General features: G+C 27.2%; 5 protein-coding genes and 1 pseudogene across 7 annotated transcripts in view; 4 read left to right on the top strand and 2 right to left on the bottom strand.

The window, feature by feature from the left end:
• The window catches only part of LOC132941575 (unconventional myosin-Ia), a 13,190-nt gene extending 286 nt beyond the window's left edge, over positions 1-12,904 (top strand). The window contains exons 2-20 of one of the 2 annotated variants that reach the window (XM_061009683.1): positions 1,347-1,477; positions 3,907-4,022; positions 4,097-4,287; positions 4,359-4,405; positions 4,500-4,563; positions 4,633-4,646; positions 5,373-5,457; positions 5,905-6,014; positions 6,538-6,685; positions 6,922-7,343; positions 7,630-7,793; positions 8,208-8,344; positions 9,109-9,298; positions 9,377-9,788; positions 10,257-10,397; positions 11,751-11,993; positions 12,059-12,211; positions 12,296-12,525; positions 12,582-12,904. In XM_061009683.1, the coding sequence (XP_060865666.1) occupies positions 1,367-1,477; positions 3,907-4,022; positions 4,097-4,287; positions 4,359-4,405; positions 4,500-4,563; positions 4,633-4,646; positions 5,373-5,457; positions 5,905-6,014; positions 6,538-6,685; positions 6,922-7,343; positions 7,630-7,793; positions 8,208-8,344; positions 9,109-9,298; positions 9,377-9,788; positions 10,257-10,397; positions 11,751-11,993; positions 12,059-12,211; positions 12,296-12,525; positions 12,582-12,705 (3,102 nt within the window). In that variant the 5' untranslated portion in view covers positions 1,347-1,366 and the 3' untranslated portion in view covers positions 12,706-12,904. Of the gene's footprint in view, positions 1-1,325; positions 1,478-3,906; positions 4,023-4,096; positions 4,288-4,358; positions 4,406-4,499; positions 4,564-4,632; positions 4,647-5,372; positions 5,458-5,904; positions 6,015-6,537; positions 6,686-6,921; positions 7,344-7,629; positions 7,794-8,207; positions 8,345-9,108; positions 9,299-9,376; positions 9,789-10,256; positions 10,398-11,750; positions 11,994-12,058; positions 12,212-12,295; positions 12,526-12,581 lie in introns of both variants that reach the window. The other variant, XM_061009682.1, reaches the window with a different exon arrangement.
• A 5,657-nt stretch (positions 12,905-18,561) lies between these two features.
• On the top strand, positions 18,562-30,697 carry LOC132941000 (protein scarlet-like). Its single transcript, XM_061008846.1, has 14 exons — positions 18,562-18,678; positions 22,078-22,270; positions 24,898-24,946; positions 25,026-25,075; positions 25,156-25,289; positions 25,361-25,752; positions 26,256-26,415; positions 26,510-26,547; positions 26,742-26,847; positions 27,933-28,157; positions 28,224-28,347; positions 29,968-30,073; positions 30,137-30,237; positions 30,318-30,697. The coding sequence occupies exons 1-14, from the start codon at positions 18,658-18,660 to the stop codon at positions 30,491-30,493; spliced, it is 1,875 nt and encodes a 624-aa protein (XP_060864829.1). The 5' UTR covers positions 18,562-18,657; the 3' UTR covers positions 30,494-30,697.
• A 2,392-nt stretch (positions 30,698-33,089) lies between these two features.
• On the top strand, positions 33,090-35,293 carry LOC132940606 (tRNA methyltransferase 10 homolog A-like; annotated as a pseudogene).
• Positions 35,294-39,968: 4,675 nt separating this feature from the next.
• Positions 39,969-52,329, top strand: LOC132940999 (protein scarlet-like). The gene is made up of 14 exons (XM_061008845.1): positions 39,969-40,174; positions 41,622-41,814; positions 46,116-46,164; positions 46,244-46,293; positions 46,367-46,500; positions 46,572-46,963; positions 47,574-47,733; positions 47,836-47,873; positions 49,826-49,931; positions 50,936-51,160; positions 51,227-51,350; positions 51,590-51,695; positions 51,759-51,859; positions 51,938-52,329. The coding sequence occupies exons 1-14, from the start codon at positions 40,091-40,093 to the stop codon at positions 52,111-52,113; spliced, it is 1,938 nt and encodes a 645-aa protein (XP_060864828.1). The 5' UTR covers positions 39,969-40,090; the 3' UTR covers positions 52,114-52,329.
• Positions 52,330-52,732: 403 nt separating this feature from the next.
• On the bottom strand, positions 52,733-55,089 carry LOC132941001 (uncharacterized). Its single transcript, XM_061008847.1, has 4 exons — positions 54,930-55,089; positions 54,190-54,363; positions 53,592-53,755; positions 52,733-52,919 (listed from the first exon to the last, which is right to left on the bottom strand). The coding sequence occupies exons 1-4, from the start codon at positions 54,957-54,959 to the stop codon at positions 52,775-52,777; spliced, it is 513 nt and encodes a 170-aa protein (XP_060864830.1). The 5' UTR covers positions 54,960-55,089; the 3' UTR covers positions 52,733-52,774.
• A 3,502-nt stretch (positions 55,090-58,591) lies between these two features.
• LOC132941941 (acetyl-coenzyme A transporter 1-like) lies at positions 58,592-69,170 on the bottom strand. Of its 2 annotated transcripts, none has more exons than XM_061010200.1 (11): positions 69,075-69,170; positions 68,385-68,603; positions 68,161-68,287; positions 67,709-67,868; positions 67,477-67,631; positions 66,278-66,471; positions 65,871-66,055; positions 64,397-64,520; positions 63,868-64,083; positions 61,253-61,434; positions 58,592-59,785 (listed from the first exon to the last, which is right to left on the bottom strand). In XM_061010200.1, the coding sequence occupies exons 2-11, from the start codon at positions 68,589-68,591 to the stop codon at positions 59,743-59,745; spliced, it is 1,593 nt and encodes a 530-aa protein (XP_060866183.1). In that variant the 5' UTR covers positions 68,592-68,603; positions 69,075-69,170; the 3' UTR covers positions 58,592-59,742. The 2 variants fall into 2 exon arrangements, with proteins under 2 accessions (XP_060866183.1, XP_060866184.1); XM_061010201.1 differs by lacking the exon at positions 69,075-69,170 and adding an exon at positions 68,966-69,036.
• Between the last annotated feature and the right edge of the window lie 2,919 nt (positions 69,171-72,089).

Below are 72,089 nucleotides of genomic sequence, written 5' to 3'. Positions count from 1 at the left end.
TTAAATTAACACTTATGATAACTGCACTTGTATTATTTAAACACTTAATTTTTATATTCAATGAAATTTCAGGTACCTATTTAAAACTTGAGTTATCTTGTAGGTACCTTTAATCTTCATAATATTATATAATACTTGGAAATTTAACTAGTTCTAATAAATATCAATTTTAATATATTTCAATTCTTCTTCTATAGTTAGGTGTTTAAAATATTGAGTTTTTTTATCATTAATTTTTATGGAACTACTTAAGTGTGTTAAAATAATATACTGTAGGAAATATCTGTCTAGGTATAATAGATTTGTATAGGTATTACTGTTTAAAAAAATAAATTAAATGTAGTATTACAAATATTGCTATGTAGTTTATTTTTAATTAATTAATAATATTTATTAAAATAAGCGCATTTATAATATACATTCAGTGTTAAATTAATTTCTTTATTTTAATGCTATAATTTAGGTGTTAGTTGATGATAATTATTTATTTTTGGACTTATTAAATTAATTTTTATGCTAAGACATATAAGTATTATTATTAGTAGGTAGATAGTTGTTGGAAATAAAAATTTAGTTGTTTAGTGTTATAGTAGATCACAGATAAAAGTTAACCCCTATATTTTTTTTTTTAATTTATAGTCTCATGAAGTAAAAACTATAAAAACATATGAGTTGTGTTGACAGATAAATTATGATATAAATACATTGTTATTGCCATAATTGTGTAGTCTTTTGTGAATATTTATTAACAAAGAAAGGGATTGAAGTTGGAAGGGCATTATTTTAGAATGATACATTTCATGTCCATTGTCAATAAAATTATGTACTAGTATTTTACTAGATTTTGTTCATTCTAACCATAAAATTAAATTGCTTGGATTATTATAAAGTTTTTACATAACAAAATATAGCTATTGAGAAAAGATCGTATGATATTCTTTTTATTAAATATTAGTCTATTAGAAAATTAAGTTGTTCATTAAATATGTTAATAAAACTGTGCTGATCAAAAAGCCATTTTAAGTATAATATTAACAATTTATGTTAACTCTTTATATAATATTTTGGTAGTTAAAGTTTGTAATTTAAAATATTTATGTTATACAATATTTTGATTTAAAACTGATGAGTATACCTATATTAATATGTTAGATGAAAACAATTACATTTTTGTTTTGAATGATACCTAACTATTATAGTTGACAGGTGCTTATAAGTTATAATAATAAGTGGATTAGATGTGAACAATCAATATGGTACCAGATAGTGCCTGCCACGACATACTATAACATTTCATGCCTATAATGTATTTTATGATGTTAAAGGTTTCAGTTTGGATTTTATAGATACAAGACTCACTTTCCTAATGGATCTCATTGATGAAAATGGAATCTGGGATAGTGTATTGCTAGAACCATTGACAGAAGAAACATTTATCTCAAATTTGAATTGTAGATATGACTCAAATACTAATTATGTAAGTAACATAACTATAAAAGTACTTAAAATTGAATTATATTTATTTTCTTAATAACTACAAAGTGATTTTGTAGCTATATTCAGTATTTCATAAATGTATTAATTTTAATACTGCTTAGTATAGTTACTATTGCAATAATTTAAATTGAATTACTTATGAAACGTATGTAACTAATATAAAAAAGCTGACCAGTAATATAGTTAATTTAACAATACAATATTACAAGATAATATTAAAAACTGATAATATATATTTTTTAAGATTTTGTTTTTATTTTTATAAGATATGTTCATGCTATACTGCTTAGCATAATAAGTATATGTGAAGAAAGATAGAATACATGGTTTGTGTGAATAAGAAATAACTCACTCCATGCTTGAAGGGATTATTTAAGTTTAAAATTTAAAATATATTCAAAACCAAGATGATTATCCTCGTGATTATTTATGACAAATATTAAATATGGTTATATATATAAATGTCATACTATAGGTTCTATCCAATCTCAAAATTGTATAAACATATATAAACAAGAACCCATAGTTAAAACATTTTATGATTTCAATGCTTTATGTTACCTATTATTATTTATATTGCGCTAATTTATATGTTATTTATTTATTTTTTTTAATTTAATTTACTTACTACCTAAAATTTTATGTTTTAAATAATTGTGAACTTCATTCACTTTTACTAATTTTGTTTTTTAAAATCTTTCATATTGTAATTGTGTTTAAAAAAATCATCATCATATTTTCATGGTTATTAAATGTTATGCCTTATTTTGTATTGGCTATGAGTATAAACTGTGTGTATACTACAGTACTACACAGATTACACTATTACACTATGTTAGAAAGACCATTTATCTTATTCTGATTTATTGCCTACATGCTATAATAGTCATGAACTTATGTAGTTGTGTGATACACTGATTAATTTAAGATTTCCATAGACTGTAATATTGGTATAATATAACCCTAACCTATTTAATATTTATTAATAACAAGGTCAAGAAAATATAATTTAATATTTGGTTAATTTCAACATATATATATTTAACTACAGTTTTATGAAAATTCTCATGCAATTGGTTTTATACCATAGTGTTTTTTTTGGAATTTATTTTAGATTACTTAAATTTTGAACATGATTAAATGTTATAAATTTATTTTGAAGTAGGTATTTATAAACCTTGAATAATTTAAAAAATAGTTTGAATAGGAGAAGTGGTATTTGTACTAACTAATAAATACCAGTTACTAGTTAGTGATTCACTAAATAACTGTATTTAAAGTTGTTTTTAATAACATTATTTTTTTTTAACCATTCAATTGATAATGCCACAATTAATTACTACAAGGTTCCTCATAAGTTGTTAATTTACCTAATAAAAAATAATATCAAAAATACATAGTCACAATATTTTTTTATAAGCGTTCAAAATTAGAATTCTTACAAAAATCAAAACCTTGAAAATTTGCAAATTACATATTTTGTAGTTAGAAATCCATAAAAAATGTCTTTTTACATCTAAGATTTTAAAATTTAATACAATATTATTCGTAACTTTTTCTACCTGTAACAGAAAAAAAATGTTTTTCAGAATGTCATATTATTATTTTATGAGCATTTAAAGTTCAAATTTTTGCGACAGGATATTTCATCTATAAATTAACAATTTCTCCTAAGTGAATTATTGATATTTTGTTGTAATTATAAACCAAATAATCATAGATACTTGAAATTGTAATTGTATGGTTATATTATAATTTTCTATACATGATAAAATATTCAAAATATTTGTACTCTACATTTAAAAATTTAGATTTTTTTAGTTTTTTTTTGCTTTAAATGTTAAAAATATTTCACATAATCAAAAAATTTGAAAATTTGATACAATTTAAGCACTAAGCACTTTAAGGAAATTTAGCACTAAAAAAAAGATCCTGGGGGGGATCGGGATTTATAACCTATTCCCCCCACCCAATGACGCCCATGACTGATATAATAAATTACTTTAAATGCAATATCAAAAAACATAATATGAAATATACTTGAAAATGGCTGACAGACCATCACCGCTCAGAATAGTTTTTTTTTATACAATGCTATATCATATTATAATTCAAATTTAACACCATCGTGACCTACAAGACACATACTGTACAGCTGCCCACCCTTTTTTATTTTATTTTTAATTGTTTTGACTTACATAATGTTTTTGTAATCTTATATTTTATTTTTTTTATTTATGTCTTTAATATCTGAGTGCTTATAAATATTTAGTGTTAATTGTTGTTTGTGTTTCTATAATTTTTTAATGAGCAATTTATTTGTTTTCTTTACATAATATACTATTATTTTATTCATGCATAATAGCTGAATAGTTTTTTAAAAATAAATGTATTATGTTGATTTTGTAGACGTACGTGGGAAATATGCTTATTGCTGTGAATCCATATAAAGAAGCACATCAAGTTTCTATACCTCTATGTCGAATCTATATGTCACCAAGATCAGGCCATTTACCACCACATCTGTAATGATCTTTCAAATATATCTATTTATAATACAATTGTATAAAATAGTAATAAGGTTAATTTTTTTTTTTAGTTATGCTATAGCTAGTTGGGCTTTTCGATGGTTGGTAGATGCTGCTCAAGATCAATGTGTTGTCCTACAAGGTATTTCTGGCTCAGGTAAAAGCCATTCTATTTCAATGTTGCTGCATTGTTTATGTGGGACCAATAATCACAATAATTTGCTCAATCAACGTTTGTTGAATGCTAACATCATATTAAATTGTAAGTTGGATTGTAAATTGTAATACTTTATTTTTGTAAATAACTTTCCATTCCATTAATTGTTATTTTAGCATTTGGGAATGCCAAAACACATATACATAGTGATGCTTCTCGTTTTGTAAGTAACTAATATAGTTTTATAACTTCACTAGTTTAAGAAAAAATGTATTTAAATTTAAATTGCTTGATTAATGTTTAACTGTATGTTTCAGATAAAACATGTTGATCTAGAATTAAATTTTAAAGGGGATATTGTGGGTGCTACAATTACAGGATGTAAGTGTAGTTTTTGTTTATTCTAATAATTAAATAATTCATTTTTCATTTTATGTATGCTGCAAATAGATTTATTGGATAAAGTGAGTTATTAATTATTAGGTTTAATTTTATCCTCTAATTTTAGAAGATAAATGACAAAAAAACATATTCATTGAAGAATTACACATATATCAATGAATAAATATAATTTATGTTTATTTTGCACTTTATTAGTATCTTTTTGAAAATTAAATTTAATCATGTATCAAAGTTGTATTAAATTTTGAATGGCCTTGATAAAAGAAACTATATTTTAAAACCAATTTGTTAGTTTGTATAGTGTATACTCAATAAATACTTGATTGTTTTTAGAGATATCAGAAAAGTTTAAGAGAGTAGTTTGAAGTTTGAACCATCTTAAAAATGTACCAAATGCTATATCCAATCCGTGACTTGCGGTTTTCCATCTAGGTTGAATTATTTCACAGCGAGGTACATCAACAATTCCCCAGTGAACTAAGGTGCACTTAAACTGAGATACCTATATATCACTGTATTTTATATTTGGTCAATTTTTCCGGGTGTAGTTAGGTTATACAGTTGGTTAAATATATTAGAGTACAAAAAGTTAAGGTGTTTTAATATATCTATAATTTATTTTGCTAATTTAATATGTAACTAAATTGTATATACAGAGCTAACATTTGTGTTGCACAATTACAAGGATTTCAGTTTTGTATGATACCCCTAGTATTTTTATAGCAAGTTTTTGTATGTTTTTATTGTGTGATAATTTTGTAATTCATAATATATTAATTAATTTATAGTCGAGGGTAACGTCGCAAAGTGCATTGAATAGGAATTTCCATATATTTTATCAACTAATTTATGGTGCTGATATTCATTTATTGAGTAAGTTTAAATTTAAATAGTTAATATTATTATTTTATTAAAACTAAAAATATTATTTTAGTTATGTTATTTAATTTTTATAAATAATTATTTAACTCACTTACTAATTTATTATTTACTTATTATTTTACTATTAATTTGTAATAATTGGTTAATTTATGTATACTACCTAACTGTATTTAACTATATCTTCAAATATATTAAAATGGCAGTTTTAAATGCCACTTCAGATCAAATAATTTGTGAAGACTTTCTTACAAAAAAAAAAAAAAAATACATTATACATATTATAGAAGGTATAAGATGAAATATTTTTATATTTCTTAAAATGTATGTCGACGTAATTAAATAAATATATTTTATATATGTTTAATAATTTGTAATATACATTTTGTATAATAAATGCTAGTACTTAAACTAATTTTTTTTGATATTTTTGTTTTTTAGAATCCTTAAAACTTACCAGAAATTCAGAAAACTATGTTTACTTAAAATGCAGCAATCGTATTAGACAAATTGATGTTGTTAATTTTCAATCAGAATATCAATCAATAAAGGTAACTAAATAATAATATAACTTAATATTTGATAAAAGTATTATTTTTTTGGCTTAGCTATTTGGTCTTGTTTATTATATATACAGGAGTGTAACAGAATGACCTGACAAATGAAATAATTTTTGTTCTAATCAATATTTAAAACTTTTTTTTTATAAACACCTATAATTTATAGACATTTGCATTACAAGTACAGTATACAATTTAAATTAAATTCATTTTTTTAGATGAATTCAAAATAAGGCATAAAGTAGCCAATTTGTAAATCTAATTTTTATTAGATGCGTAGTTTTCTTTTTTACAATTTTTTTTTAAAAAAAATTTATTTTAAACATAATAACCTTTTTGGAAATTTCTTGACATAAGTATATTTCATAAGTTATTTTAATCCATTTTTTAAATAAATAATTATATATTAAGTTAAACCTATAAATTGCTTACTAACTAATGTTTGTATAATATTATGTACATTTTATATTTGTATTCTTAATAATAACTTTATTATTTTATATGTATTTTACAGTATGGATTTGAGATTTTGGGACTTAGTGAATCTGAAATAACCAGTATTTTTAAAATTATTAGCAGTATATTAAAATTGGGCAATTTGAATTTGGTACCAACTAATAACATCGATGGAACTGAAGGGTGTATTATTACAAATGATTATGGTATGGTTTAAAAATTTATTTTTTTATTTTCAGTTTTGATAATTAATATTTCCAATAGTTAATATTAATTAATTAGTTTCTATTCAAATACATTAAATATGGCTCAATGATTGAATAGAACGTTTAATCAGATTTAAATAATCATAAGTCATTAAAATAATAATAAAATATGAACTAATAGAAATAAGTTTTTTAAAGTGTTTTTTTAGTAAAATGTGTATTGAATTTGCTTTTAGAGTTATATGAGCTTGGTGAACTATTAGGCACTGATGGCGAAGCTTTAAAAAAAGTTCTTACATCATCAGTATTATCATCTGGAATTTCTGCGAAAGAAGCACGTTACATTAAGGACTTGCTTGCTCAGTCTTTGTACACTAGGTTATTTTCATGGTTGATAACAAGACTCAATCAAAGTGTTAAAGCTGAAGCAAAATATAAACGAAGAAATTTAGGCTTTTTAGATGCTTTTGGTTTTGATTATTCTGACAGTCAGATGGATTGGGATGATTTTGTGTTGAATTCCTGTAATGATAAAATCCATAATTTAGTAATAACAGCAACATTGAAAGATGAGCAACAAGAATATGCGATGGAAAGAGTTCAATGGTGTCTCATTCCATTTTATGATAATACATCAGTTTGTGAACTTATATTCAAGGTGTGCTTTAGGTTTTATTAGTATATAGATAAAATATTCACTCAAACTACATAATAATTTTGTATGTACAGTAAACTTCCGATTGTTCGTAACCCTCTACGGTACTAAAAATAGTGTTTAAATAAAAGTACAGTGCATACTTATTTAATTTTCTTTAAATACTATTGATATTATGAATCCCTTATCTATGGTTGTCTCACGCCATCTTATTACACCAATAATCGAGAGTTAACTGTATAAATATTACTAAACATTTAGTTATAATTATTGTAATATACATTTTTAGACATATGGAGGATTATTGAGTATAATGGATGATTTAATATTAGATACCAATAGTATATCAGTTTTTAAACGAATTTGTGCATTACAACGACAGTACAGCTCATCGTCTTCTGAAGACCAAATCAGTTCTGGAGTTGAGCAAATCTCATTGAATGACAGTTTTATGTAAGAATAATAATTTGCTTTTTTATAAGATAATTGTTAATACTAAAAAAATGTATTTTAGCATTTAAAAATAGTTAGTTTATGAAATAAAATAATATTTATATTACTGAAATTTGATATCAATTTTTAATTTGTACATCATTACTCATTACTATATTTTAAATTTCATCAAATTATTTAAATAATTTAAATTTAATTAATTTACTTACTAATGTTTAAACAGTTGTATTTAGTTAATGCATTTTATTTATTATTTGTTATATTAAATTGATGTACAATTTTTATTTAAGGTTAAACTAAATTTTAAATTTTAAATTACAATTTTTTTTAAATTATATCTATAATAATTTTTTAATAATTATTTTCTTACAGTAATCTTTGGTTATTTTTAATTTAAATTTATTATTTTTTCAGGTTAAATCATTTTATGGGCCCAGTTAAGTATAATATTAATACTTTTGTTGACAAAAATAAAAACAGTTTGAGTCCTTTGTTATGTTCTACTATGTATAACGGTACACATCCATTATTGAAGTCTTTATTTCCTGAAGGTAATATATTAAATTCTAATGTCTGTGTTCTTAAATTCTGACTGACCATTTTAAATAAGTCAGCAAAATAATTTATTAATTACCAAGATGTCAGCATAATAGCTGTTATCTGTGTCGAACATCTTCAAACTATAGCAAAGCAATTCTTGTTTTTCTTGTTTTGTAGAAAAACTGTTTAAATTACAAAAACATAATATAAGCATAATGTGCTATGGGCATGTTATTTTATACTCCACTCATGTTGTAAAGGTACTTTGAAGTCTGAATAGTAGGCAGGCCGCAGGGACAATACAACATGACTCTCATTAGGGGTGTTGCCTGACAAAAACTAGTCGCTACTGAGGTTCCTTCTTAACTTGAATGAAGTACCTATACTAGTGTAGTGCCACACGTAGGGTTTTTATAAAGCTTATATTATATAAGCTATTATATGTATAGCTTTCATATATATATATCAATTAGATACTACTCTATAGTCTATACTATAGTATTTATATTTTCACTGATTTATGTACAGTGTACCTACTTATTATTTCAATTCAAAAAATATGGCTATGAACTAAATATTTTAAACTTAAGAATTAAACAAAATATTTGTATGTTAATAAAAATATAATGTTATTGTTGTGTTTACAGCATTACAGTATTTATAATTTGTCAATTTTAATGTTTAAACGTACATTAATTAAAATAAAATCTAATATCAATAATTAATTTCTATTAAGTCAAACATATTTCTAAAGTTGATAAATTATTTCTTTTAGGAAATCCAGAAAGAATGTCATCATTTACTGTTTCTAATCCAGCCAGTCAATTACGTGTTTGGGCAGAAGCATTTTCTGCAACATTATCTGGTCGCCGTTGTCATTATGTAACATGCATATCACCTAATCGTCATTGTCAAGTAAACTCTTTTGACTCTTCTTTTGTACAGCAACAAGTTAGATGGTTTAGGTAATCACTAAATAAATAACAAATAATTATTTGTACTTCATTGATTTAAACTATAAATGTTATTATTTTGAATTTTAGTCTTGTAGAAATTGTTCGGTTGCGTAGATCAGGTTTCTGCTATCGACTTACATTTGAAGAATTCCTTGCACGGTATAAAATGCTTAGTCCAGCAACATGGCCTAGACCTCGCTATGGAAATACAGCTCGTTCTATAAGGGCGTTAGTTGTGTGCTTACCAATACCTAGTGCAGAGTTTGTGTATGGTGTATCCAAAGTGTTTGTACGCTCTCCAAGGTCCGTATGGGAATTAGAACAGTTGAGGGCAGAACGTCTTAACCAACTTGCAGCTTTGGTGCAAGAAGCTTGGCATAGACATAAAAGACAAAATTCTTCTCAAAATGTATCAAATAAATATCAACATTTTAGGTATAGGATTACAGATACACTTTCAGCTGCCAAATGTATTACTAGAACCGTTTTAACTTGGCAGGTAAGAAATAATATTAAATAATATTTTATACATCAATCAAATAAAAGTTTTATATTGAATTTAATGCATAATACAATTTTTATTAAAAGTGTAAGGTATTTTTCTTTATATTGATTAAATGAGTTTTAATTTTTATTTGGTATGTGATATTGTAATAAATTGTGTATTGCATTTTATATTCTATACCTATATATTATATTAATTATTAGTTTTGTAGTTTACACTTATACATCATCGTACAATCTTTAATATTTTATTAAAACAAAAATAAAACTATTATATTGATTTAATTTTTATTTATCACTTAATAGAAATGATCAGTGATTTTAAATAAAATTGTATTTATACAAAGTTTAATGTTATGCAATAATTTTTCTTGTTTTTTTTATATTGGTACCTAGTGTTTAATATTAGAATTTTATATTTTAGTATATTATATTTTTTAATACATATATATATATATTTCAGAAACGTCAATATTTGATGAGATTATCAAGAAGCTTAAGTGTAGCTACTGAGTCGCCTATTTGTAGAGCTTGGGTACCATTGTCGAATGCTCGATTTGCGCACACACATTATTTATTAGAGACACTACACCACAAATGGAGAGTAAGTTCTAGATTTTGTGTAAAAACAGGGGTCTTATGTTGTTTTAAAGTACTTTGAATAAAAGTCAATATTAATAATTTAGTAGAAAAATAATAATACAATTTACAACCTGTTACTGAGGCAACAAATATGGGTATCTTCTTAAACATTTTCCATTTTTTTTTCGACGATAAACACTATACACAGGGCCGTCATTTGGGGGGGGGGGGAAGTAGTATGCATTTGCCTGACCCTAGATTTTAAAGTAGCCAAGTGGGCCGGGTCTAAACGGGCTGGGTTTTCTATAATCTACTATTAAAAAAATAACTATTCTTATGATAGTATAGAAATCTGTTGTATATTATAATATAATACGTACCTGCTAAACTTGTTATCTCAATGATAAAGTAAATTTAATAACTATCATGACAGAGATATGACTAAAAGTTTTATAGTTATGGGGCCGGTCATTGATATGCCCTACCCTACCAAATATTGAAATGACAGCCCTGGGCCATACAATTTTTTAATACCCACTACAAACAATTAATGCAACTATAAATTGTGATAAATAGTAAATAAATAGTAAATAAATGACAAAGAATACAAATTATAGTTATTTAATCTTTTTTTTTCTGAATAAAAAAAAAGGGTCCAAATTAACTTGCATATAACATGCATTGACGGAGTGGTAGATTTTTTGTCATAATTATGTGGAGACTTAATGACATGGAAATGAATAGAATAACAATAAATATAAAATAGAGGTATAATTAATGACGTGTCCAGATGTATAGATTATATCAATGGGTTTCCGATACAAGTAAATGTTTTGGAATGACACTTAGAAATTTTAAAAGATAAACATAAAGTACCGGCCTAGGACACAAGTTGCTGCTTTTAGTCATTTTGAAGGAGGTGACATAGTTTATAAAAATATCAAGTTAATACAAAGAAATACTTTTATAGTTTCATATCATCAACAAATACTAATAATAAGCCAATAAGTATAAATTGCATTAAGCTCGGTGTGCACTATTAATAATGAAAGGAAAAATGATTGAGGATAGATGACAACTTTTGGGATACAATAGGAAGAGATAATATAATCCTTGATATCCAAACTACATTTTATAAAATTGTTTTAAAATTTTTTTTTTTAAACCACAAAAAGTTATTTATTTTTCCAACTAAAAATAATAAATGTATTTAAAATCTTGATTTTATGTTACTAAACTACAAGTTATTAGAAGTTCGAATATATTAATATACAACAATGAATAGGTTAAATATACAAATAAAAAATATAATATAATGGATTTACTATTCTTATGAATAAAATAAAATATGCATTAATAAAATGTTTGAATTTAGTGTCATAAATATCGGGATAAATTTGATCAGACGTCAAGAAATCGTATGCGTGAGAAAGTCACCGCCAGCGTCATATTTAAAAATCGTAAAGCAAGCTATGGTCAGAGTGTGGCACACCCATTTATTGGTGATTATGTCCGTCTAAGACAACATACTCAATGGAAAAAGACTGCCTTGCAGTGTGATGATCATCATGTAGTGTTTGCTGATATAGTAAACAAAATAACACGGAGTAGTGGCAAAGTAGTTATTTTGTGATTGCTTTCATAGAATTTTACTAAGGAATAATAATTTTTTATTTTGTTTAGTTTGTGCCAACTCTTCTTGTGATTTCAACAAAGTCCATGTTAATATTAGACCATAGAACCTTACAAGTGAAATACAGAGTACCAGCTGCAGATATTTATAGATTATCATTATCACCATTTTTAGATAATGTTGCAGTATTTCATATAAAATCAGTAAGTCTTCAAATTATATTAATATAATCCATGTCTTAAATAGTTAAAGTTTATGCATTTTTTAATGTACAAATATTTTGTTAGGCGTATGTGGGATGTACCGAAGAGGAAGATGACTTGGGTGGGGAGTGGTCACCATCACCAAGCGGCTGTTTGTTTCACCAAGGACCTGCTGTTGGTCCTTCAGATAGTACATATAAAAAAAAGGGAGATATTGTTCTTCAAACTAGTCACGTCATAGAAATAGTCACCAAACTGTTTTTAGTTATTCAAAATGTGTCTGGTAGTCCACCAGATGTAAACATATCTACTCGGTAATTTTTTAGTCAATCTTACAACTCAAAACCATTAATTAATGATTCTTTTCCAGGTTTGATGCAAGTTTTGGTGATCAAACTGTAACTATAGCATTCAAATATTTAGGTTTACCAGACATAGCACCAGGTCAAATCAAAATTGTTCGTAAAACAAATAAGATGGAGATATTTGTATAAGTAGACAGTCAGTAATGTTTCGTCTATGTGCCTTAAAATATTTATATTTGAGGCTGCCACTGCCATTTTGTAGCTAATACTTTGTTGTAGTATCAGTTAAGCCATGTTGGAAATGTTGGCTGTAAAGCCGTTAAGTATATAAAATAAATCACATTTTTATTTATTATAAACTATAAAGTATTGCACTATGTTGAAAATGTTTTATTATTTGTTAATTTATTATATGAAATAAAATCATCTTTATTTCATTTAAAATATATTTTTATGTTTTGAAATTGGAATACAAATATCGCATAATTATATATAACAACATAATTTTGTTATTAAAGAGTTGTGGATCAAATTGTAACGAGCCCAGATTATAGAACTACAAAAATACTTTTCAAATTTATTGTAAAAAAAAAAAATAAAGGTTGAATAATACAAATATATAAATTGGCGGCCTCGTGCAAAAAGTGATAAAGTGTATATTTTTATAATTTTTTTTCTACAATTTAAATTTAGGTATGACATATAACATATAACTTTGGTTTTTTGTACTTAGTCACTTTTTGCATATTGGCAACTATATTGTGATTTAGACATGCAAAAATGCAAAAATTGACCAAGTGAAATAGTAAATTAATTTTGAATTAATGAGAATTTCAAATTTTAAAATTAAATCATAATGGTTTTCACTTTACCACTTTTTGCATGATGCCAACAAAATTAAAAATTATAAAGCTATACAGGATATTGAGATAATTGTTTGTTATCTACTTATACTGTTTGTTTACTTTGGCACAAGATGAGTTATTGGAGTATTTAATATAGTATTACAGTGGCATAATAAGGGGAGAGGGTTGGTGACATTCGGGTGTCATATCCCTCATACCTTTTATTTTTAAAGACTGGCACAACATTCATGTACTTAATTAACACTAGGTGGTAAGTACTATTGTATATTTTATAGAAATATACCAAAAAAAATTGAATACCCTAGCTATAGGTATATAATTAAGATTAAATAAATAATTATCTTATATTAGGTAATAGGTATACTTTGTATTAACACTATTGCACAAATATATTATGTTGAATTGTATTGTGGTACCTACAAAAATAATCCACTGTCCACTGATCGATCAAATATTATTTTTTGTAGAGCAATAATGCACATCAGCAACATTGTATAATGAGTATAATGTATAACTGAATCTATATCAATTGTATGTAAATATTTAAATATTATCTAATTATTTGTTTCCCGCTATGTGCATAACACATTCACAAATGATGACACCATTATTACAACCCCCATAGATGATGACGCGAATATGATTTGATTGAGAAACGGACGTGGGACGGCACGACGGATGTGAATAAAAATCGATTGAAAACTTTATTAATATTTCATAAGTATTAGTCATTATACTCATTACTGTTAAAATTGTTAGGTATATAATATGAGTTGCGCCAATAATCAACGGTAAAAAATATAATAAGGAATTCGACAAGATTCTACATCAATTGCGCCGAACAATATGAGGTATCTACGTGTCGGCGTATGCATCAATTGCGCCTGACGATATGTCGATATGAGTATTTTATAGTTCGAGTGTACATTGATTGTGCCAGCACCGCTGCATATATACCTAGGTATATCTTAGTCCGTGGCTATCTTATATGCGATAAACATTAGAAATTTATCAAAACAATCCACCGACGAAAATCAGATTTTAAAATTGGCACCTACTACCTATTTATAATACATTATAATATAATATGGGAACCGTGAATAATTTCAATTTATTTACGTGTTCGTGTTTTCGGTATGCTTTTTTCATAGAGAAATGGATTTATAGATTAGCGTATATTAGTCATTAGTGTATAGTGTATACCTATTTAATGTCTGATAAATTCAACGAATCAAATTATGTATAATTTTTTAATTTGAGATAAATCCTCCGGTGTAAAAAATGTATAGGTATAATTATTATAATTCATGTGTAGCCTTAAAAAATATGCAAATTGACCAACACCGGTTCAAACATATTATTAGTTGCCTTGCGCAAAAGATACAACAATACGAAATTGCAATAAACATTTACTCATGTTCGAATATTTCACACAATTTACTAGAACCAGGCGCGGATCTAAAACTAAAATTAGGGGGGGGGGGTCAATTTTTTCGAAAGGATAAAAAGATAATATTATAATAGGTACACAATTAAAAAATAATCAAAGTAAATTATTAACTAAAATTATACTTATAATTATCTTACTTAAAGAATGTGTCAATTTTTGTTGCCGACCCGCTAGTTCTTTTAAATGAATCACCCTAAATAAAAGAGAGAGATTTATTTGTATTTCAATCATATTGTATAAACGGCTATAAGAGTATAAGACATCGGTATCAAAAATTGGAAGAAGTTAATTTATACATGTTTTAATAATAATAAATAAGTAATAGATTGTAAAAATGTTATAAAAATAAAAACTTAATTTTTATATAAAATATATGCTTTTACTACAAATGCTTCGAGATTTTTAGAAAATAATAGGTTACCCGCTGCACAAAAAGGTAAAATTTAAAAATTATAATAATATAACTCACCGTCGTTACTTAAGTACTCGACGACCGACGCACTTGTCCAGACGTTCTCAGCAAAATGAAATGAAATATAATAATATGATATACGTAATCAAATATTAGCTAACGTAATAATTGTGCATGGTATTTTGTAACAAGTGATTAGATCCCAAATGAGCGAACCTAACCTAACCTAACAACCTAACATTTCCGATGAACTAATATTTATTATTATTTTATATTTACTCGCTAACAAGTAACAATACTCGTATTGTCAATCAGTTTATAATCGCTATTAATATTCTCAGAAATAAGAAGTTTGCCCGTTTGCCGGAAATTATTAATTTATGAACAAGTGGTAGGTAATGTAGTTTTAATGGATAATTATAATAATTTTATATAATACAACATTTTTATTGTGAAAAATAAAAAAATAAATAAATTTTTTCAAATATATTCTTCGGAATCTTAAGAAATATATCAAAAACTTCACCCCTTCGTACGGTATTCACAATACGATATTGTGCACTTGTCTATGGGACGTTTGTATATATAAGGTATACGTCAATCGTAAAAATATGTTTAGACTATAGATGTGGCAAAACCAGTCGTGTGGATAAAATATATATTTTTTCCTTTACTAGTTAAGGCGGTTGAAAGTGGGTCGTTTTTTCGTGCATTTAGACCAATAAGCAAAAGAAAAAAAAACACACTTCTAGAAGTCCAATTTTCATTTTGAAAAAATGTTTGGATTTGTTTACTCCTTGTCTGTGTTATGTAGGAAATTAATTTTTAATTTTATGTTTTTTAGTAACAATAAAGTAAAAGTGATTTTTGGAAAAAAAAGAAAATTAATTTGGTACTATATTAATTAAACAATAGAAAAAATCGAAAATCCATTTCCTACATAACCTAGAAAACAGAATAATGAATTTAAATGTGTTTTCAAAATTAAAATCGGGCTTTTGGTACTGGGTGAATTTTTCTTCCGCTTTTTGGGACTTTCATAGCCACATAGGAGTTCAAACATTTTCAATTGCAAAATATAGTGACGTGTGACTGCGCGTAGGTACGCTATACCGATTTCCGAGAATCTTAGCCGCGACTATTACACGGGCGATAAGAAATCAATTACATAATATTATAATGATACACAGCTGCTAAATAAAATATTATTTAGTATATTATGCCATCGTGATTCAGTCCGTGCACTATTTGTACTCACTACCAATTTTATTTTATTGTGGTAAAAATGAGTAATTGGCGTTTTGGTAATAAAAAACGAGCTAAATTATTCATAAGACGAAAAAAGTTGAAACACAATTTGGCAAATTTACAAAAAAAAATGAAGAAATTCAAGAACCGGCAATGACGACAGCAATAACGTTTCAGAAATAAGCAATAATCAGTTAAAAAGTTGTTCAATAATGCGATATTATAATTATTTTAAATCTCAGTGGTATTTTAGATTCTGAGCGAAGCGATGAATGTATTGATTTCACAATGATGTGTGTTTTATTTTTTATTTTTTTTTTTATTTTTGTGTCTGTCATCACGTTTTAGGACACTAAAAGTGCTTGGATTTTCTTCAATAGTAACTTTTCTGATAGGAAAGTGAATCTAGTTGGTACTTTGGGGGGTCAAAAGTAAAAATGTCCCAGTAGTTTTCACAAGCGACGTGAAAAACAAAAGAAAAATTAAGGAAAAACGGGAATTTTTACGCAAAATCGGTTTTCGAGAAAATCGATTTTGGTTTTTGGTGTAACTCTAAAACAAATGACCGTAGAGACATGAAATTTTTACTGAATGTTTATATTAGCATTTTCTATACACCATAAAATTTACAAAATATTTTGACTCTTTTTGAGCTGTTTACGGCCATTGTCAGTTTTCAATTTTTTTAGTTTTTTTTTCTATAAATATCAATAAAAATTTATCTGTTGAGTAAAAAAGCTTGAAAATTTAATAGAAGGCTCCTAGGTTATTGTTTCAAAGGCAGATGAAAAAAATTAAAAATCCTTAGTCACAGTTTTTATTTATAAGCATTTAAAGTTCAAATTTTGACCAAATACGGAAAAATCACGAAAAATAGTAAATTATTTTGAGTTGAGAATTCATAAAAATTTTTCTTTTTAAATCTAAGATTTGAAAATGTAATATAAGATTACTCATAAGTTTGCCTACCTTTATCAAAAAAAAAAATGTCTAGAAGAAACTTAAATTAAATTTTTATGAGCGTCTGAAATTTATATTTTTACAACATTTGATATTTACTCGATTTCTCATGTAACTATTTTCTTATTTTATTGTAATTAAAAAACGAATGACTGTAGATACATCTATAATTATTTATTTTGTTTTTACTAGACACTTGTTACGTTGATGTTTAATTTATTATTTAGGCGTCTATCATTGGGTATAGGATCAACAAAGTTCTTTTTATGGGCGTACGTAATAAACACTGTTCAGTTTGCCAAAATAATGAAAATAGTGAAAAAGAATCACCATTTCATCAGTGTTTTAAAAATTAGAATGGGACTTCTACTGCCATGGAATCCGATATAATTGTCGAGGGATTCTGTCAAAGTGTGACTATGCATAATTTAATATATGATAAATTAATTGGAGATGGAGATTCAAGTATAATGAAGAAGTTAACACTTTCTAAACCTTATGCAGATTACGACATAGATGTAAAAAAATAGAATGTATGAACCATATTTTAAGAAACTATTGTAATAGAATTGTAGACATGTCAGCTCGTCGTAAAAGTTCTTCTGGAACTGTAGTCCCGGGGTTTTTAAGGAAAACATTAAAAGATAGAAGGCTTAAATTAAGGTATATTAAGAATATAATATATAATTATACATTTATGTAGCAATATAATATAATACAAGCAATTGTTTTTTTAAAGACTTACTGTTGTCAATATATAATTTATAATGATTATGTTTTTGATAAAACTATGAACTAGGTACATTATACTTTATGTAAGTACGATGTTGTATTTACCTACCTGTTTTGTCAACACAATGCGCGGTGTGACGGTAATAAAATTATTGTTGAACTGTTTACTGATAAAACGAAATAATTACGCGTTCGGGGAACTAACGCACACCAATGATCAGTTATTACACACACACTCACACAGCAATTCTCAATGAATATAACATATTGCCTATACTCAACCCCTAAAAAACGGTCCACTTTCAACCGCCTTAAGCATCAACTACACAGTTGATAAAATATTTTACTGCAGTTCAATGCTATAATATGGAGAGATGCCCAGAGACGCCAGTTGAGCGGGAGCTCCGGCGACGAGTTTATCTCCGATTACTATTCGACACAATATTATTGCACCATCTCCACGGATATTCAACATGTTTAACACGAAGTTGCAAGTGAGTGTTCATTACGTTATCCTATAATCGATGGTTAAGTCCACACGCATTTTGTCCACTTACAATCCAATCCCCCCTCGCAAAATATGGGTACTTTATAAATCCTTTGAATAAAGAATTTAATTATCTCTATTTTTGAATACGAGTATTTATTTTATACTTTATAAATTTATAATTGTTGTCACTTGTCAGCATTCTAATTATTTAGTAGGTGTAAAAAAACTATTTAAGTTCTAAGAACAATACAAATAATTTCATACTCTTGACTTAGGTACAAGTTACAAATTATACGCAATGTCATCGGTGCTTTCTATTACCGCTCGAACATGACCCAATACCGCACATAAAAATAGTATGATACCACACAGATTTATAAAAATATATAGCCTAATTCCGCATACAAAATTATTATTGTATACGATACTTCACAAATTTATTAAATTATTTAAACCTACACAAATTGAAATATAAAAATATTACTCACTGTTTGGAGACACCGGGTTTTAAAAATAATACAAAAATTGAACATTCACGGAAACATGCTCAAATGTATGATCAATCACATAAACAATCGAACTTTTCGAGTAAAAATTAAAAATACATTATCGGATCCGTTCTCAAATCAAAATGGTGTAGTACAAGGCTCATCAATTAGCGTAACACTATTCCTCATCAAAATTAATGAAATAACAACACAAGTCCCTCCACCCACAATTATAAAACTTTTTGCTGAAGATGCACTGATCTACTTTAAAAGAAAAAATGTAAATTCAATTAAAAACCAACTCACACTTGATAAGTTGAGTAAATGGAGCCTCGAAACCGGTTTCTCTTTCTCTCCAAATAAAGCAAAATGTATATTTTTCACCCGTCAAAGAAAAATAATCAAACCAAAAACATCAAGAAAATCTTGTGTATAGTAAAATCATATCAAAAACCAACCAGGTAAAGCCGGTAAATATATCCCATCTCAGACCACTATATGAAATACAGTTTTATTAAAAAAGAAACTGCAATTAATATTATAATTCAAAGCACTGAATTAAAGGTACCCCCGTGGCGATTTAATAGAGATAAAATAAACCTAAGCCTAGCATACCACAACAAAAACGCTAGGTACGGATAAAAACATATATAAAAGCCTTCATTACGAACTACTACAATCGTACTCGGAACACGAACACATATTATATACTGACGCGTCGAAAATCGAGCAGAATTACAAATTACGAACAGGATTAGTCGTGATATCTAATGATATAAATTTATTATAAGGTATACGGAAAAAACCAACTGAAAAAAACAAAAAGAAAAAAAAACCAAAATTATAATATAATCTAAATTGTTGGGATCTATCTTTTTCCTTTATTCTATTACTGTTAATTAATAATAATAATATGTATATTGTTATTATTAAATAATATTAAAAAAAGAAAAATTAATTTATACAATTATGCATTACATTTGAAAAAATGGTTTTTTAAATTTATATTTTAAACTAAAAAAAAAATTAATTTTTAACTTCTAACTTAAGTTACTATTTTCACCAAACTAAGTTAGAAATGAGGTAAATTTCAGAAACTCACTTATATTCTAACTTAGTTACTTTTTATATTAAAGTAACTTAACTTTAACTAGTTGAAAAAAGTGACTAACTTGCCAGCTTTGAAATCGGATAAAAGAAATATATAATTAATTGTATAATATTTGAATGTATAATTAGCTTATACATCGTTTTATAATATTGATAACACAGCATATAAATTGTATATAATATTTTGTGATAATGCTAATTCTACGATTATATTATCACTGGTTTTTTTCAGTTGGTTTTAGATTCTGAGCGAAGCGATGAATGTATTGATTTTACAATGATGTGTGTTTTTTTATTTTTTTTTTGTGTCTTATCACCTTTTAGAACAGTAAAAGTGCTTGGATTTTCGTCAACAGTAACTTTTCTGATAGGAAAGTGAATCTAGTTGGTACTTTGGGGGGGAGGGGGGGTTATTTTTATAACATTTGATATTCACTCGACATCTCATGTAACGATTTTTTTATTTTGTTGTAATTAAAAAACGTATGACTGTAGATATTTGAAAATTTCACTGAATGTTTATATTAGCATTTTCTATACACGATAAAATGTTGAAAATAATTTGACTTTTTTTGAGCTGTTTACGGACATTGTCAGTTTTCAATTTTTTTAGTTTTTTTTTTCTATAAATATCAATAAAAATTTATTTGTTGGGTAAAAAAGCGTGAAAATTTAACATAAGGCTCCTGATATATCGTTCTAATATCAGTTGAAAAATATTAAAAATACATAGGCACAATTTTTTTTATAAGCATTTAAAGTTCAATTGTTGACAAAATTTATCAAATTTATAATTTAATAATTATTTTGTAGTTAAACATTTATAAAATGTTCAACTTTTATATCTAAAGATTGAAAATTGAAAACAAGGCTCCACGTAAATAGGTTATATATAAATTACTTTATTCACAATAATATCATCAAATATACTTGTTTATATCATAGGCTGACTGACCGTTTTTGCTCAGAATCGTTTTTCTTATACAATGATATTATATTATCATTGAATTCAAATTTAACACCATCCATTACAGTGACCCACTTGTAACCTACTGTACAGCAGAGTGACAATCCACTTACCTACTATTTTTATTTTGGTTTTTTTCCGAAATTCAAATTCAAATTATAAATGTACAATTAAAAACCAATGCAGTGCTTTCACCGTAGAAGCCTTAGCGATACTCACGGCCATCCAAAGTACCCATTATACCGACGTTAAGAAATACTTAATAATGTCAGATCAAAGAATAAGACAATTCATCAAGCAATTTAATCAGCATATATAATTTAAACACATCCCAACCAGTTATCAGCCGAATAGTTAATGAACTTAATGAACGCAACAATAATATATCTCTTGCATACGTCCGGGACACGTTGACGTTAGTATATTCGGTAACGAAAAGCTGATTTAAAAGCTAAAGAAACTACAGGTACCACCATTTCTGAAACATCTCCTTACATATCAGACCATGATTTTCGAAATTCTATTAAATTCAATTATATGAATGAATGGCAAATCCTCTGGACTAATTACAATAATAACAAGCTCAGAGAAATCAAGCAAACCCTATTACCGTGACCCAAACCATACGAGATGTCCAAAACATATACGAGGTTGTTTTTGTCCACCTACGAATAGGCCACACCCGTATGACACATATTAGTTATATGAAATTCGAATTTCATGAAATCTAAAATGTGTTTGTTATATTAAAAAAAACTAAAAATAGCATCTATATTGTAGATGTACATAAAGATTAAAGGGTGACCATATTTCTTATTTTTTTAAAATTTTTTTTTAGAGAAGAACGTTGGATTTACGATATAATGAGATGTGGAACGATTGGGACGGCATGGATGAACACCAAACGACGAAAGAGTCCGTACACGGACATTTGGTGTTGTCTTGGAAAAAAATTAATGTACAAGTGAAACAAACTACCCAAAAGTTTTTCCAGCCATCAAAAACTTCCTACAAGCAAATATTACACAACGGTGAATACGAAATGTTAGCTCTTGACTGGTATCGGGATTATATTATTATATACTTACCCCGTCTTTGAATTAGAAAAAAATAGTTAAAAAATGTTGTAACGGCATGGGAATGAAATAGAAGACAGACTAGAAATTCGCTAGGTTTAAACCGGTATGAAAAATAATGGATAATGCGAATTTCTATACTATAAAATAATATAACAATTGCCTAGAACATAGATTTAACTAAGGACATCAGGGTATATTTATATGCTAAGTAACATAGGCGCAAATTGACTAAATTTTTTGGGGGGACTCAAGCCCCCCTCTTCATAGGCCATATTGCTTATTACCACAGAATATAAAAATTAGTACTTATTACTAGATTTTGAACTGGGGGGACTAAGTCCCCCCAAGCCTTCCCCCCCCCTATTTGCGCCAATGCTAAGTAGGTTCAAAAGTACATGTAGCTACCTATGTTTTCAATATTTGTATCGGCGTTGTCGGTTGACCACTCGGCACCCTGCAGTGCCATACCAAACATATCATATTTTTCATCCATATAATCATGTTTTATTTAAAATACCTAGATACCTATTTAAAAATCTAATAAACATATTATATTAATCTTTACAAAAACCTATTTAAAAATTAATATTGTATTATACAAAGATATATTTCGGTGTCTACGAGTTCCTTAAGTTATTGAGATATTTTAACAAAAAATAATATTATTACATAAATTACTAATATAATGAATAGCGATCAAATAAATAAAAAAAAGATTTGTTTTCCTAATTAATAATGTTAAATCGTGTTTAATTTATTTGTTTACATTAACACTAACACCTACGGGAGCAAAAGTACTGTCGTTGATATTAAATTGGGTATACGTATACAAAAATAAAAGTAAAACAACAACAATTTGAATGTCGTATTAATACGTATTGTATTAAAGACGTTGATTATCAGATTATGTAGTTTATAAACAGACTACAGACAGCTAAAATAGTTTATCACAGTGATCTAATACAATTACAATTTTATCAGGGATCAATTTGAATTTACAATTAGAGGGCTAAAAGATTTTATTCATTCTATATCAGTAATTATTTAGGTTTAATAGAATTTCTACTTAAATAGTATAGATATTAGATATGATTAGAACCAAACAAAATTCTGTATATTCTTTTTTTTTATTGGTCTAGAGCGGGGCAACTATATGATCATTAGCTATAATAGTAGGGGTTACGGTTGTAACGGTTGGTATGGTTAGTACATGGTACAGTTGGTTGGCAAGTGTACAATTTTTAAAATTATTCTGTAAAATAAAAAATTTTGTTAGCATTTTTCTCAATCTATTTTTTAAAGTTATTTGATATGGAATTTGTCAGTACAAGAGTGTCTACCCCCCTCCCCCCTATAATATAAACAAATTTTAATACAAAATATATATTTGTTTTTATATTAGAACTTCAGCAGTTCGATGAAATAGGCATGGCAGAGGCCTGAAGAATTACCTATATTGTAAAAAGAAAAAAACACGGGAGAAATAAACATTAAATTACCTATTTGTAAAGAGCGGGTCAACATTTTTTCCCTGTCTATTAAAATATGAAATGACGCTTTAGATTTCCGATTGGGAGGTAAAGTAGTAATCATAAACAGCATTATGGTTTTTACGTATTAAATTACTTCATATACATAATGTTATGATACTATTTCACTGACATTACTGACATCTATTACATTTTTTACATTTATTTTTGGTTTGTCTATTATTTATTGTAAAGTAGCCAGAAGTTATCTTGCAGGGTTCTTAAAAATATGTGTTTTTCGTTTAAGACTTTTAGTATTGGAATATGAACTGTATTTAATTTAATTTGAAAACATAGTATAACTAATGAATAATCATTAATTATTGTTAATAAGAACTATAAATTATAGAACCATAAATTACGTTGGGCAAATAGAGATAATAAAATTGATTGATTGACGCTATTAAACGTTTTAGCTAATAAATAAATTAGAGTTTATTTTATTTCTGTATAATCGATCTCCCCTCCATTAATTGGAGCTTTGCAATATAATATTTCAAAATAATTTTAATTTTTGGTATTTTTTAAAAATTTTATATCTTACTAATATAGACATTTTTGTTCAAGCTATGTCATTGACCAACATTTAAAAACCTAATAATAATAAAAACGTTGAACCTTAATCTTTATATATAATTTTCTTCTAGTCTCATACTTCATAAATTTGGGAATTCTGTCGAGTCTGTTAGATGGGTATGAAATCACATAATATATTTTCTACTGATAACATACTGTAGTTAAGGTTTTAATTATTAAAATTGGTTTTTTATTTAAGTAATAAATTGATTTATGGGAATAGATAAATGTTAGATAGCGGTATTCAAAAGAAATATTGATATCAATAATAATATTATTTTTATTAGAAAATACTCCTTAAATTAAATTAAATTAAAATTTTTATTTATATTATAGTATTATCTTATTTAAATTGTTGAGTAATCTACTACTGTGAGTAGAAAATACACATATTTTGTTATTATTGCTTTTCAATACAAAATAATTTTTTCTCCAAATCACGTATTACTAATTTGATGTTTTGAATGTTTTCAGTTAGTGGAAATGTACAATGTGGAAATCTTCTAGGAATAATGGGTCCAAGGTAATGAATTCATTTTTTTTTATAATTTTATATACCTAAATATTATTTGTTATTTATATTATATAATCTTTTTATTTAGTGGTTCTGGAAAAACTACATTGATGGCCACCATAAGTCACCGAACTAAAGGTTTGTATTTATATAAGGTGTTTCTGTACAAGTAAATTTATATTTTTATCCTTAATTGATTATTGTTTATTTTTTTTTAGGGAATTTCGAAGGAGAATTATTGCTTAACGGACAACCAATATCTGAAGAAGTCATGATTAAGATATCTGGTTTTGTTCCGCAACACGATATCAGTTTTGATCAGTTGACAGCATTAGAACACTTGTCTCTGATGGTACTAAAATAGCATTTTGTAATATTTTATAATACTTAATTTTTACTTTATGTTTATCATGCTATTTCAAGGCCAATTTGAAAGTTTCTCGCAAAACAACCAAAATGGAGTTGAAAGAACACATCGATAAAATAATTACCACGTTGGGTATGAGTAAGTTCTTGGATACGAAAATATCGTTTTTGTCTGGAGGAGAACGGAAAAAAATTGCTCTCGCAGTTCAACTATTAAACGATCCGCCAATATTGTTTTGTGATGAAATAACAACAGGTCTGGACAGTTACTCAGCCGCGCACATTGTGAACACTTTAAAAGCTATCGCACGAATGGGTAAAATTGTGATATGCACCATTCATCAACCGGCGTCTGGTGTATTCGGAAAATTCGATGAAGTAATATTGCTATCGAATGGACGGTTAGCATATCAAGGTCCTGTTACTATGGTCAATCAGTTATTTAAAAAGTACGAATACATCAACTTAGTATATTACGATAACATCAGTGCACAACTTGGGGAGAGGGTGCAGGGGGACGGAGTACCCCAACTAATTTTTAAGAAATAATAGCGTACTCCTACTATTATTTTCAAGGATACGCGAGATACCATCATAATATTCGTCTTATGAATTATTTCATATCTACGGATTCATAAATTTGTTAATAATAATTTATTAATATTGACTAATTGTTATTAAACTATTAATTTATTTACTGTTATTATCCTTTTGATTTTTTAAGTTTGTTATTAGTTATAACTGTAATATATATATAATAGGTACAGTGAATACCTATGTCTGGGGGTCTGGGGGATAAGCCCACATGGTTCAATAACATTTGACAAGTCCATCACACGCTCTTTTGTGAAAAGTAAACATAGTACCCCTAATTTAATTATGCCTAGTCGAGCACTGGATAACATATAATATTAAAAATAAATGTGTATAATATATTAATATTATGATTTAGGTTCAATTATGAATGCCCAGATATGTTCAATGAAGCTGACTTTGTGATGTCTATTCTTAATTCTGAAAATGAAAAAGTGAAAGAAAATGTAATAAAAATGTGCAAGATAACTTCAACGGACCAACAAACGAAGCTCAATTATGATTTATTTAATAATCAGGTAAACAGGATTAAATAGCTTAAAAAATAAGTTTGTGATATAATAATATCTTTATAAGAATAATTTACAATGCACATATTTACAATATTTTCAGACTCAATTTGATACTCAACATTTAGAAGCGTTAGAAACGTAAGTAAACCTGATTCTTTATTAAAATGTATTTTAAAACCTAAAAAATGTATTAAGATTATATTATATTTATAATGCATTAAGTCGTGTGTATTATAATATTAATAAGAAATAAATATTTTGGATTGCAGATAATATTAAAGATATATAAGCAAAAATAAAAAAGATTATGATTTTATTATTTTTTTATTTAGACTAAAACCAACATGGCTAACACAGTTCAGTTTGATTTTGAATAGATCCATCAAATGCTTTGTAAGAAATTATAAGAAAAATCTAATGGAACTGGGAACTATTTGGGTAATTACTATAAATTGAAGTTTTCATTAATATTACATTTTTAAAAACATTTGTTTTATATTTTTTTAACTGTGTATTAATGTTTTAAATAAAATTAATATCATTTATATAATGTTTTATATTATATATTATACAGTATGAAAATATAATAATTTTGTAAGATGAAAGTAGATTAATAAAGTTATAAAAAATGTAATTACTTTGAAAAAGTATAATTTTAAATAATTTTCTAAATATTTAATTAGGCACGATTAAATTATGATTTTTATGACGAAGTTCTATATTTCTTTGATATTTATTTTGAAAACGATTTAAAATTTCTTCTAATTCTACATTAATATTCTTATGTACACTGAGTGCATATGTTTTCTTCGCAAGAATTAAAAATAAAAGTTTAGCGTAAAGCCACATTATAATATTATTAAAATTTGGAAATTTGTGTTTGATAAAATTGGATATTTATAATAAAATAAAATAATGAGTTTTGTAATTTAAATAAAAGAAAAATGGTAATGAGCGTGATTGGTAAATTTCTCTGTATGTAACCAACATAATATCAAACAATAATATGACTAAATGGAAACAAGTACAAAATTTATTTTAATTCGTTATACTTTGTTTGGACACAATTCGAATCAACCTCCGATAACCTATACATATGCAACTAGGATGTACCAATATTTTTATTCTTTTTTGGATGCATCCGTTTAAAAATATATATATATTATTTGCTAAAACTTACTTAGGATATTTTTTATCTGAGATAAAAGAGAAAACACTAAAGCATAGTTATTTATAGATTTAAAATTTATGTTTACAAATAGATGGTTATTTTTCCTCAATAATTCCAGTCTAGAAACAAAATATTTTATATAGGACAAGTGCAATTGGAATTAACTAAAAGTTCTCAGAGATAAATATGGGAACGTTTGTAATAAATATTAGTCTAGTTTAGGGTTTTCAGTATTTTTACAATTTTATTTTATGATACATATTACAAAGGTAACCTAAACATATTTTTTTCTCAAATATGTTTGGTACATTTTTTAAATGCTCTATTTTTTTAATGTTTATTATGTTTATAGTTTATAGGTATTATTCTTTCTGCTCCATTTTATAATCTGCAGATCGATACCAAAGCAGTACAAAATTGGGAAGGTTTTTGGTTCTTATTTGTCATTAGCTTTCTGTACAACTTCAGTTATTCTGGTATCGCAACATACCAAGTAAAATTTTCAATTGTCCACCGAGATGTTTACAATAAAGTATATCCATTGAGTGCATATTACATCTCTGAATTGATGATAGTGGTATGCAACGTGATAAATGTGCATTCATTACATAACAACAAAATTATAAAAATATTTATCTTATAGGTTTTATGGATCATGGTAAAAACGCTATTTTACTGTTTATCTGCGTTTTGGATTGTTGGTGCTGATTGGAGTAGCTTGCAGTTATTGGTGTTTTATTTATTAGCATTTACAGCCTTTTCATATGGTAATTATACGCTTGACTTATCAATAAGTTTTAATGAAAAAATGAAAAATGGTACAAACTATTAGTAACTAATAGTAAGATATTTTCACACATAGTTGAATGTGAATATAAAATAAAATTTTGATAATTGTACAACTTGAAGTATAAATTACTAACAATAATAATTTATAATACTAATAAAAATAGGTGGGCAAGTGAGTGTCTCTCTGCAGTACAGTAGGTTACAAGTGGTTCACTGTAATGGATTGTATTAAATTTGAATTCAATGATATATTAACATTGTATTAGAAAACCAATTCTGAACGAAGACGGTCAGTCAGCCTATGATATTACTATGTATATTTGATATTATTGTGTATATTATAACCTATTTATGGTGAAACGGGTTTTAAATATTTTAATCCTTAGCTATAATGTTGAACATTTTATAAAATTTTAACTACTGAATAATTTGTAAGCTTTCAATTTGTTATTTTTCGTCAAAATTATAGCTTAAAATGCTTATAAAAAAATTTGTGCCTATTTACTTTTAAAATTTTCATCTGCTATTGTAACAATATATCAGGAGCCTTGTATTACATTTGCACGCTTTTTGGCCCATCAAATAAAATTTTATTGAGAATTATAAAAATAAAAAACTATTGCATATTGAATTGCTTGTTTATAGCTCAAAAAAAGTTAACACAATACAAAATTGTATGGTGTATATAAAATTAATATATAAACGTTCAGTGAAATTTTCATGTTATTACAGTTATTAGTTTTTGATTTACAACAAAATAAGAAAATCGCTACTTGAGAAATCGAGTGTTGTAAAAATCTAATGTTGTAAAAATATAAACTTCAAACAGTCATAAAAATTTAATTTGACTTTCTTGTAGACATTTATTTTTCAAATCTTAGATTTAAAAAGAAAAATTTGTACGGATTTATAATATTCAAAATAATTTGCTAATTTTCGTGATTTTATGTACCTATTTTAAGATTTGAACTTTAAAGCGTATAAAGAAAATTGTGACTATGAATTTTTAATATTTTTTAATATCGTTGTAACAATTTATTAGGAGCCTTGTGTTAAATTTTCAAACTTTTTTACCCAGCAAATAAATTTTTATTGAAATTCAAACAAAAAAAAACTAAAAAAATTTGAAACTGAAAATGTTCGTTAACAATTTAAAACAAATTAAAATGTTTTGAAAATGTATAGAAAATAATATAAAACACCGCTGAAAATTTCATGTATCTACTGTCATTTGTTTTAGAGTTATACCAAAACCAAAATCGATTTTGTCGAAAACCGATTTTGCGTAAAATTTCCCGTTTTTCCTTAATTTGTATGTTGTTTTTCCCCGCGCTTTAAAAAACTATTGGGAAAATAAATTTTTGACCTTTCGAATGTACCAACTAGATTCATTTTCCCATCGAACAAGATACTGTTGAAGAAAATCCAAGCCGTTCTACTGCCCCAAACGGTAGCGACAGACACACAAAAAAAAAATCATCCATCATTGTAAAATCAATGAATTTATTGCTCCGCTCAGAATCTAAAATATATATTCTATTATACTTATAAGTTATAAGGTATCAATAATTATTATGTTGATATTATTGTTATTTCAGGAAGTTTTTTGTCAGCCTATTTTGTTCGTCTAGAAAACACTATGATATTTGCAACAATATACGATTTCTTGACGTTGACTCTCAGTGGTGCTTATTTATCATTTATGTAAGTTGAATCCCAGCCGATAATATTTACTTAAAGCTAATATATATTTAAACTCAAAATTAGGTCATTACCAAAAGCGATATATTCTCTAAGATACTTTTCGCTATTCTTCCTTGGTTGTGAAATAGTTTCAGTTTTATTTTGGGACAAAATTAAAGTTTTACGTGAGTATATTTAACTGATAATTTAGGACTCAGGTTTAGGTAACTTCTTCTTAATAATAATTTTTGTGTATTTTATGTAGCATGTGTTGATGTTACTAATTGTTTGGATAGCGGAAAAGCAGTGTTAAGAAAATATGGCTATATAAGTAGTGAAATATATTCAGACATGTTGATATTAGTTATATTTAGCCTATTAGCAAATATATTTGGTTACTTTAATGTTCTTAAAAAAATGAAAAAACCACCAGCCTATTAAAATGTAAATGTTTTCATAAATATAATAAATATATATAAATATATAAATGTAATTAATTATAATTATTATGTAATATCAAACGAAATATACAATTATTATAAACATTTATAGGAATTATTATACTTTCATCATCTAAATAATTTTTACTTGTATATATTCGATATTATACAAATGTTGTTAATAAATGGAACCATGCTTAATTTTGTAAAAACGTTTTTAGTATAGATTATAGTTTAATAGAAATTATTTTATTTAACGCAGAAATAATATAAAATTTGTATGTCGGTTTTATGATTCCAACATTTAACTGAAATAACTTATATTATGTATAAACTAGGTATAAATTAATAAAGGTAAGTACTAAGTAGTATATGTGATGTATTCGTATATATCAATAATCATATACATTGTGTTTAATAAATATAGATCATTATTATTATTATTATTATCAGTATTATCATCAAGTCAAATTTATTGTAGATTTTATAGTATTGTGTTATTTTTTTATAATTTTTTAGAAAATTATGCACTGGGATGATATTCGTGCGTCGGGGTATCTTTTTTTTTCCGCAGAATAATAAATAATTATATATTAGACATTAGTTATATAATAGACAATATTTATTGTTTACGTACGAAAAATATTTAAAATTAGATAGTCAGAAAAGTTCTTCTATCAGTAGTTTCGGTAGGTAATGCATCTTGTAATCAATTGGTTGCCCATCACTCATCAGTAATTCGTTTTGCTTCTTAAAATTCAAAAACATTTAACTTGCATGCACTCCTGTCTCTCTTCCCAAATGTTTTTTAAACGTTTTAATGTTGATTATTTTTTTATTGCATAGGCTGTCCTAGGATTTTATTTGAGGTGCAGCATACTGCATAGATGGCTTATTTTCAAATGTTAGGGGTATCGGGGATGTGTACGAAGTTCGATTTACTGAGTATCAATGATCCATAATTTACTTTAGATTATTATATATAATTGTTGAAACTAGTCTAAAAAGTAATTTCCTTTCCTTCCGCCGGAGGACCCCGTTTGTTGCGTAGATAGGTGAATAATCGAAAATATAACTAGACGCCCGACCTCCCGTGTTAGTTGTGAGTACCGATTTTGGAGACACTTAGATACAGATACATTTAGAATAATTACTTAAAATGGATATTGGCTTGTAGTTGTTCATATTTGTTTTATCCCCACTCTTAAATATAGGTTTAATATCCGCTATTTTTAGTTTATCTGGGAAAATACATCGCTTTAGACTTAAATTATATATGAAAGCAAGGGGATCCACTATGTATTTGCTTATGTGTTTTAGGATTTTCACGGTCACTCCACCCAAACCCGCTGCCGTGTCATCTTTAAGACTATTTATAATAATAAGTATATCTGAAGATTCAATTGTATTTGAAAAAATTTCATTAAAAGAAATATTTTTAAGTTCGTGGTATTTTTTTGTAGTAGGTGATTTATTTGTTATATTTTTTGCAATATTAATGAAAAAATTATTAAACATATTGGACGCGGTTATGATGGGATAATTTTTAGTGTGTATTTCATGTTCATTAAGTTTTATTTTGATAATTTCATTATCACTTATACATTTAGATCCGGTAATTTCATTTATTAGTTTCCAGGTTAATTAAGCGTTCGAGTTAACATTTTTAAATTTTGTTTGGTAAAATTTCTCTTTTGCTAGTCTTATAGTTTTTGTGAAATTATTTTTGAATTTCTTATAATGTAAGTTTAACTGTATATTATTAGGGTGTTTTTTACACTTCATTGAGAGATACTGTTTGTGTCGGGCCGAGATTAACAAACCTTTTGTCATCCAATCTTTTAGTCGCTTATTCTTAGCATTCATTAATACAGTAGTTGTTGATTTAGTGATTGCATTTTGAATTATATTTTCAAAGGCATTATAGCATTTATTGACATCTCTGAATTCATTATACACTTCATGCCATTTTTCATTAAGTAAATTAGATACAATTTTATTATAATCAATAATGTTAAACCTTTTGTCCTTATTATCTACTTTGGCATTGTTTGGTATAGAAACACATATTGTACAGTGATCTGTGATATCTGATAGTATCACACCCGAATTAGTATAACTCATTTGGTTTTCGTTACAATTAATAAATATGTGGTCTAGACACGAATGATCAAAACCCGCAGGTAATCTAGTATAGTAGTATAAACATTTATGAAAGATATGAAACCACATTCAGACAGTAGATTTAGATATTTATTATTTTTTTTTTCTTGAACACCAACAATATTGATATTCATGTCTCCTGCAATAACGGTTATCGTGTTACTATAATTATTTTCTTTAATGAGGTCACTTAATGTTTCGATAAAGACATCATTATCAGTATTGGGTGACCTATATACACATAGTAAGTTAATTGGAAAAACTGTATTGGGAAAGTGTAATTTAACTATATTTGAGTCAACGAAATTATATTCGAAAAATTCTAAGCTCAGGTAATGTTTGACAAAAACCATTACACCATCATTTTGATTTCTCTTTATGGATGAAAATAACAAGCTATAGCCATCTATTGCATAGTTACAACATAATACATTATGCCAGGTTTCAGTAAGAATAATTATATCAATATCATTAAAATTTTTATCATTTCCCAAAAACAAAAGGAGCTCATCAAAGTGAGCATTAACACTTCTTATATTACAACATAATATTATATTAAGGTAGTTGCTGTTGATATTATTTAAACATACATATCATTAAATGATTCGTAATAATTTGTTTTATAATTCAAGTATCCCTTACATAAATTTTCCATTACAAATTTTTTTTTTTTTTTGAGTGCGTGTATATTAGGTAGAGCAAATTAAGTTAATTTTGTTAGAGACAGTTCACTGTCGACTAGAAATGCTTTCGAGTTATCATTTTTTTTTTTATAAGTAGCTTTGTATCTTTAAACCAAACATATCTATATCCCGATTCACGAGCAAATGTTTTAGTTTTAAAGAATAAATTTCTGTTAAACTGAGTTAAGTTATCATTTACATAAATAGCATTATTTTTCCACTCAGCATCAACATTACTACCTGTCAGCTTGGTTTTCTTGGATAGGTCAATCATTTCTCTTTTGTTTTGTTTCATAGTTAACTCCGCAACGATTTTACTTGGCCGTGTATTGAGTTTTGAGTGAACACGAAACGCATTTACAACTTCGATTTCCAATTTTAGAGATGTACCAATTTTTTCCACTGTTTTCTTGCAATTTTCATTATTTATTTCAGGAACACCAATAATTTCCACAAAGTTATCGAGAGCTTTTTGTTCTAAATTATTCATTCTTTTTTGCAAAAAATTAAGATCATTACGCAGATTATTATTTTGCTTCTTTAATATTCTATTTTCTTCCCTCATAGTGTTAACTGATTTCACAAGTTCTTGTATTTGACTACCAAATGTATCGAACTTATACTATATATTTATTAATTTTCAGATAAAATATTTAGAGAATTCATTTGATAAAGAATTCCAGAAAGAAGAAATTGTTTATTTGACCAGTGATAGTTTGAATGTCTTAGAAAGTATAAATGAAAACAAAGTGTACATAATTGGTGGTCTGGTTAATCACAAATCTTGCAAAGTATAGTTGCCTTACATTATGTAATCTTTGTAACAATATAAACATATTTATTTTTCTAGGGTGTAGGTCTGAAAGTAGCAAATGATCTAGGTATAGCTCATGCTCGATTGCCAATCGATGAACATATCAACATGAAAACTAGAAAAATGCAAACTAGAACAATTTTAACTATAAATCATGGTAATTTCATACAATATTTTATTGAAAAAAATCGAGCTATGTATAGTTATTGTCCCTATTGGTATTTACACTAAAAAAATATCAAAATAAAATCAATAGAAAAATCTTGGAAAGTTGATCTGCTTTATAGTACATTTTGAGTATACCTCATCATTGAGACTATTAGATTACTGTAAAAGTGGCAATTTTGATCAAACATTAAAATGTAACCTTCCCTTATCAAAATGTACCTCAAATTAGAGCAACAGACATAAAATAAATGGTCGGGCAGTGGGATATATCGCCATATCGCCCCCTAAAACTGCCACTCTACTATAATGGATATGTTAAATTTGAATTCAATAATAAATCATAACACACAAAAAACAATACTATGTTTGTTTTTCATGAATGTTCAAGCTTTAGGTATTAAAATTAATAAATTAATTCATATTTTACTACAACAATAATTTTGAAATGTTTGTGATTCTCACAAATCTTAACCAAAGTTTGAACTACAAACATTTATAAAATAATTTCAACATGCAATTTCCATATTTTAAATTTTTTTAAGAACTTGTGAGTAACTTTAGGAAGATGTACCAACTAGATACAATTTTCTACCAAAAAATCTATAATTTAATAATAAATATCATGCATAATTGGAAAAACAATATATTCATCATTTAGAATCTAATTATATAGAGCCTGGAAAGTGTAATGAAAGTTAATCTTTTTCAGTTTTTGAAATAATTTCAAAAATGGTGTCTAGAATGTCTTGGAAAGATGCAATAATTGGTACATTGCAAAAAAGAAAAATGTTCTCAGTCATAGACGAAATAGACCTATTGGAATATGAAAATTGTTCTCCAGAATATAAACCAAAAAAAAAAATTGAATATCCAGAAAGCAGAAAAAAATGAAAATGTTTCAGTTGAAAATATAATAGAGCAAAATGTTTCAGTTGAAAATATAAAAGAACAAAATGTTTCAGTTGAAAACTAAATAAATATATTATTTTAAATAAAGTTATTGCGTAATCATTAAAAAAAAAACAACATGGAAATCACTGAATGCACATCACTGTAATGGATGCATTGAATTTTGTTTTAATGATAAATCATTGTGTATGAATAATGATTCTGAGAGAAGACTGCCTTTGTTTTTAAAGATATTTTATAATTAATTTATATTACTATTAACATTGATTATATCATACACATTATGATACACATTAGTAATGTGACATTACTATTATAATATACATAGTAATGGTATGTATAATCATTATTCATTAATCAATGCAGGAAGCATTTTAAGTTCAAATCTTAACAAAATACTGAAAATTAGCAAATTAATTTGATTTAAGATTATATACGATGACTTACAGATGCAACTAGGATGTGACAATATTTTTTATTCTTTTTTAGACGCATCCATTTAAAAAAAGGTGGGCAAGTGGATATCGCTCTGCTGTAAACTAGCTGGTTGCAAGTGTGTCATTGTATAATGGATGTTATTAAATTTGAATTCAATGATATAATATTATTGTATATAAAAAATGATTCTAAGCGGTGACGGTTTGTTAGTGTGGATATTTTATACTACCTATATTTATATTATTACAACTGTGTTTTTATATTTTTGAGATTTTTTGGTTACAGAATAACCTATTTACGTGGAACCTTGATTTAAATTTTCAATCTTTAGGTATAAAAGTTGAACATTTTATACATTTTTAACTACGAAATTATTATTAAATTTAAAATTTGATAAATGTTGTCAAAATTTGAACTTTAAATGCTTATAAAAAAAATTGTGCCAATGTATTTTTAATATTTTTCAATTGCTATTGCAAAAATATACCAGGAGCATTGTATTCAATTTTCACGCTTTTTCGTCTAACAAATACAATTTTATTGATATTTATAAGAAAAAAAATAAAAAATTGAAAACTGACAATATCCGTAAACTGCTCGAAAAGAATCAAATATTTTCAAAATGTTATGGTGTATAGAAAATGAAAATAACAACATTCAGTGAATTTTTCATGTATCTACAGTTATTCGTTTTTGAATAATAACAAAATAACAAAATCGCTACCTACACGAGAAATCGAGTGAATATCCTATGTTGTAAAAAGATGAACTTCAATCACTCATAAAAATGTAATGTGATTCAGTGACGTATTTAGGAATTTGTCATGGGGAGGGTGGGTCCAGATAATTTTCAGAAAACAGAGCCGTGGGGCAAAGCCCGCCATACCACCCAATTACTCTTTATTAAATAAATATACCATATTTAAAAAACGATATAATATTTTTGAGTTTTTAATTATTAAATAATATGTACAAAACAAATTTTAAAAAAGCGGGTAAGTGGATGTCGCTCTGCTGTACAGTAGGTTACAAGTGGGTCAATGTATAATGGATTGTATTAAACTTGAATTCAATGATATAGTATCATTGAATAAGAAAAACGATTCTGAGCGGAGACGGTTTGTCAGTTTGGATATTTTATTGTTATTATTTATTATAGTGCTGTAAATTGAATTAATATTGAAATATTTTTTTTTATTCGTTTACATGGTGATATACAAAGCGTTAGAAATTAAAATACCATTTTTAGGCGATTTTCGTATTTTTTTGGTGGTTTTTCCCGTGGCATTAAATAACTATTGAGAAAATCAAAAATTGACCTCCTTAAAGTACCATCTTGATCCAATTTGCTAAAAGATAAGGTACTATGTATTGAAATCGAAGCACTCCTTCTGTTAGAAATTTTGTATAGAGGATAAAAAACAAACATCATTGTAAAACCACTAGCTTCATCGCCCCGCTCAGAATCTAGTATAGTTATGTTATAACTTATAACTTTTATAAAAATAAGGTTGAAAAAGGACATGGCCAAAAACAACAACGTCTATATAATAATAGTGTATTGTATATTGCTTGCTATTGGTTACGGGCATGTTTGTTGATTTGTATTATTATTTTTTGTCAATATATATTTATATATATTATATATATATAATTGAATGTTTGTGTGTAGATCTCTGGGAAGAAGATAGGCTAATTTAAAAATGGGTAAATTTGGTGTTTTTATTAATCTGATTTTAGTATGGTTAGGTTAGGATTTTGTATTAATTGATTATATTAATCCACCATAGGTAGAAGATGACAAACTTGGTATAACTTTTATACTTTAGAGTTAAATCATACACTTACGTACAAACAGCACGGGGTCCACGATTAGATTGCCTACCTGATAATGTACTGCTGCGAATCAGAATTTTTATCCTGGACAACAAAAAAGTTAAAATTCATTTTAAACACCATACACCGAATATTAAATAACGAATTGAACAAAAGGTCGAGTCATAGAGAGTTAGTACATCTAACGGGCAACGCAGTGCCAACGGGTTCAGCTAGTATATTATAATTAAATTATAATTAAAAATATATATATTATATTATTTGCTAAAATTTACTTAGGATATTTTTTATCAGACATAAAAGGGAAAACACTACAGCATAGTTATTTATAGATTTTAAATTTATGATTACAAAATATAGATGGATATTTTTCCTAAATAATTCCCGAGCAGAAACTAAATGTTTTATATAGGCCAAGTGCAATGGGCATCAACTAAAAGTCCTTGGAGATGACTATGAGAACGTTTGTAATAAATTAGTCTTGTTTAGGGTTTTCAGTAGGCATTTGTACAATTTTATTTTATTTTACATATTACATATGTAACCTATTTTTTCTCAAACATGTTTTAATAATTTTTTATAATATGCTCTATTTATTTTTATTTTTTATTATGCTTATAGTTTTTAGGTATCATTATTTCTACTCCATATACGACTCTGCAGCTCGATACCAAAGCAGTACAAAATTGGGAAGGTTTTTGGTTATTATTGGTCATTAGCTTTGTGTTCCACTTCAAATATTCTGCTATCTCAACAAACGAAGTAAAATTTTCAATTGTCCACCGAGAAGTTCACAATAAAGTATATCCATTGAGTGCATATTACATGTCTGAATTGATGATAGTGGTATGCAACGTTATAAATGTGCATTCATTGCATAACAACAAAATTATAAAAATGTTTATTATATAGTTTGGGGATCATGGTAAAAATTCTATTTTTCTGTTTATCTGCGTTTTGGATTGTTAGTGCTGATTAGAGTAGCTTGCAATTATTGGTGTTTTATTTATGAGCATTTACAGCCTTTTCATATGGTAATTATACGCTTGACTTATCAATAAGTTTTAATGAAAAAATTAAAAATGATACAATCTATTAATACTAAGATATTTTTACACATACCTGAATGTGAATATAAAATAATATTTTGATGATTGAAGTATAAATAACTAACAATAATAATTTATAATAGTTGTAAAAAAAGGTGGGCAAGTGGGTGTTGCTCTGCTGTACAGTAGGTTACAAGTGGGTCACTGTGTTAAATTTGAATTCAACGACATAATATCATTGTATTTGAAAAACGATTCTGAGCAAAGACGGTCAGTCAGCCTATGATAATATTACCAAGTATATTTGATGATATTATTGTGAATAAAGTAATTTATATATAAACTATTTACGTGGAGCCTTGTTTTAAATTTTCATTCCTTAGTCATCTATACGTATATATCATTATTATCTATCAATAATCATATACAGTATGTTAAATAAATAAAGATCATCGTATTATCGCATCAAGTTAAATTTATTTTAGGTTTTAAAGTTTTGTGTTTTATTTTTTTGTAGAATTATAAATAATTGTATATTAGACATTAGTTCTATTACAATTTTTTTTGACTCTTGTTGGTCTATTTATAGATATTTAACATTTTCTGTTTTTTTTTCTATTAATTTCGATAAATATATTTTAAAAACGTTAAAAAACTTGAAAATTTACTACAAGGTTTCAGTTTAGTTATATAGGATAAATAGACTCGCATATTTTTATAAGCATTTCAAGTTCAAATTTTGACGGAATTCGTCAATATCACAAAAATCACAAAATATTTTGTATTTAATCATTATTCATTTCTGAAATGTTCAATTTTTATAGTTTAGGCTTGAAAAATGAATACAAGGTTTCTTACACGTCGTTCTATTTTGTTGTACTTCAAAAATGTATTTTGTGGTAATTTGATAATTTTACGTAGGTAAATATTTTTTATACAAAATGCCATTTTCAAAACATTTAGTTTAATTTATAAGCTTTTGTCTATTTAATATTAAACTTATTTGTGCCTCTGAGTACTCACTGTCCGGACAATTCATTTTTTCAAAAATCATATCGCTTCGATATTGGCCAAAATCACGGGTAAACAACCCAATTGGCAAACGTTAATGTTACAATATATGTCGCGATACAGAAATTAATCACGTAAGACTTACATAACGAAAACAACATTATGATAGCAATAACCACCTCGTTGAAATAGTTAAAATATAATATGGGTGGGTGGGGTATGCGTGATAAATTAAAAATAATTATTCAAAAACGCGTTTCATAGTGAGTTTATCTCCTGGATTGACCTCTAAACCGGTTTCACAACGTATTCACTATATATACCGATACATAGTTAGTATTAACCATGTTGTATTCTTTACCGTACACGCGGCTATGCGACATTTGTATATACATACGTTAATGGTAGAAATATGTTAAGACTATAGAGGTGGTAAGACCGGTCGTGCGGATAAAATATTATACTGCAGTTAAATGTTATGCCGCAGAGAGATGCCCAGAGACGCCAGTTGAGCTGGAGCTCCGGCGATGAGTTCATCTCCGATTACTATTCGACATTATAATATTGCACCATCTCCACGGCTATTCAACATGTTTGGCACGAAGTTGCAAGTGAGTGTTCATTACGTTATCCTATAATCGATGCTTAAGCCAACACGCATTTTGTCCTCTTACCTATGGGTATACTTTATAAATCCTTTAAATAAAGAATTTAATTATCTCTGTTTTTGAATACGAGTATTTATTTTGTATTTTATAAATTTATAATTGTTGTTACTTGCCAGCATTCTAATTATTTAGTAGGTGTAAAAAACTATTAAAGTTCTAAAAACAATACAAATAATATCACACTCGTGACTTACATGTTACAATTTATACGCGATGACATCGGTGCTTTCCATTACCGCTCAAACTTTACCCAATACCGCACATAATAATAGTATGATATAGCACAGATTTATAAAAATATATAGCCTAATTCTGCATACAAAAATTGTGCAATACTGCACATATTTATCAAAACTAATACAAATTGAAATATAAAAATATTACTAAGAAATAAGAATTAAATTCAAATTTCATAAAATCAAAAACGTGTTTGTTACATTAAAAAAACACTAAAAAATAGCATCTATATTGTAGATAAAGCCAGTGTTTAATAAATTTTGTTTTATTTTTAAATAACTTTTATATTTACATATAATTGTCATAAATCACTTTCATAATTGTATGGTACCTCAATGTATACCTAACCTAACCTTTGGTATTTTAAATTTAAAATGGTATTCAAAATTTTTAAATATTATAATGTTTAAATGATACAAGTAGGTATACAATAGTATACATGTATATTGTATACCTACTGAATTCTTACATTAGAATTTACAACACTGAACATTGTGTTAAAAAAATTAAAAAAATGTGTTTTAATTTGTGTTAAAAAAATTTCTATGTTCGCGGTTTTGTGAAATATTTCACCATACAGTGAAATATTTCATACTTCAAACACTAGATAAAGCCCATAAAAGGTGACCATACATCTAGTTGTTTGTACCTCTGTCACGCTGGGAGAGGGGGGGGGGGAATCTTCGAGACCATAAAATGTCCCGTTTTCAGACGGTAGACCAAGAATAAACGAAAATCAAAAAAAACATTTTTGAGGCGGCTGGCACTGGATAGGAACCAGAAATAACTGGGTCACAGTAAATCCAGATAGCTCGCAGTGCCTCGTGTTAATGCCTGCTATCGATAGAGTTTTGCAGTTATATGTAGGTACCACTGAAAGATTAAATTTTCTTAAGCATAAAAAAGTGTCGAGCAGTTTTAAAGACATTCTTCGAGTGTCCAAATTCCAATTTATATTTTTTTTGCCATGTGAAAAATATACGACTAAATTTGTGTGTGGTAATGGGATATCTATAGTATTTTAAAATCTGTGCGTGGGTTTTGTCCTATGCGTATTTTGCACATCTGTGCGGCACTGAGCGACGCCCGATGGCATCGGTTGTAAAATATGTCCATCATGTCGGTTTGACAATTTTTTAAAATTTTTTTTTAGAGAAGAACGTTGGATTTACGATATAATGAGATGTGGAACGATTGGGACGGCATGGATGAACACCAAACGACGAAAGAGTCCATACACGGACATTTGGTGTTGTCTTGGAAAAAAATTAATGTACAAGTGAAACAAACTACCCAAAAGTTTTTCCAGCCATCAAAAACTTCCTACAAGCAAATATTACACAACGGTGAATACGAAATGTTAGCTCTTGACTGGTATCGGGATTATATTATTATATACTTACCCCGTCTTTGAATTAGAAAAAAATAGTTAAAAATTGTTGTAACGGCATGGGAATAAAATAGAAGACATACTAGAAATTCACTAGGTTTAAACCGGTATGAAAAATAATGCATCGGGTTGATATGGTTTAAACATCACGGTGCGGGATAATGAGGGATAATTGTAAACATGTTTAGTTTAGAGAATTTCTATACTATATAATAATATAAATATAGCCTAGAGCATAGATTTTATATATATTCCAACCCAGGACATCAGGGTATATTTATATGCTATGTAGGTTCAAAAGTAGGTAGTTACCTATGTTTTCAATATTTGTATTGGCGTTTTCGGTTGTCCACCCTGCAGTGCCATACCAAACATGTCATATGTTTCATCGATAAATCATGTTTTATTTATAATACCTAGATACCTATTTATAATTATAATAAACATATTATAATAATCTTTACAAAAACCTATTTAAAAATTAATATTGTATTATACAAAGATATATTTTGGTGTCTATAAGTTCCTTAAGTTATTGAGACTTATTACTAGATTTTGAACTGGGGGGACTTGACTGATATTTGGGGGGAGTAAGTCCCCCCAAGCCTTCCCCCCCCCCTATTTGCGCCAATGCTAAGTAGGTTCAAAAGTACATGTAGCTACCTATGTTTTCAATATTTGTATCGGCGTTGTCGGTTGACCACTCGGCACCCTGCAGTGCCATAGCAAACATGTCATATTTTTCATCCATATAATCATGTTTTATTTAAAATACCTAGATACCTATTTATAATATCTAATAAACATATTATATTAATCTTTACAAAAACCTATTTAAAAATTAATATTGTATTATACAAAGATATATTTCGGTGTCTACGAGTTCCTTAAGTTATTGAGATATTTTAACAAAAAATAATATTATTACATAAATTACTAATATAATGAATAGCGATCAAATAAATAAAAAAAAGATTAGTTTTCCTAATTAATAATGTTAAATGGGGAATCGTGTTTAATTTATTTGTTTACATTAACACTAACACCTACGGGAGCAAAAGTACAGTCGTTGATATTAAATTGGGTATACGTATACAAAAATAAAAGTAAAACAACAACAATTTGAATGTCGTATTAATACGTATTGTATTAAAGACGTTGATTATCAGGTTATGTAGTTTATAAACAGACTACAGACAGCTAAAATAGTTTATCACAGTGATCTAATACAATTACAATTTTATCAGGGATCAATTTGAATTTACAATTAGAGGGCTAAAAGATTTTATTCATACTATATCAGTAATTATTTAGGTTAGGTTAGGTTAGAATTTCTACTTAAATAGTATAGATATTAGATATGATTAGAACCAAACAAAATTCTGTATATTCTTTTTTTGTTATTGGTCTAGAGCGGGGCAACTATATGACCATTAGCTATAATAGTAGGGGTTACTGTTGTAACGGTTGGTATGGTAAGTACTTGGTACAGTTGGTTGGCAAGTGTACAATTTTTAAAATTATTCTGTAAAATAAAAAATTTAGTTAGCATTTTTCTCAATCTATTTTTTAAAGATATTTGATATGGAATTTGTCAGTTCAAGAGTGTCTATCCCCTCCCCCCTATAATATAAACAAATTTGAATACAAAATATATATTTGTTTTTATATTAGAACTTCAGCAGTTCGATGAAACAGGCATGGCAGAGGCCTGAAGAATTACCTATATTGTAAAAAGAAAAAAACACGGGAGAAATAAACATTAAATTACCTATTTGTAAAGAGCGGGTCAACATTTTTTCCCTGTCTAATAAAATCTGAAATGACGCTACAGATTGCCGATTGGGAGGTAAAGTAGTAATCATAAACAACATTATGGTTTTTACGTATTAAATTACTTAATATACATAATGTTATGATACTATTTCACTGACATTACTGACATCTATTACATTTTTTACATTTATTTTTGGTTTGTCTATTATTTATTGTAAAGTAGCCAGAAGTTATCTTGCAAACAAAATTCTGTGTATTACAAGGTAATTCTTTGTTTTCTTTTTTTTTATTGGTCTAGAGCCGGGCAACTATGACCGTTACCTATAATAGTAGCGGTTACGGTTATGGTTGGTACCTACTTGGTACGGTTGGTTGGCCACATATGTACAATTTTTAAAATTATTTTGTAAAATAAAAAATTAAGTTAGCATTTTTGTCTATCTATTTTTTAAATATATTCGATATGGAATTTTCGAGTTTGACAGTGTCTCCCCCCCTCTTATAAAAAACAAATTTGAATGCAAAATATATATTTGTTTTTATATTAGAACTTCAAAAGTTTGATGAAACAGGCATGACAGAGGCCTGAAGAATTACCTATATTGTAAAAAGGAAAAAAACATGGGAGAAACAAACATTAATTACCTATTTGTAAAGAGCTGGTCAACATTTTTTCCCTGTCTAATAAAATCTGAAATGACGCTACAGATTGCCGATTGGGAGGTAAAGTAGTAACCATAAACAACGTAATTTAATATAAATAATATGCGACTATTTCATTGACATTACTGACATGGTGACATCTATTAAATTTTTTACATTTATTTTTGGTTTGTATAATATTTGTTGTAGCTAGAAGTTATCTTGGGTTTTTAATAATATGTGTTTATCGTTTAAGACTTTTAGTAATGGAATATGAACTGTATTTAATGTAATTGGAAAATATAATTTAACTAATGATTAATGATTAATTATTTTTAATTAGAACTATGAATTATAGAACCATAAATTACGTTTGGGAAATAGAGATAATATAATTGATTGATGTGTTTTTCCTTACAAGTAAATTTGTTTCTTATATATTAATATTTTATAATAATAATAATTTTATTTCTGTATAATCGATTCTCCATTAATTGGAGCTTTGCAATATAATATTTCGAAATAATTTTAGTTTTTGGTATTTTTTAAAAATCTTATGTTCTACTAACAGAAATATAATAATATATAATATAGGTACTTCAAGCTATGTCATTGACCAACATTTCAAAACCTAATTAGTAATAATAATAAAAAGGTTGAGCCTTAATCAGCTTATATTTAATTATATTTTAGTCTCATACTTCATAAATTTGAGAATTTCGTAGAGTCTGTTAGATGGGTATGATATCACATTATATTTCATTATTTTTTTTTATTTGTCTACTGATTACATACTGTAGTTAAGGTTTTAATTATTAAAATTGGTTTTTGTATTTAATTAATACATTGATTGTTGGGGATAGATAAATGTTAGATAGCGGTATTCAAAAGAAATATTGATATCAATAATAATATTATTTTTATTAGAAAATACTCATTAAATTAAATTAAATTAAAATTAAATTTTTTATTTATATAATAGTATTGTCTTATTTAAATTGTTGAGTACTTTTCTACTGTGAGTAGAAAATACACATATTTTGTTATTATTGCATTTCAATACAAAATATTTTTTTCCCTAAATCACATATTTACTTTTTTTTTTTTATTTTTATTATTTATATTAAGGCATTCCTAGCTAGAGTTGCTATCTAGGCCTATTTATAATATATACATACAATTTTCTTACTTACACAAATGCGATATAAAAATACTAAGTATTAATTATTAATTAAGTTAAGAACTAGAATTTTTCTGGCTTGATGTATTCGATGTGTCAGTGATTAGTGGTAGGACATTTGATTCGGTCGTGGGGTCTTCCTCTCTTGAAACGGCGAATTTTTGGTGGGCTTTTGATTAAGTTGTAGTGGACAGCGCCATTTGAGTTCGTAAGAGAATGACAGAAACTGTTTGATAGATGGTTTATGTGCTCGTCAATAGTAGGGATTTTCAAGTCCTTATGCAGGCTTTGTTCCGTACGAACCAGGGAGCATCAGTTATTATGCGGAGTATTTTATTTTGATAAATTTGAATCTTATTTAAGTGACTATTAGCACAACTGCCCCATACAGGACATGCGTATAATATTAAAGGTCTCAGTACTTGCTTATATATAATAAGTGAGCATTTTTTACTAATAGTTGATTTTCTATTTAATATTGGAAAGAGAACCCTTAGACGTTGGTATGCTTGCTGAAGCTTAGCCGATATGTGAGGCCACCAGTTTAGTTTTTTATCGAGGATAACTCCTAAGTATTTTACCGACGATGTCCAGTCAATTGGCTCGTTGTCGAATTTAACTGGACGTATTTACTAATTTGATGTTTTGAATGTTTTTAGTTAGTGGAAACGTACAATGTGGAAATCTTCTAGGAATAATGGGTCCAAGGTAATGAATTAATTTTTTTTATAATTTTATATACCTAAGTATTATTTTTTTATTTATATTATATAATCTTTTTATTTAGTGGTTCTGGAAAAACTACACTGATGGCCACCATAAGTCACCGAACTAAAGGTTTGTATAAGGTGTTTCTGTACAAGTAAATTTATATTTTTATCCTTAATTGATTATTGTTTATTTTTTTTAGGAAATTTCGAAGGAGAATTATTGCTTAACGGACAACCAATATCTGAAGAAGTCATGATTAAGATATCTGGTTTTGTTCCGCAACACGATATCAGTTTTGATCAGTTGACAGCATTAGAACACTTGTCTCTGATGGTACTAAAATAGCATTTTGTAATATTTTATAATACTTAATTTTTACTTTATGTTTATCATGCTATTTCAAGGCCAATTTGAAAGTTTCTCGCAAAACAACCAAAATGGAATTGAAAGAACACATCGATAAAATAATTACCACGTTGGGTATGAGTAAGTTCTTGGATACGAAAATATCGTTTTTGTCTGGAGGAGAACGGAAAAAAATTGCTCTCGCAGTTCAACTATTAAACGATCCACCAATATTGTTTTGTGATGAAATAACAACAGGTCTGGACAGTTACTCAGCCGCGCACATTGTGAACACTTTAAAAGCTGTCGCAAGAATGGGTAAAATTGTGATATGCACCATTCATCAACCGGCGTCTGGTGTGTTCGGAAAATTCGATGAAGTAATTTTGCTATCGAATGGACGGTTAGCATATCAAGGTCCTGTCACCATGGTCAATCAGTTATTTAAAAAGTACCAATACATCAACTTAGTATATTACGATAACATCAGTGCTCAACTTGGGGAGAGGGTGCAGGGGGACGGAGTACCCCAACTAATTTTTCAGAAATAATAGCCAACCCCTACTATTATTTTCAAGGATACGCGAGATACCATCATAATATTCGTCTTATGAATTATTTCATATCCACGGATTCATAAATTTGTTAATAATGATTTATTAATATTGACTAATTGTTATCAAACTATTAATTTATTTACTGTTATTATCCTTTTGATTTTTTAAGTTTGTTATTAGTTATAACTGTAATATATATATATAATAGGTACAGTGAATAACCTATGTCTTATATTAACCTGTATTTTTTTTTTTTTACTGAAATTTTATAAATATTTTTTATATGATTTAAAGAGTGGTAAATAACGGTATTTTTTTTTGGGGGGGGGGGAGGAAGGTTCTGGTGGATAAGCCCACATGGTTCAATAACGTTTGAAAAGTCCATCACACGCTCTTTTGTGAAAAGTAAACATAGTACCCCTAATTTAATTTCGCATAGTCGAGCACTGGATAACATAGAATATTAAAAATAAATGTGTATAATATATTAATATTATGATTTAGGTTCAATTATGAATGCCCAGATATGTTCAATGAAGCTGACTTTGTGATTTCTATTCTTAATTCTGAAAATGAAAAAGTGAAAGAAAATGTAATGGAAATGTGCAAGTTAACTTCAACGGACCAACAAACGAAGCTAAACTATGATTTGTTTAATAATCAGGTAAACAGAGTGAATAGCTTATAAGAAATAACTTTATAATATAATAATTAATAATATCTTTATAAGAATAATTTACAATGCACATATTTACAATATTTTCAGACTCAATTTGATACTCAACATTTAGAAGCGTTAGAAACGTAAGTAAACCTGATTCTTTGTTAAAATGTATTTTAAAACCTAAAAAAAGGTGGATAAGTGGATGTCTCTCTGCTGTACAGTAGGTTACAAGTGGGTCACTGTAATGGATGGTGTTAAATTTGAATTCAATGATATAATATCATTGTATAAGAAAAACGATTCTGAGCGAAAACGGTCAGTCAGCCTATGATATTACCAAGTATATTTGATGATATTATTGTGAATAAAGTAATTTATATATAACCTATTTACGTGGAGCCTTGTTTTAAATTTTCAATCCTTAGCCATAAAAGTTTTTTTTTTTTTTTTATTTTTATAATTTTTATTTACAATCTGTTACAATAAAATGAACAATAAGTAAAATAGATAATAGAATAAGTGGCTTGAGGAAAGGACGGATTTAAGAAGCCTTCCAGTGAAGACACTTTGTCAGCTGTTTATGTACATTTCAATAAGTTAACAATAAAGTTATGAATAGAAATAAAGATTAGGTAGTTAACTAAATAACTAAATTAATAGGTCCCGACACCACCGCCTTTTTAGTCTTTTCCTAGGATTGTCGGGTATGTTTGCGACGCAAGTCCTTTGATTAGGGGATTAAACATAAAAGTTAAACATTTTATAAATTTTTAACCACAAAATAATTATTAAATTTAAAATTTGATAAATGTTGTCAAAATTTTAACTTTAAATGCTTATAAAAAAAAATTGTGCCTATGTATTTTTAATATTTTTCAACTGCTATAAGAACGATATATCAGGAGCCTTATATTAAATTTTCACGCTTTTTTACCCAACAAATAAAAATTTATTGATATTTATAGAAAAAAAAACTAAAAAAATTGAAAACTGACAATGTCCGTAAACAGCTCAAAAAGAGTCAAAATATTTTCAACATTTTACGGTGTATAGATAATGCTAATATAAACATTCAGTGAAATTTTCAAGTATCTACAGTCATTCGTTTTTTAATTACAATAAAATAAGAAAATTGTTACATGAGAAATCGAGTAAATATCAAATGTTGTAAAAATATAAATTTCAGACGCTCATAAAAATTTAATTTAAGTTTCTTGTAGACATTTTTTTTTTGATAAAGGTAGACAAACTTATGAGTTATCTCATATTACATTTTCAAATCTTAGATTTAAAAAGAAAAATTTTTATGAATTCTAAACTCAAAATAGTTTGCTAATTTTCGTGATTTTTCTGTATTTTGTCAAAATTTGAACTTTAAATGCTTATAAATAAAAACTGTGACTAAGTATTTTTAATTTTTTTCATCTGCCTTTGAAACAATAACCTAAGAGCCTTCTATTAAATTTTCAAGCTTTTTTACTCAACAGATAAAATTTTATTGATATTTATAGAAAAAAAAACTAAAAAAATTAAAAACTGACAATGTCCGTAAACAGCTCAAAAAGAGTCAAAATATTTTGTAAATTGTATGGTGTATATAAAATGCTAATATAAACATTCAGTCAATATTTCATGTCCCTACGGTCATTTGTTTTAGAGTAACACCAAAAAACAGAAAACAGATTTTGCGTAAAAATTCCCGTTTTTCATTAATTTTTCTTTTGTTTTTCACGTCGCTTGTGAAAACTACTGGGAAATTTTTACTTTTGACCCCGCAAAGTACCAACTAGATTCACTTTCCTATCAGAAAAGTTACTATTGAAGAAAATCCAAGAACTTTTACTAAAAGGTCCTAAAAGGTGATGACAGACACAAAAAAAAAAAATAAAAAAAAAAACACACATCATTGTAAAATCAATACATTCATCGCTTTGCTCAGAATCTAAAATTTATTAAGATTAAATTATATTTATAATGCATTAAGTCGTGTGTATTATAATATTAATAAGAAATAAATATTTTAGATTGCAGATAATATTAAAGATATAAGTAAAAAAAAAAAAGATTATGATTTTATTATTTTTTTATTTAGACTAAAACCCACATGGCTAACACAGTTCAGTTTGGTTTTGAATAGATCAATCAAATGCTTTTTAAGAAATTACAAGAATAATCTAATGGAACTGGGAACAATTTGGGTAATTACTATAAATTGAATAACGTTTTAATTAATATTATATTATTTTATATTTATTTAACTGTGTATTAATATTTAATATTATATATTATAATTTTGTGAGAAGAAATTAGATTGATAAATTCATAGAAAAAATGTAATTTTTTAAAAAAAATATAATTTCAAATGTTTTTCTAAATATTTAACTAGGCAAATTGTATACTTCTTTAATAATCATTTGAAAAACGATTTAAAAATTCTGGTTTTACATCAAATGTCTCTGTACACAGAGTACATACGTTTTCTTTGCAAGAATTAAAAATAAAAGTTTTGCGTTAAGCTACATTATAATATTATTAAAATTTGGAAATTTATGTATAGTAAAATTGGATATTTATAATAAAATAAAATAATGAGTTTTGTAATTTAAATAAAAGAACAATGGTAATGAGCGTGATTGGTGAATATCTCTGTATGTAACCAACATAATATCAAATAATAGTATCACTGTATAAAAACAAGTACAACATTGATTTTCATTCGATATATTTTGTTTGGACACAATTCGAAATTTTGAACCTATCAACGATAACCTACAGATTCAACTAGGATGTGACAATATTATTTTCTTTTTTGAATGCATCCATTTATATATATAAATATTATATATATATAATTTGCTACAACTTACTTGTGATATTTTTTAACAGACATAAAAGTGAAATATAGTTATTTATAGATTTTAAATTTATGATTACAAATAGATGAATATTTTTGCTAAATATTTCCCGAGCAGAAACTAAATGTCTTATATAGGTGAAGTGCAATGGGCATAAACTAAAAGTCCTCGGAGATGACCATGAGAATGTTTGTAATAAATTAGTCTAGTTTAGGTTTATCAGTATTTGTACAATTTTATTTTATTATACATATTACATAGGTAACCTAACCATATTATTTTCTGAAACATATTTGATACATTTTTTATATGCTCTATTTTTTTTTTAGTATTTATTATGTTTATAGTTTTTAGGTATCATTATTTCAGCTCCATTTTCGAATCTGAAGCTCGATACCAAAGCAGTACAAAATTGGGAAGGTTTTTGGTTAATATTTGTCATTAACTTTGTGTTCCACTTCAGTTATTCCGCTATCTCAACATACCAAGTAAAATTTTCAATTGTCCACCGAGAAGTTCACAATAAAGTATATCCATTGAGTGCATATTACATGTCTGAATTGATGATAGTGGTATGCAACGTTATAAATGTGCATTCATTACATAACAATAAAATTATAAAAATATTTATCTTATAGGTTTTTTGGATCATGGTAAAAATTCTATTTTACTGTTTATCTGCGTTTTGGATTGTTGGTGCTGATTGGGGTACCATGCAACTATTGGTGTTTTATTTATTAGCATTTACAGCCTTTTCATATGGTAATTATACGCTTGAATTGTCAATAAATTTTAATTAAAAAATCAAAAATGATACAAACTATTAATATTCAGATATTTTCACACATACGTAAATATGAATATAGAAAAATATTTTGATAATTGTACTACTTGAAGTATAAATTACTAACAACAATTATTTATAATAGTAATAAAAAAAGTATATTCTACTAACTTTTAAGGTATCAATAATTATTATGTTGATATTATTGTTATTTCAGGAAGTTTTTTGTCAGCCTATTTTGTTCGTCTAGAAAACACTATGATATTTGCAACAATATACGATTTTCTGACATTGCCTCTAAGTGGTGCTTATCTATCATTTATGTAAGTTGATTCCCAGCTGATAATATTTACTTAAAACTAATATATATTTAAACTCAAAATTAGGTCTTTACCAAAAGCGATATATTCTCTAAGATACTTTTCGCTATTCTTCCTTGGTTGTGAAATAGTTTCAGTTTTATTTTGGGACAGAATTAAAGTTTTACGTGAGTATATTTAATTGATAATTTAGGACTCAGGTTTAGGTAACTTCTTCTTAATAATAATTTTTGTGTATTTTGTAGCGTGTGTTGATGTTACTAATTGTTTGGATAGCGGGAAAGCAGTGTTAAGAAAATATGGCTATATAAGTAGTGAAATATATTCAGACATGTTGATATTAGTTATATTTAGCCTAATAGCAAATATATTAGGCTACTTCAGTGTTCTTAAAAAAATGAAAAAGCAACCAGCCTATTAAAATGTAAATGTTTTCATTTATGTAACAAATATATATAAATATATAAATGTAATTAACTATACATACTATGTAATATCAAACAAAATATTTTATACAAGTATTAAACATTAATAAGAATATTATTATACTTTCATCATCTAAATAATTTGTAATTGTATATATTCGATATTACTCAAATGTAGTTAATAAATGGAACCATGCTCAATTTTGTAAAAACGTGTTTAGTATAGATTATAGTTTAATAAAAATTATTTTATCTAACGCGGAAATAACATAAAATTTCTCTATCGGTTTTATGATTCCAACATTTAACTAAAATAACTCATATATGTATAAACTAGATATAATTTAATAAAGGTAAGTAGTATATACGATCTATACGTATATATGATTAGGTATCATATATCAATAATTATATAAATTGTGTTTAATAAATAGAGATCATCATATTATCATCAAGTCAAATTTATTGTAGATTTTAAAGTTTTGTGTTTTCTTAAAAATTATTTATCAACTTGAAAGCTTCGTGCATCAGGGTGTCTTTATTTTTCTGTAGAATAATAAATAGTTGTATATTAGACATCGGTTCTATAATAGACAATAGTTATTGTTAACGTACGAAAAATATTAAAATTAGATAGTTAGAATTTAGAAAAGTTCTTCAATCAGTCGTTTCGGTGGGTAATGCATCTTGTAATCTTTTATTTTCTTCCGAAAGTATTGAAAACTTTTCGTCATACTTAACACGCATATTTTCAAAACGTTCTGATTGTTGTTTATATTCAGATCTCAGTTCGTCGTTTAATCTGAAAGTCATATTTTTTTCTCATTAGAATACACATAATATAAATATATCGTATTTTGCTGTTGTGGCATAGCCACATAGGTATGTGTTATTAATTTGGATAGTATTTTAGTATTTGATGTTTATAGAATTTCTTAATAAAGATAAATGCTATTTAGTTATTGATGTGTGCTAAAAGTAAGCTACATTTTTAATGTGAGTCAATATAATATGTTTTATTTTTAAGGCCACCGTGACAGCGTTTTAAAATGTATTTTGTGTATGACATAAGTATACACTTTTACATAAATCTATACATTATAATTATAAAAGCATGTATCATTAATTATTTGTATGTTGTAAAAATGAATGGATTGAAGCATAGTATACGTTGAATAGGTTGATAAAAATGTTTATAAACAATTTTAGATTTGTGTGTACTTATATGTACTATATTATATTAATAACATTTTTAAAAGTGTTTAAATCTAACTATTACTTATACACTTACCCATACAAAATGAATAAAATAAATAACTGTTAATGCAATAATTGATGGACACATTAAGAAATGTTATTGAAAGAGTTCAAAAGTAAACGAAACAAGAAACAATGAATGGTAACGTAATTTATTTTTGATGTATTATTTAATACTTTAATGTACTCGTTGTTATTATTTTCAGTGTATACTTACTTCGCAGCTAAATTCATTTTTTCAATTATTGCACTGTGACGACTTCTCTCCGCGTTGATTTTTCCTTGAAGGCTTTCCAAATCTTCCGTCATACGATTCACTTCTGTGTTACGAATAGCCAACATGTGCTTCGTGATGTCCACGACTTCTTTCAATGAACTCGTCTGCAAAAAAAAAAAACGCAAGACATAATTACTTGGTTTATTATTACGTAATAATATACCGAATTTCTCACCGCATCCCCATCAGTGAAATTTTTAAATATGGCTTATGGAAAATTATAACTGTATTACAGAATCAAAATTATTACAATTCATAGAATTTATTGGTTTATTTAACAAGAAAAAATTGGTTTTTGTGTTTCTCGAAAATAGAGATCGGCAATTCATAAAATTAATAATTTATGTAAATGTTTGAAAAGTTGAATTACTAATTTCCATTAGGTCACTACAACAGTTACGTACATTTTTGGGTTTCAGAAGGAAGTGGGTAGACCGTAGACAAAGTAGGTGGATGGGTGTGTACGGGGACAAAAACTTAATTATATATTAATATTTTTATATCTACTATCATAGTATTAGGTTAACAGCACACAAACTTGTAACGTGAGCGCTTCAATGTGTTTTTCTTGTGTGACGCATCGGTCGGCTTTTTCTTTTAACAAGTCAATCACTTTAACTAAAAATTTCTGTAGATTTCTGTTCTGTTTTCTCAAATCTTCAGGTGACAAATCAGACACGTCGCGTAGCACTTCACCTATGTCTCCCATATCCTATAACACAATCACAACAGTTGTATTACAGAAAATATTTATAATTAGGTATTAAATTAAAAAAATGTATTGTACCTGCACGCTCAACGAGATATTGTGATAAATATCACAGAAGCGTATAGGAGAAACACAAATACGATTGATTACAAAATCGATAAAACGTCATAGGATGATAAATTGTATATATTTTTACAATTATTTTAATTTATTTTATTTTATTTATAAAGACATATTAGACAATTTACGGGTCCTAATAATTAGTATGATTCAGGTTAAAGGGCTTTAATTATTTAATCTAGATATAGGTAGTAGGTGTATAGGCACATGGTACATTACTTGTTTATTTAAAAATTCGTTAATTTTTATGAATTGCATATTTTAGTTGTGCTGTGTGCGTTTGTCTTTATTTTAATGAAAAAAATTATCTAAGATCTAATAAAAATTCCAAGTTTGATGATTCGATTTAAAATTTAAAATTCTAAAGCTTTGAAATTGCGTATAACTTTTAAGTTATTAATTATTATTATGCTCATGGTTATAATATATATATCAATAATTGGACATACCTTAACGGATCCGTGGTTAGATGCGTCCATAATATTATTTGACGAACACGATTACACGCACAACTATATTAAATTAATAATATTAATGCAGTTAACTATCTTACTCGACTATGAATAAAATATGTGTGTTAAACGAAAGCCGAAAAATCAAAATACGTCATATGTTTTAGAACAGCCAGTTCCATGATCCACATTCGTTGGCTTGGAATGTTGCCAATCGATTGGTTTAAAAATAACTTCTAGTCAAGGGCCCGCCTTGTGGTATTGTTAGCAAAAACTTCAAAACGACCTCAGGAATGATACAATATTTTAATCATTTGGTTTATAATAATACAAATATAAATATCGCGGAAGTAATGCAGTTGTCACTGTCCAAATAAGATAGATACAATAAACCGTAACGGATTTATAAAATTTGTAACACGTATAATATTTCAATATTTTAAATCATCATATTATTATCATTTTAAAACTGTAATAATTTGTATTGCCAAAATAATGTTATTATTTTCAGTTCATAACCTTAGTTTTTTCAAAATCTACAATACTGAAAATCGAAAAACATAATTTTGACGGGGTCAAACAGTTACTGTTACTGCAACATAACGTAACCATAAAGTTATATAGATTGCTCAGAAGAGAAAAACTAATAAAAAAATTGATTCCGAGAAGTAATGGTATAGTCTTTCTTTCCTCAGATTAATAAATAAGTTTTTTATAGTTTTAAAACTATAAAACTCTTATTTTTAGAATAATTAAATAATATATATTATGGGGTATGAACCATGAGGTATGACAGAACACATAATAAAGATAAAAGCTATTGTATTATAAGTACTTAGACTTATAGTATAAGCCATTTATGCCCTTATCGCAACTACCACTCTTTTCCATCAATTTCTGCCAACATCATAATATCTTCACTGTTATTCACTCCTATATAGCATATTATTAATATTTTTTTTAACTCTACACGCTCATAACTGCAGTGTTGGACAGCATAGCTGTCTTTTTGTCCACAGTATCCATTTTTTGGCTTATCTGATTATTTGCCTTGTACTCGCTAATCGCCATACTTCCCTCGATTTTTCTTCAGCTTCAGCAGAAATAGGATAATTAGGTATTTATTGGAATCAAATAAATTCGTTTTTTATATCTTCTGAGCTAATACAATCTGCAACTATATGTTGTGATGCAATGAAAATCAAGATTTTCCAATATTACAAAATTGACAAAAATTCAAATAATGCGAAAAATTTAAAAAAAAATATGTTTATATATAAAAAAAAGTTAAGATTGTATCATATCATCAATGTATTTTTATCAATGGTTCTATAAAAATGGTATGCATTTAAACATTAACAAATGAAATGCTCTATTGTATCGTTTTCGTTAAAAAAATCAACCTCATATTTTAATTACAACTTAGTTTATCTCATAATAATACCATCAAAGACTTAGGAGTGATATTTGATTCAAAATTTACTTTTAATAAGCATGTAGATTATATTTAAAATAAATCATTTATGAAATTAGATATTTTAAAATGTATGTGTAATGTACATTGATTTTTGTGATAATATGACATTAAAGACTTTATATTTCTCATTAGTTAGATCCCAAATAGAATATACTTTATTAATATAGCATACAGACAATATTGACGAAAATACGATCCTTTCATCAATTGAAAATAATTTTTTAAGATATCTATCTTATAAATGCAATGTTAAAAGAACCCCTGAATGAATATTCGGGCAAACGTAAATTGCGCTCAACAAAGGGAAACAATTGTAAATTGTGCCCGGTATTTTTCAGGTATACATTTCTGTGTAGTAAATTGCGCTCGGTATTTTTCAGGTACAAATTTCTGTGTAGTAAATTGCACCCAATAGAAATATTATTTTTATGATAGTCATTTAGCGACTCAATACACGTTTTTACATTACATCGCCACTTTGTTTCACCCGAAGACAACTCACGTTTTAATTTTGAAAATGTATACGTTTGGTATATTATAACACAATTTTCTTTCTGGCTAAATCCAGTGTGCATAATATCCATGTTTCACGTTTTCATGTTTTACTGTTGCACGCAAACGGCTTACTAAAATATTATCCATACGTAAAGTCGTTGTATACGCGTAAAGGCATTGCTATTGCTAATATCATAACGATTATAGCGATAAACGTTCGGCTTATCCACCAATAAATGAACAACAGTATTTTTAAAATACACGTAATAGGTAACGATGAATTCAAGGTCACCTAGATACTATGGGCGCAATATACTAAAAGTACCTATTAACCAAAAAATCCTGGGTGCAATTTATTATGGTATTTGTACTACCTGCTTAATATGGGTGCCATATACAAGTGAGTTTTTTAAAATTGATTCTTTAAAAAACAATTACCTATTACGTTAAATTTTAGATTCTTATTCAAATTATAGCATAATATGATTGATTGTAAAGTACTGCTTGATCAATTAAACTTTAATGTTAATCCAATTAACTCCAGAAAAACCCACATTTTATCTGTCAAATGTTAACACCAAATATATATTATATAACTCTGCTAATATTTTAATGTTTGAAGGTAATACTATAACACATTTTGATTTGTTCACTTAGGTACCTAATAAGTTTTTTAGTTATTTAAATAATACTTAATAAATTTTAATTACATAACATTGTTACTTAAATAGGCGCATATTATGTTACTTAATATTATATTATATTATATTTTACTTTGTTTCATTTAAAAAAAAATAACATGTACATTTGCACTTAACAATCACTAAACTTCACATAACTTTTGTAATTATAATTTAGGTATTCCGTTAAAAAAGAATTATTATTATTGTTATTATTATTATTATTTAAACGAAAATTAACGATTTTAGTTATTTTATTGTTGCATTTTAAAAATGTCTGTTAATTCGAGGATTAGTTTGTATGGTTCAATTTGGCATGCGAAATTAACTGTAATATAAAAAAAAAACATAAGATCGCAAAGATTTCTATTTATTTATTTATTTATTTATTTATTTTTATTTTTTTTTAGCATACATTACGGGCGTGAGCCCTATTTAATTTAATATTAATACAAGTAATTTATTACAATAGTGGGATATAACAGTGCAATTTACATAAATACACATATACATAAATATTTGATTAGGTTTGTGAGACGGTAAAGTCTATTAAGCTCTGTCGATGATTACTTGAGTTTGTTTTCAATTTCTTTTGGAGCTTAAATTTACTTTTTAGTCTAAAAATATATATTATTTATTGCCACAAATAATCTGCTAACTGGGTGACGTAGATATGCATATATAATTGTATTCCCAAAATGTATAAAATTCAGGAGCGCTCAATCAATCCAAACGCTTCATTTCACCACAACCGGGTTAATATAATGTACATATTTTGCCTATGCTATACGCCGGGAAACACATTAGGTCTGCGTGAATGTCATAAATATAGTAGAATATTATTAAAATAAATTGTATAACTATTTATATTATTATTATAAAAATATGTTAATTTTAGCAGTTTTTGTTAACTTTTTTAAAATTAAAGATACATGTGTTAGGTATATACTTATATTATTATCTTATCGTTCTTATTATTATTTCAAATTAATTTTTATTAAGCAAAGTAATTAATATTAAAAGTTTTTAACTGATCAATTTGAACATAAATTGTTTTTAGTTTTATCTTTTAAATACTTTATTTATATTGTTTTAAAAAAAAAAAATAATACTCATTGCGAGAGTTGTTAGATTTGTAGTTACATCTTATAATAGCTATACTCAATTATACTATAACTGATGCCTGGTGGTATGGTTATTATTTGGTGAAGGAGGCCTCTCAAGGTCGTGCGTAGGATTTCTTCATCGAGGGAGTTTACGAAAAAAGAAATGTATAAGATGCCATCAATTATAAGTAAATAGCTTTATATTTAAGTAGGTACATAAAAAGTGTTTACATTAATAGATGTTTTATTAAAAAAATAAATTATATTAATACATGTTTACAAATCATTGTTTTAGTAAGTTTATCCGACAAAGTATAAAAAAAAAGAGGGTAAGTGGATGTCGCCCTACTTTACAGTAGGTTACAAGTGGGTCAATGTATAATGGATTGTATTAAACTTGAATTCAATGATATAATATCATTGTATAAGAAAAACGATTCTGAGCGGAGATGGTTTGTCAGTCCGGATTTTAGATTCTGAGCGGAGCGAGGAAGCTAGCTAGTGGTTTTACAATGGTGTTTATTTTAGATTCTGTATACAAAATTTCTTCCAGAAGGTAAGTGCTTCGATTTCAACATATAGTACCTTATATTTTAACAAATTGGATCACGATAGTACTTTAGAGAGAGGTAATTTTTCGATTTTCTCTATAGTTATTTAATGCCACGGAAAAAACCACCAACAAATTACGAAAAACCGCTAAAAAGAGGATTTTAATTTCTAACGCTATATTTATCACCATAGAAACGAATAAAAAATAATAATATTATATTAACTAAACTTACAGGAAGGATAGCATATAGTAATTACATATTATATGATTACATATGATTATATATAATAAATAATAATTCCTTCTTGTAAAAATTTTGTATACAGGATAAAAAAAAAAATAAACATCATTGTACAACCACTAGCTTCTTCGCTCCGCTCAGAATCTAAAAAATGAGGCAATATGGGACACCCCCTCCCCCTTGCACAAGTACCAGTCGCTAATATTGTTTGTATATATATCAAGTAAATATATTTGCCTCCCTTAAAGAATGTTGGGCTCACCCTGACCCACCAGCTGGTACTAAAATTCTGGCACCGCCACTGAAACAATATATTATTATTAACCTTATTATTATTTTTACCTAATTTTTATCAGTATTTACACCGATTTAGTGTAATCTATACCCTAGAAATACTCTAGGTATTAAATATTTTAATAATAATTTATAATAATCCACTTCAATATGAATTGTTTGTTATAAATACTCATAGTTAGATCCAGAAGGACCTTAAAAGGTAAGAAGTCTAAAATAAAGAACAAACTCCGCTTCGAAAAGAGTACTTTTTCTGGGTGCTTTCGATTATGATTAAAAATTGAGAGGCTGATGTATCAGTTGTTAATCCAACTTGTTTATCATAAAATAGGAATTATTCATATTTTTTTTTACCTTTTTTTTGGAGAATATATTTAACGATGAATCCGTTATACATTGGACGGCTTATAAAATTAAACATTCATAAATATGCGTATGTATATAGTTCATAAATATTTTATGAACGATCATTTAATTTAACATTCCGTTATCATCGTATCAAGACTATGTTTAGAGACACAAACGCTCAGCGAAAGAATGCATTTTTAAAATGAAAAAAACTTAAATAAAATATAAAATTTTATAGTAGTAATGTATTAGAAGCTGGAAACTGCAGTCTATTCTAATTTCTAATCCCATTAAATGAATAACTATTAAATGTTTTATTCAGAGTTCACTTGGGGACAGTCTTCTAAAAGATACTTTTTAAAAGTATTCAAGTATAGATACAGGAAATTATTTTGAAAAGTATTCGAACATATAGTAAAAAAAGTATTTATAAATACTTTCAAATTGTTTAAAATATTTAATAAATAAATTAGTTTACCTTATAAATCAACTGTACCAATTTTAAAGTTTTACGTTAATTTATATATAGGGCATTTTACAACCGTATTATTTGGTGTAACTATAAAATACTCATATAATTTTTTTGTCGAAATATTAGAATATTCGGTTAAGTACCTGACTTGACTGCATCTTTTGACTGCGGTCCCCGTGTTCCACTCCCAATTTTTTCATTTATTAAGCTCTAGCCTCTAGTTATATACGGACATCCATGTTCTTCTCTCAATTTTTTTTTATTAATTTATTAAATTAGTGTTAATTTTGAAAATAAATGAAATCGATAATTTTTGTATTAATAAATTAGTTTAAAATCTCAAAATAAATACCCTTAAAGTTCCTGGGTGGTCTGGGCCAAAACAGATACCACAAAATTCTTTCGTCGAAACGGTTACGGAAACTAACATGTCCCATTCCAATGCAAAAGTTATGTTTAATTCTTTGCGGCATAGTTATTATTAGTTATTGCAGATAGATACATTTTGAAAAAACTCAAACAATAAATATTATCATATTCAAATGAAATTATTTGTATATTACATATTTTTGCACAGTTGTCATAATAGCCATTAAAACTATATTTTATACATCAGTACGTATCACAGTCAAGGAATATTCATTTTTAACTTACACATTCCCCGCCACTGTTTTCTTCAGTTTAACCATCCAATGAGAAGGCTTCTTAGTTTGAAATATTTTGAGTGTATTTCTAACAGCAATATACCAAATTATTCCAATGATGGTGCATAAAAGCATTTCTATGTAATAGCCATTCACTGTTATAATACAATCACCTTTCTCTGCTTTACACATCTAAATAAATAACAAATACATATTATATAAGTTACGTAATAAAAATAATAATAAATTCAAAATTGAGTCTTAATTGTTATCAATCATAAAATAACAATTTTATAAAATGTAAATCAAAATGTTTTATCTAAATATCAAATTAATGTTTTAATAAATATAGTTAAATATGTCCATTCTATATCAATTTTTATTTTAGATTCTGAGCGGGGCGAAGAGCCATAATCGAAGAATGTATTGATTTTACAATAATTTTCAACTTCACTATCTTATCTAATACTTAGTGGTTAGGAAAAATTCCCAGTACTTTTCTTAATGATTATGAAAAACCAAAAAAAAAACCAGTGTCAGATAAAATAGATTTTCTTATATTGTTGTAATTCAAAACGAATGACCATATATTCTTGAATTATTCACCAAATGTTTATAGGTAGTGGCAAAAATAATTAAGCCTACCGTATTACTATTAATAAAATAAATTTTTTTTTTTTTTTTATTGATCTTGAGCCCGGCAGCTGAGGCCATTAGCTATTTTTAGTTTTAATGTAGGTTATTAAGTTGGTAGGTGGAGGAACACGTATGTGTTTAGTTTGGCAGAATTTTTGGTTGGGCACCCGTAGGTATCTGCCATGCCCGGGTGGGGGATGGTGGCACTTGTTCTCCGGACACCGTGACTTGCCCGAAGAAAAATGCCGCCCGCGGCCAAGGTATCGAACTCGGGCCGGCTGCGTCGCAGCCGACGCCTTAGTCCGCTCGGCCACTCCGTCCCCCTAAAATAAATTATATTAGTAATAATGTACATTTAGTAATACAGTGTGATCACGATATTAGGTACCACTGAATATCTCAGATGGGCGACCTTGTATTGAAATAGGGTTTTCGGGAGGTGATAGGGAGCACTTAAATACATATTTTCATACCAGTTTCAATTTTTTAGCTCACTCGGTACGCGCATGCGCAATACAACTTACTTTTTTTTTAATGGCAACTCCAGTTTTTTTCTGCAGATTCGGGTAGAGTATTTTTTTTAAACGTTTATTGTACAAAAAGTTTTTTTCTATTTTCAAAACTGCCCAAGTTAGAGTAAGTCAAAAATTGGATTTATGCATAATTCGTGTTTAATGATATTTTCATTTAAAACCATTGGAAATGTAAGTGTGAAATAACTAAACATTATTTTTAGTGTATGATATTTTGTCAAATGTATTAATTAAATGTACAGCAAAATAGTTATAACTTATAATGATAATAGTAATAGTAATATTATAATAAAAATAAAATGTATAAAATACATTTATCGAATGAATTGTTCGAAGTTTATAGAAGCACTTAATAACCAGACATAACGGATATCGCACACACTTTGTACGAGTCTAGTTACAGAGTAAAAGTAAAATTTTATATTTCATCAAACTAATGAATACCGCTATTTAAATACTTTAATAATTACATTACCTACTTATCGTATCTTATATTAGAGCTATTTTAAAATAAAATAAAATTAAACTATAAAAATAGTTAAAATTGTAATCCAATTATAGCAGTTTACTAAACAAAAATTATCACATACTCGAGATATTCAATCTAGTGACCAATACAGTATTATTAAATTATTATTTGAAAAACTCACCTCCAAACCAAACGACTAACCTTAAACAATCGCATGCGCTTGCTAAGACTTTGAAAACAGATAAACAGATAAGTAAATTAAACATTTAATTGACACTTATTTTATTATTTCCAGTGGTTATAAATGAAAATATCATTAAACACGAATTATGCATAAATCCAATTTTCGACTTACTCTAACTTGGGCAGTTTTGAAAATAGAAAAAAACTTTTTGTACAATAAATGTTTAAAAAAAAATACTCTACCCGAATCTGTAGAAAAAAACTGGGGTTGATATTAAAAAAAAGTAAGTTGTATTGCGCATGCGCGTACTGAGTGAGCTAAAAATTTGAAACTGGTCTGAAAATATGTATTTAAGTGCTCCCTATCACCTCCTGAAAACCCCATCTGAGATATTCAGTGGTACCTAAAGTCGTGATCACACTGTATAGGTTGACAGACTTCTTCGTTCAGAATCGTTTTTCATATGCAATGATTTATCATTAAATTCAAATTTACCACTTAATTACAGTGACTTACTTAATGATGAGGTCCACTCGCCACCTAATGTATAACAGAGCGGTTAGTGGTTACCTACTCTCCCCTTTTTTAGTTTAAAATTAAGATCATTCAACATTTTTCAATACTAGGTAAATACAACCAACGTCTGAGTTAAATTAATATAAATTAACCAAATAACACTCAATCAAATATTATTCTGTCAGATATTTTTGCAAATAGCTAGTAATTGGTATCAAAAAAATAACGTGGTATGTTCTCAATTTTATAAAATAATATAATATTATTAAAATTGTATAATATCTTACATCTTGAAGTTCTAGTGTAGAACAATTATTTTTAGAATCCAATGAACATTCTTCAAACGTCAACACATCAATCATTCCAAGCGCAACAGTAGACGTCCACATAAATCCTAAATTTGCAAGAGTATTCAATAACGTCATGTAAGTACAACCAAAACGAGGATCACTTATCCGAGAAAAAAAAGCTAATACAGCTACAAACATTGTGTGAGATAAAATCTATAAATTATATACATAAAGATTATTAATTGAATTACCTTAACTAATTTTAGTAAATATTAACAAAAATAATTAAACGCTAACAGTATTACTAGTAACTAAATACCGCAATACCATTTCTTCAACTTCGGTCATAACGCTTAGGTATCTTCTATTTAAGGCCCGCACACACTGCCGCGGTGGCGATAAATTGTGTCCGGCTGAATTTTATCGCTGCTACTACCGACTTCACGGCAGTGTGTGCGCCCTGCAGACCTTCTAGAATCATGTAACATTTAAACTATAAATACCTACTGAAGTAATAGTAACTCACTTGTTCTATTGATAATAGACATACGAGAAGTGGATAGTAATATATTGAGGTATTTACTCCATCAAGTGTTAACAATTTGGGCGTATAATAAATTTGCATAACAAAGCCAACGTTCAAAAGCAATCTAAAATATAGATTTTAAAAGTATGTAATTATAAATTAAATCTCTGCATAAAATAAATATATTAACATTAGTATTAAGTGTTGTTTAAATGGTTCTGCGTGGGTTTAAAGTTAGATCCGTGCGTGTGCCTACATGCCCTTAAAAATGTGTTTATTTTACTGGATAGCCTCGTATACTTAAATAATTTTTTATCAATTCAGTTATGGAAGTCATCAAATAAAATAATAATATTATAAACTGATATGGTATGATAGAAATTACAAAATTGTATCTATTATAGGAGTGTGATGCGGTCCGTCCTGAACGGTGGGTTGACGGAGGCCACACAATATTGATGATTAAATAAATGAAATACTGTCTCTCTGCTTAATCGTTTGGCATATTATAATATTGTAACACGGGGTTTAATATTAGCATAGTACGTTAAACATGAAAAAGTAAATCAGTTATATTTATTCATGGCACAAACCACGTCCACGTGTCATATCCAGAATAAGGGGAAATAACTACCTATCTTACGACTCGTTTGGTGCGGTTCGGAGGGTAGGTACGGTTTCTTCTAGATTCCTCCACGATATTCTCTCGTTTATCATTATAGGTACTAGACTTAGATCATATACAAATAGTAGTATATGATCTAAGCTACTAGATAGGCACACGGAGTCTGTGGTCGGTATTGGTTCTAACTTCTAACGGACTGGTGGTTGTATAGAAAAAAAAGCGGGTAAGTGGATGTCGCTCTGCTGTACAGTATAGGTTACAAGTGGGTCTATGTATAATGGACTGTATTAAACTTGAATTCAATGATATAATATCATTGTATAGGAAAAACAATTCTGAGCGGAGACAAGTTGAATTAATATTACAAAATTATTATAATATTATTATTATTTATTCGTTTCTATGGTGATAAACAAAGCGTTAGAAATTAAAATCCCGTTTTTAGTGGTTTTTCGTAATTTGTTGGTTGTTTTTCTCATGGCATTAAATAACAATTTAGAAAATCGAAAAACGACCTGTCTAAAGTACCATCTAGATCCAATTTTCTAAAAAAGAGATACTATAATATGTTGAAATAATAGCACTCCTTCTGTTAGAAATTTTGTATACAAAATAAAAATAATAAACTATGTTGTAAAACCACTAGCTTCCTCGCAACGCTCAGAATTTAATATATATATCACATTTAGTGATAAAAATGACCGATATATATTTCCAATGGTAGACGGAACAATTCAAAAACGGTCATACTATTGTTAACTTAACGGATATTCTTTTGTTATAATATGTAATGTGAATAAGTAAATACCTATGGTAACTAGTTCTTTAATTTTAATTTGTTATATCTACCTGATGGGTACAATTTTTAAGTATACGCTCATCGGTTTTGGACCTGACGTGTATTTTCCTATAATGAATGGTAGAATAAAGTTTACTCCAGACATCACTGAATCTATTATCGATATGTCTTCTTTTGATACACCTGCGTCAATAAGTTTTAAGATAGACACATTGCCAGTTGCAGCATATCCAATCTTTGATAAATACAAAAATAATAATAAATATTATAGAAGATTGATGAATTAAATTATTAATTAGGGATATTATTAAATGAGTAATGTTATGGCCTTTAAATGATACCCATGAGTGTGGGAAAATACAATATTAAATTAAAGCAGATACTTTTTTTTTATGTAATAGACTATTAGTCACTAGTACGATAAATAAAAAAAAACCAGCATTCATATTATAATTACCTTTGAAGTTATCAATATTATCGCCAGTATTCGAATACTAGGTAACTTTAAAATGTCCCATAATAGTAAATAGTTTTGAACCACTTTGATTTTTTCATGATCATCTTCTTCAAATGTATTATCTTTTTCTTTTTTGAATATGCCAATTAAAGTTGTGAGCAATATAAATATTATGCCCCAGCTGTATAATAAGTCTAAACAAATTGAATAATATGTTATACACATTTAATAAATAATATAATGTAATATACTTAGCCACTTAGGTAGTTTAGAAACCATAAATTATTGTAATGGTGATTGCAAGTGAAGATTAAAAGAAACTGCCTGTTTAATACAATTGTATAAAATATAATGAATTTTTAACTATAAAATAATTTGCAAGTGCTCACGATCTTGAAAAATTTCAAATTTCTTTGGTTATTTTTTTCTGAATTACACAAAAAAACTATACAGATTTAGTCGAATAGGTACTATAGTATTTGTAAATATTCCCATTTTTCCAAGTATATATTCATTAGCCCCCCCCCCCCTCGCGCCACAAGTACATATTAGATAACATTTGTTTACAAAACCTTTCCTAAAAGTTGAATATTGAATCAATTTTTTTGCTCATGCATCAAGAATCATGGCAGATACAAAAAATAATAATATGTAGCTATATATATTATATATACACACTTAATTGTAAAACCAATACATTTCTCGTTCCACCCAGAATTTCAAAAATTATTTTTCGATGTCTTGTCTGTACGGAAATAATCGTATGTACAATGTATCTACTAAACATATATTTTTATATTGATCTAGATTCTAGGGGATAATATTTTTTGTTTTGTTAAATATTAAATTGTTTCGTCTTATTAATTAATAAATCACTATAAACAAACAAATTAAACATTATGTCGCTCTTGCATATATTGTTAATTTTTAATTGATATTATTACTTATAAAATATAGTATATATAATAAGTTTAGGTTAGCCTATAACCTAACCTATATATAATATTCATAAGTATATATATTTTTTTTCTGTATACATATATATTTTTGTAATTTTGTTTCTCTGTTTTATTATATTTTAATTAAATTAGGCACACACGCGTGGTGTAGAGTTGGAAATTAATGAAAATTACTCTGAAGTTTTAAATTTTAATGAAACTACTAGAATTAACAGTTAACATAATAAAACGCTCACTTACTTTTCACAGAAACTATACCTCCCACGTCAGGTGCACTTCGTAAATATTTATTACAAAACTCTTCAGATGTAAACAGAATGAGTACCATGGAACCTACCAGAGAGCCTAATGTTTGTCCCGATGCATTGCAAGTGGACGCATAGCCTACGTTATTCCTGTAAACAAAAATGTCTGCGATGAACCATAGCTAGTCTACTATATATTCATAATAATGATGTATTATAACACCCACTTTTTCAGCATTGTAAGAGCCCAACCATCCACTGCTATATCCTGGGTGGCGGCTAAAAAGTTTATCATGAAGAAAATGTACGCCAGCATCATGATGTCTGGTTTTCCAGTTTCGGGTAGCAAGTTATCAATATCACTGGCCGTATAAATTAAAATCGCTCCTATTAACAATATAATATGATTTACATAAAAAAGTGATTTACAACATAAACCATTTTAGTTTATAAGAACTTATATAAGAAATTACTAATTACCCACCTCATTATTTCAATGAAAGAAATTATAATTTTTCAGTTAATAGTACTTTTAAAATGTCTACAAACTCATATTCATATACTTATAAACTTATGCAAAAACAGGCTTCTATAAATTTAAGTATTAGTGTCATGGCATTTTTTTAGATTAATATTAATTAAAAATTAGAATATTATTAATTTAACATGAATTATATACCGATTAAATATTGAACGGGTATTAGCCAAGACTTTCGCCTTCCAAATTTTTGTACATAGAGTGCGTCTACCAACGGTGCCCATAAGAGTTTCAAGCTAAATGGCCATTTTGATATACTGTATAATGCCTGAAAAGAAACAATGAATTATCTGCTAAAATTGCGAATTTTGTAGATTAACCATAATAGACCAAAATCTATAATGTATTATTATTTATTGGTTTACCTGATCTTTATACGTCACATTTTTCTTGCTTTGCAATAGTACCGATATAGACGAGGCTATGCCTAACGGCAAGCCTTGCATTGTGTACAGTAATAGTAACAAAAAAAAGTTTATCCAATCCCCTTTTAAATTAGTTTTGGTCATTGTTGCAACCTCCATCTCCTCAGATATTTCTGGTTCCACTCTGTGTCTTGGCGATGTTTTCATATTTTTTCAGTGCTTAAAAAATAACCGTTCCGTTAGAAGTGTATTATTGAACTACAGTAATAATTATTATGCTATATTTTAAACACTGTAATAAATGTGATCGTTATATCCTTATCATAATATGTATGACCTGTACAGTATAATATTATCTGCTCTAATTAACTATGATTTGCTGCAAATTAGTGGACAGTAGTATTACACATCACAAACAAATTAAAATTAGATGTTAGCTTGTATAGTCATAGTTTACACATAATAAAATTATGTAAAACTAGATAGCTACATAGTGTAGATCAGGCGTGTCCAACTCGCTCTACAATATACAATATAAGTATGCATTTTTTAAATGTATAAAAATAAAACAGGTGACTTACATATTAATGTATTAAATTATATAAAATTAAATTATTGTTATAAAATTAAAACTAAAAAAGTAATAATATGAAAAGTACACAAATAAAGTCCATCAGTCACATTAGGTACCTATACAATTTTCGAATAGAAAAAATTTAATCTTATTAACAGTATTTTTTTTTTGACGTACAAAAATTTATAATATTTACAAAATGTCTTTGTGAATATAAGGTGTATTGTCATGAGCGATATTACTATGATATATTATAATAATCGGTAAAACACTCATATTATTATGTAATGTACTAATGTATTCGAAGTTCATACACCTTTAATTATTTAGATCCACCAGATTATACCAATAAACTATAATACCAACATAATTAAATATACAATATTCACTGATAAAGTAATATTATCATTAAGACTAGAATATTCTTGTTTTCGCGTTTATTAGAACAATACGTTGAAATAATCAAAACGATTATAAAATATATTTTAACACATGTACTTTGTACAATAATTGTACACATTAAATGATTAAACACATTTTTCTAATCGCATTTTCTTAAACGAAAAAACAAAATTATAATCTCTGTTTTGGTACTTTAGTTTATTGGACATCTTAAATTATTAATTATTTCTGACTATGGCTCTATATATTTTGATCGAACATATGATTGACGGGCGACATTTCAAAACGCACTATTTCCATTTTACATTTTTTTGAGAAATCACGATTTTCTATTTTTAATTACCAGTGAAAATAGTACGTTATGTATTTACCTCAATTATATTCCCTATCTTCATACTATGGGAAATAGTACAATATGGCCTACTTTGGAAATAGTACGTTTTGTACAATTTCAGGAATTGGTACGTTTTGATTCAATTTGACCACGCTGTTCGATTCCTCGTCCTCGTCTTCGTCTTTTACATATGAATCCATGTATAACTCAATTTTGTCAATTTCAAAAATAGTACGTTTTGAAATGTCGCCCCACATATTTAGTAGCGCAGTTCAAAGAAAGTTCATAGCCGGTATTGGAATTAGTATTAGATATTATTACGGAACCCTACTAAGTTATTGACACATTTTATTTATTTAACTGTTTTGTACATAGGTACAAAAATATATTATTTTGAACACATTTTAAAATGTATATATTATGATATATTTTCAAGTCAATAACCAAGTCCAAGCCCCAAGGACAGCGGTTAGTGGTTATGCAACGCCCAGAACTGTTTTCGCAGCCAGTTCGAATGCACGAAGAAGCAATGGTTTTGAAAAAAAATATGTTTATTCGCAATAATAACCGAATAGTTTATTACTGGATCCGTTTGGTATATTTTTCAGGTACAAGTTACGTCTGACACTCGTCTGACAACGCCCAATATTATGTACGTAATTTAAATTTTAAAGCAGTTATTATAATAATTACTTTTACTTTTAGTATATTACTGATCCGAATACAAGGTCAATATTATTGTCACTGTCACTCGTCGCCAACGATATGTGTTTGTTTGGATGCCTGCACTATAACTTCGTGATCCGGATTTCTGACGTGTATTATTACTAGGAAAAGGATAGAAATACGTTTTTTACTGGACCCCTCTATGTGGATTTAATTTTGCAGGGGAACACGAGTGTCGTGTGAACTTTGATGAAAATTTGTGTGAAGTGTAATAAATATTAAAAAAAAAATCGAAAATGTTAATTTTTTGAGTCTAGCGTGCCATGTGGCTTAGTACATGTATTTCATCTAATTTTGATTTTTAGGAGAAGGAGTGTCGAGCGAATTTAAAAACTGGACTTGAAAATTTACTGAAATGGTAGGTAGACATATGAAATATTCACAAAAAACGATTTTGAATATGTTATTATAAGACGTGTTAAACATAACGAGATATATTTTGCCATTCGTTCTGTTAAATGTTCATATATTATGTATTACATATTAGTATATTACAAATTACATAATATGTTAACCACAATAACTGTTATAAGTTTATAACATAACATCATCAACAATTCAAAGTACACACATCGACCACAGGTTGAACTTTGTCGATGGGCCTTAAACAGCGTGAAACATAACAAAATGGCTTATTTCAAGTAACTAGTGAGTTGTGAGTGACGACTTTAACGACATGTCTATATGTAACATTGCACTAGACGTATCATCTGTGAGATTTAGATATACACAAGACCTATCGTCTTATAAGTAGGTACCTCGCAAGGTCGCAAGTATAATAAAATACTAACCAATTTTTGTAAATATGGAATTTTTTCATAGTTTTGTTAACAAATTACTAATTAATAATTTCTACACGTGACATAGTAAATACGGATCTTGTAACGTTTAAATTTATAATTTATAATGTTTGTATATTTGAAAAAAAAACAATTCAATTATAGGCTCTGAGGAAATCTTAAAACGCATAGTTCAATGTAAGATAAGTTTTATGTCTTATGACCTTGCAAGGAAAAAATGGATTAGACTAGATACCTATTATTACCTTTATTATATAATTAGGTCCATTTCAATGGCCCCCCCCACTTTCGAAATTTGAACTTCTGACCACGCCAAACGTTTGTGCATCGTTTGTGCAGAAATGTGCACCAAGTCCAATCGTTTGTGCACAAAAACTGAAAGCTCTATCCCTAAAACAAAATGGGGGGGCATTGAAACGGTAGCCCCCCCCACATTGAATATTTGGATTTTTGAATGTGCCAAACGTTTGTGCATCGTTTGTGCAGAAATGTGCACCAGGTCCCGACGTTTGTGCACAAAAACTCCCAGCGCTATCCAAAAAACAAAGTGAGGGGTATTAACACGAGGGTCCCCCTTTTTTGAAATTTTAAATATTTGTCATATTAATAAATGTTGTTTACGTACCTAATAGGTTTAATAGAATTTTACTATTGCCATGTAAACGTATGACAAATAAAATCTTCAAATATTTTTAATTTATCAAGAAAGCATTATCTTGTTCTAATGTTTTTGATTTCAAAATTGTATGAATAAATACAGTTTTTTCGTTATGCATTTCTTTACTTTATATTTTATACGAGCGTCGCTGGGGGAGACCCCCAGACCCCCCGTGGTTGGTGAGGAGTGTTGTCGATGTCGGATGCCGCAG

The sequence above is a fragment of the Metopolophium dirhodum genome, chromosome 3 (assembly GCF_019925205.1).
Source record: "Metopolophium dirhodum isolate CAU chromosome 3, ASM1992520v1, whole genome shotgun sequence".
Taxonomy (NCBI): Eukaryota; Metazoa; Arthropoda; class Insecta; order Hemiptera; family Aphididae; genus Metopolophium; species Metopolophium dirhodum.
The sequence above is the reverse complement of the archived record's forward strand: the minus strand, read 5'-3'. Positions and strand labels throughout refer to the sequence as shown.

Excerpts from the sequence above, each read along its gene's own strand:
- LOC132941941 (XM_061010200.1), bottom strand. The coding sequence starts at position 68,591 with ATGAAAACATCGCCAAGACACAGAGTGGAACCAGAAATATCTGAGGAG. Across the intron at positions 66,056-66,277 it reads TAATATTGATAACTTCAAAG|ATTGGATATGCTGCAACTGG; the intron begins GTAATTATAATA and ends TATTTATCAAAG. Across the intron at positions 64,084-64,396 it reads GTCTATTATCAATAGAACAA|ATTTTATCTCACACAATGTT; the intron begins GTGAGTTACTAT and ends TATAATTTATAG.
- LOC132941000 (XM_061008846.1), top strand. The coding sequence starts at position 18,658 with ATGTTTAACACGAAGTTGCAA. Across the intron at positions 24,947-25,025 it reads CTAGGAATAATGGGTCCAAG|TGGTTCTGGAAAAACTACAT; the intron begins GTAATGAATTCA and ends CTTTTTATTTAG. Across the intron at positions 26,848-27,932 it reads TGGAACTGGGAACTATTTGG|TTTATAGGTATTATTCTTTC; the intron begins GTAATTACTATA and ends TTATGTTTATAG.
- LOC132940999 (XM_061008845.1), top strand. The coding sequence starts at position 40,091 with ATGAGTTCATCTCCGATTACTATTCGACATTATAATATTGCACCATCT. Across the intron at positions 49,932-50,935 it reads TGGAACTGGGAACAATTTGG|TTTTTAGGTATCATTATTTC; the intron begins GTAATTACTATA and ends TTATGTTTATAG. Across the intron at positions 51,860-51,937 it reads GGACAGAATTAAAGTTTTAC|CGTGTGTTGATGTTACTAAT; the intron begins GTGAGTATATTT and ends TGTATTTTGTAG.
- LOC132941001 (XM_061008847.1), bottom strand. The coding sequence starts at position 54,959 with ATGGACGCATCTAACCACGGATCCGTTAAG. Across the intron at positions 54,364-54,929 it reads CTAACCACGGATCCGTTAAG|GATATGGGAGACATAGGTGA; the intron begins GTATGTCCAATT and ends ATTGTGTTATAG. Across the intron at positions 52,920-53,591 it reads AAAATGAATTTAGCTGCGAA|ATTAAACGACGAACTGAGAT; the intron begins GTAAGTATACAC and ends TATGACTTTCAG.